The sequence below is a fragment of the Oncorhynchus nerka genome, linkage group LG16, assembly GCF_034236695.1.
Source record: "Oncorhynchus nerka isolate Pitt River linkage group LG16, Oner_Uvic_2.0, whole genome shotgun sequence".
In the NCBI taxonomy this organism is placed as follows: Eukaryota; Metazoa; Chordata; class Actinopteri; order Salmoniformes; family Salmonidae; genus Oncorhynchus; species Oncorhynchus nerka.
Genome location: NC_088411.1, coordinates 25,960,643 through 26,019,077, shown reverse-complemented (window position 1 = coordinate 26,019,077; position 58,435 = coordinate 25,960,643). Strand labels below are relative to the sequence as shown.

General features: G+C 41.9%; 1 protein-coding gene across 1 annotated transcript; it reads left to right on the top strand.

Annotated features, from left to right (window-relative positions):
- The first annotated feature begins 1,001 nt into the window (after positions 1 to 1,001).
- Positions 1,002 to 28,496, top strand: pcnx2 (pecanex 2). The gene is made up of 34 exons (XM_029685262.2): positions 1,002 to 1,342; positions 3,083 to 3,285; positions 4,989 to 5,106; positions 5,268 to 5,307; positions 5,697 to 6,842; positions 6,995 to 7,133; positions 7,272 to 7,414; positions 8,300 to 8,378; positions 8,516 to 8,651; positions 9,309 to 9,451; positions 9,554 to 9,707; positions 9,996 to 10,028; positions 10,698 to 10,869; positions 11,000 to 11,110; positions 11,229 to 11,320; positions 11,470 to 11,579; positions 11,683 to 11,791; positions 11,932 to 12,024; positions 12,499 to 12,649; positions 12,915 to 13,056; positions 14,928 to 15,105; positions 15,406 to 15,514; positions 15,711 to 15,840; positions 16,744 to 16,802; positions 16,976 to 17,191; positions 17,474 to 17,727; positions 18,262 to 18,495; positions 18,712 to 18,815; positions 20,869 to 21,013; positions 23,285 to 23,515; positions 25,585 to 25,859; positions 26,255 to 26,430; positions 27,186 to 27,619; positions 27,909 to 28,496. Exons 1-34 carry the CDS (start codon positions 1,190 to 1,192, stop codon positions 28,077 to 28,079), a joined length of 6,183 nt encoding a protein of 2,060 aa, XP_029541122.1. The 5' UTR covers positions 1,002 to 1,189; the 3' UTR covers positions 28,080 to 28,496.
- The last annotated feature ends 29,939 nt before the right edge of the window (positions 28,497 to 58,435 follow it).

Sequence of the window (58,435 nt, the reverse complement as noted above, 5' to 3'; positions counted from 1 at the left end):
TTGCTTGCTGTTTGGGGTGTTAGGCAGGGTTTCTGTACAGCACTTTGAGATATCAGCTGATGTACGAAGGGCTATATAAATAAATTTGATTTGATTTGATTTGAATAGCTGTTTTTCTTTCAACTATTACTTGTGAATTTTTGAGGGCCTGTAAAATTCCCACTGATCAGCAGGACAGGTTTTGTTTGTGGGTTTTGACAAAGGCTACTGTTATTGTCATGTTCGATGGGGACGTTGCATGATTCGTGGCCTATCTATGCTTTACATTCAATCACTAAGATTATACTTTTTTCTTTCAATAATATTTAAAAAATATATATAATATCAGTCCCAAAGAATAGAGAAACATTTTTTGTTGTTGCTTTAGAGTCAATTATAAATGTGAAACGATGTCAATAACCGTAAGGTCGATTCAATTCAGGATCAGCTCATAAACCGCATGAGGGTTTAGTTTTAGTGATGCAGCACAGTATAGCTAGAGTGGCTGCTGCTCGTGCTCTCTCACGAGCTGCGCATCTGGATCAGTGATGTGTATAAACCCTGGATGACTAACAGGGGGCGCTGTATTGAAGCCATCGCGCAGCCATCTTGGTACTCCTCCTTCGTAAAACATGTTTTTGTTTGTTGAAGCGATAGAAATGCATGTATTAATGTCTACATTCGTTTTAGACACGTGTATTCTATTACAGACACCTTAATGCACACTTTTGAATTATATTATGTGAGCTTAATATAAACAAATATTTTGTTGTTGTTGTTGAGATTATTAATGTTACTGTCCCCATTACAAAAAAGTATACTTAAATACATGTTATTTTGTCCTTGAAACATTTAATTGAAATACTGTAGAATCCCATTAATTCCTATGGAAGACCGCGCCTACCGGGGCGGGCCAATATGGCCGACCGGTGGCTTCAAAGCCACACAATAGACAATACATAGCATCAGCAATCCAGGGTTTATATGCATAATTCATCTAGACGGACGGAGGTAGAGAAGAGGAGAGGATGAGAGAGAGCTGTCCGCACCATGTGAGATCTGACATTTGGATGAAATGATGCGGCGAGTAAATTGCGAATTATAGTTTGATAGAGCCAGTAGGGCTATAGTTTCAACATGGTAACAACGTAGTATATGGGCTACATATGAATTTGACCACCGTGATACGAATCTATTGCAGTTGAGGAGGATGGGCTCGCAACTGGTACAGACTCTGCGTCAGGGGGTTTGGGCATCATTGACAGGAGGTTGGTACCATGACCCGGACCAGAACACATTCAATAACTCCTGTCACCTCTATTTGTGGATGTTCCTTCTTATGTTGCCACTATCACTACATTTGGTGAGTATAAATGCAATCGAAGGCCCAGATCTTGTGTTGGCTTATAAGGTTTAGTGCGCCGCATCACTAAGCGCCCTTTTCATTGAAAAACACGGTTCTCTTGGAGCAACATTCCGTTCTAATCTTTTATTTACAGTGATATGTTTTATCCTCAGCACTGAAACATTTCCGCTTATTTATTAATTGTATTGGCAGAAAATGGAATGGTCGCATTTTTCTCTGCATGCCGTTGGCTAGTATGTAGCACAGTGATGGAACGCATGGCTGCCACAGTGATGAAAAAGCAGAAAAGTCCAGGCATTGTAACACTGACTGTAGGTAGCCTACACAGCGTTCACAAAGACAAACCGCGGCACACCTCACCTTCTCTCCCTTTTGGATGTGATAGTATAGCCTACAGCACGCACTCACCTGCATTTGATCCATTTATTTTAGTGGCTAGTAGTCCTACGTCATTAATGATGCTGTTTGGGGTTGGTTTAATTTGGTCAAGATAGCCTATAAAAAAATAAATTCCGGCACCAAATGTTGTGGTTGTGGTCTCTTTAATGTGTCACTTTATTTCCATCGTAATGGAATTGAATGTATTTTCATTTCAAGAATTCTATGCTATTTCTTGTACAGAATAGGCCTACTATGTTTCAGAATATGACCTATTGTCTGGTTAAATAAAGGGAGTTTCATTTAATATTAATTTAAGAAAAAACCCACAACGCTTGTTTCAGAGTTAATAACTTGATAAAAAAAAGGTCAAACGACATACAGTATGAGCTACTCTGAAGACCAAAAACCTTCTGATTATTTGTGCAGATGTTAAAGTGATGAAGGACTGTCATTCTTATGTAATGGTGTAATATTGTCCCACCACTAACCCATTTCAAGGAGATTAGCTTTGTCCTCTATTCCAAGTTCTTATTTTATTCCCTATACCACAGAATGTGATATTGTGTCACTTCATAAGGGCCTGAATTTCCATACGCTTGATTTCTCAGAAAATAGATATCGATATATGTTTTTATACAAATAATATAGAAATAGCTCTTGTCAATTAATTGTTTTTGGTTGATATATTACTTGACAATAAAATAGGCTGTAATTTTAAATAAGAATTTGTTCTTAATTGACTTGCCTAGTTAAATAAAGGTAAAATAAAATACAAATTGAATACAATGTTATTGTGTGATTACTAATTTTTTGGACTTGGTCCTCAGGGTTTGATGACAAGGAGCTAAACACAAAACATATGACATCCCTTAGGCTGACAGTTCCTCTGAATTATAGATCAGAGCAAGTCACAAGCCCACAGTTTTACTGTTCATAATTCCATGTAGGCCTATAGCATACCTGTATTTCAACATAATGAACACCATGGCTATTGCACATATTTGTTTCTATTGACAGGTTGGTTGATTCCTCTGATGACTCACTCATCACAGTATGTAGCTGAGGGGCCACATGACTACATTATATGGTCGGAGCATTGACTTTTCATTCAGATCATCCTCAGACAATAGTTTTTCTTTCAGTGTCGCTCTTGGCTGTTTGAGCATAATATTGCAGCCCCAAATAGCTGCTTTGGCGTTGTGTTTCAGACTTAATTTGAGACTAGTTATCATATTATTGAGGAAAGGTTGGGATGCACTCTGTGATGAAGAAGATTGCCATTTTTAATGGAATATTATTTTATTGTCAGGATATGTGTTTTGAGATATTGAGGGAGTTTGTGTGTTCTATCCTCAGGCTCTTCCGCCCACCACCATGGCACTTAGTATATACTGCACCTCAGTCACCATCTTCTTCATCACGATAAAGATGGTCAACTATCGCCTTCATGTGATGTTTGATAAAGGTGACGTTGTGCCCCCAAGCAGTCTCTCTGATGTCATCCAAGGTGCAGAGAATAAAAGCAACGCGTCAGATTCATGTCTTGCAGCTAAATTAAGGTGAGCCTGTTTATAAAAACAAAATGTATAATAAATATAATCCAAAGCATACAGTCCATTCGGAAAGTATTCAGACCCCTTGACCTTTTACACATTTTGTTACATTACAGCTTTGTTCCAAATTGGATTAAATTATGTTTTTCCACATCAATCTACACACAATACGCCATAATGACGAAGTGAAAACAGGTTTTTAGAATTTTTTGCAAATATATTAAAAATTAAAAACAGAAATACCATATTTACATAAGTATTCAGACTCCTTGCTATGTGACATGAAATTGAGCTCAGGTGCATCCTGTTTCCATTGATCATCCTTGAGATGTTTCTACAACTTGATTGGATTCTACCTGTGGTAAATTCAATTGATTGGACATTATTTGGAAAGGCACACACCTGTCTACATAAGGTCCCACAGTTGACAATGAGTGTCGGAGCAAAAACCAAGCCATGAGGTCGAAGGAATTGTCTGTAGAGTTCCCGAGACAGGATTGTGTCGAGGCACAGATCTGGGGAAGGGTACCAAACATTTCTGCAGCATTGAAGGTCCACAAAAACACAGTGGCCTCCGTCATTCTTAAATGGAAGAAGTTTGGAACCACCAAGACACTTCCTAGAGCTGGCCGTCCAGCCAAACTGCAATCGGGGAGAAGGTCCTTGGTCAGGGATGTGACCAAGAACCCGATGGTCACTGACTAAGCTCCAGAGTTCCTCTGTGGAGATGAGTGAACCTTCCAGAAGGACAACCCTCTCTGCAGCACTCCCCCAATCAGGCCTTTATGGTAGAGTGGCCTTACGGAAGCCACTCCTCAGTTTGGCAAAAGGCACCTAATGGACTCTCAGACCATGAGAAACAAGATTCTCTGGTCTGATGAAATCAAGATTGAACTCTTTGGCCTGAATACCAAGCGTCACGTCTGGAGGAAACCTGGCACCTTCCCAACGGTGAAGCATGGTGGTGGCAGCATCATCATGCTGTGGGGAAGGTTTTCAGCGGCAGGGACTGAGAGACTAGTCAGGATCAAGGGAAAGATGAACGGAGCAAATAGAGATCCTTGATGAAAACTTGCTCCAGAGTGCTCAGGACCTCAGACTGAGGTGAAAGTTCACCTTCCAACAGGACAACAACCCTAAGCACACAGCCAAGACAACGCAGGAGTAGTTTCGGGACAAGTCTCTGAATGTCCTTGAGTGGCCCAGCAAGAGCTTGGACTTGAACCTTATCGAACATCTCTGGAGAGACTTGAAATTAGCTGTGCAGCGATGCTCCCCATCCAACCTGACAGAGCTTGAGAGGATCTGTAGAGAAGAATGGGAGAAACTCCCCAAATACTGGTGTGCCAAGCTTGTAGTGTCATACCCAAGATGACTCGAGTCTGTAATCGCTGCCGAAGGTTCTTCAACAAAGTACTGAGTAAAGGGTCTGAATACTTAAATGTGATATTTCAGTTGTTTTTTGACATATACATTTACAAAAAAAAAGTTTTTGCTTTGTAGATTGATGGGGGAAAAAACAATTCAATACATTTTAGAATAAGGCTTTAACGTAACAAAATGTGGAAAAATTCAAGGGGTCTGAGTACTTTCCAAATGCACAATAGAATGTCTCTTATGGGTAGTGCTTTTGTCTTGAAAAACATGATGTCATCCTTTGATAAATGAACTACCACAGATGGCCACATACTCTACATCTTTCCAAATAGGAAAAGCAGCACGGTTCCTGACAGTGTTGCCATGACAATGTTGACGAGAAACAGGCCGAGTCCAGTCATCCAGGTTACAGTGAAACAGACAGAAACGGACCCTGGGTTGATTGGTGTGGTTAGTGTACCATTATAACTACCCTCGAGCTCCATTCTACTACTATATTATATTATGGAATAGACATTTTTGAATTAAAGCTAAGATGTGAATGAGCACTGTCCCCCCCCCCCCCCCCCCGTTTCTCTATTCATCATCATCCATATTTCTTGCCCTTACAGGAGTGCCCAAAATCATCAGAAGACTTAAAGAATACTGAAGGTACTGTACTCTCCTATAATTTTAACACTGTTCTGATTCCCCACTATAGTGGGAAATGGGTTTTCTATTTACAAATCTCACTGTGAGAATAACATGCTCTTCCTAGAATGCATTGTGTGGATGTAGTGATAAAATGATAATACTACTCATTATGCTAGCCCAGCACATTATTGCTTCAAATATGCTCAGATAAGCATGTTGTCAGCTTCCAATAAATATTCTCACATAATGTTGGTTTTGCAAAGTGTTGCTGAGAAGTTCTATATTCTTTACTGTTAGTTAAGATCAGTCTTTACAATTTCTGCTATGTTTTTTCTTCTTCTTTCATTTATGAGCCATTCTAAATTCCGGTCAATATGCTCTTTGTAACATTAATGTATCTGTTGCAGCCCAGAGTGACAGTATCCCCAAGGAGAAACAACCCAGAGTGAGCCTACAGCCTGAGCAAGAGCTCTCCCCAGAGGACCTGTCTAGCCCCAACCCTGACCAGGCTGCCCCTCTCCTGCTAGGGGAGCAGAAGCATGTGGCTGATAGGGAGATTGCTGATGAGGGACTGCCCTCTTCCAAGGGGAGTGATGAAGAAAGCACAGACGAGACAAAGCAGGAGAAACAGCTCCAACAGGACCCCAACAACAACTCTCTAGAGGTCATTCAGGAGCGTGATGACCCCCTCCCACCTCCTCCTCAGAATGACCAGCCAGAGGAGACATACTGCTCAGATGAGATCGCTGTTGTCTTTGTGGACAACTCTGGCCCATCAGCCCGCCTGGATGAGAACGACATGGTCAAGATCATCATCACCATGAGCTGTGATGCCCAGACGGCTGCGGAGCTGGAGGAGTCGGTCAAACAGAGCATCCTGGAGTCTGCCCAGGCACAGATGGGCATCGACCCCCATGGAGGGGCTGCTGGCGACTGCCTCATCAAAATCCCTGTTATCACCTTTGACTCACCTGAGGATGATGAACGGAGTGGTGCAGAGAATGAAGGGGAACCCTTATCTGAGGCTGACTCTGCTGAGCTGCAGACCCCAAGCCCAGACGGCCAGATCACCAAAGAGTTGATGAGCGCTGACTCTGCCGCTCTGGACTGCCGGGACTTAGAGTACAATGAGGCAGACCTGGAACACCCCAGCCCCCAGTTGACCACAGCCGACAACAGCTCCTCTGGCATCGATGTCCACTCCCACCCTGACGAGAACGACCCTCCGGACCTCAATGTGGATGCAGATGGCTTCCTGCGAATCCCGTCTATGTTCAGGAAGTACGGCCCAGGGGGCAGGACACACGTGCGAGGCCTGAGCATGGACAGCGGGAAGGATGCAGTCCTCATTGCTGACAGATCACAGAATAAACAGACCACCATGACCTCATCCAAGTCAGACCTGGAGGCCAAGGAGGGCCAGATCCCCAACGAGTCCAACTTTGTGGAGTTTGTGTCGCTGCTGGAGTCCATTAACAGCACCAGGGGAGCCAGTGGCATTGAAAACCCACCAGAGGAGGTGACAAATGAGGAGGACAGAGCCATGGAGGAAGGTGAGTCCAGGCATATGTAGGTTGTCAGATAATAATGATATACATGTAGACAGTTAAGACTTTAGGGGAGAAGTTATTGTCTCTGTTGTGCAAATAGCTGTGTTTTACTCATTCTTTATTGGTAAAATTGAAAACGAGTGTTGCTTTTGCAGAGGATGTCACTGCAAAAATTGAGGATAACACAGAGACAGAGAGCCAGCAGGAGCGGCCAAACCCTCCCAATACTCTGGCCACAACAGACACCCTCCACACCATCCCCGAAACACGGATCCCCATTGTGTCTCCAGACAGGTAAACCTTTTCAAATGTCTCTTGGATATAAAAGGTCATCATCACAATTTACTTTATTTTGTTATTTGATCTGATCTTTATTGTAAATGAATGCATTTTTTTTATATAATCGTTGTATAGTTTGTCCTCTACTCTCAGTCCCCAGACAGACCGGGACAAAGACCCAGACTACGACTCCCTGCCCTCCCAAACATCTCAGTCAGAGAGCTCGATGCTCCAGGTCATATGCAGACCAGAGGCCACCAACAAGGAGGACGCCTATACTTTTCATACAGTCCACAGTAAGTGCAAAATATTATTGTGTGGCATCAATTCACTGAAGTCTACAAACTGGTTACAAACCCTGGATAATGTCGTAGTGAACTGACCCTTCGATAATCTCCGCCCTAGAATTTTGGCCAACCAATCGCAGCACTTCAATGGATATCAACTGTCGATACATCGGACAAGCATCTGTTTAAATCGCTTGAAAACTGAGCGTTTTCTCCAAGAAATAAATGTTTAAATGGCTAAATAATTGAATAGTATCTTGCTACTGTGATTCTTGAAATGCAAAGCTTGTTGTAGTATTTTTTTAAATGTGAAATTATACTTTTGTTTAGTTCAGCTGGTTAGCTAGCTCTAAGTCACATTGAAAAGCCACCAAAAGTTGCTAACACTAGCTAGCCACTTAATATAACCTGTTTTTCTCAAAATGTATATTAGCTAGCTAACTCCCGTCTGCTGTCAACATCAGGATATGATTTGAGAGCACTAGTTAGCTCCAAAAGTGGTTATAGCTTTGACTGCTTGCTGACAGTGAATTCAGAGCCAGTCAGTTGCAAGCTACACTACAAACTTAATTTTACCAGGTTCCTGTGAAGCAATTGTAATGACAGTCCACCACAACATACCCAAGAGTTTCCTGATTAGCAAGGGGTAGTCTGTATTTAATTTAATTGTCTATTAGAAACACAGTTTTAGAATACTGTGAGCGGATTTCGGGCAGTGGTTCAATGGGAAATTGGGCTTCCCGGGAAAATGTTGGCAGAGGTTGCAACAGTAACCAAGGGTTAATTGTCTGTGCTATTATTGCCCAACTATTGTATAACATACTGTATGTATATCACTTACGTCATATCAGGTAGGTGTTTTAATTGTGAGGTTCTGTCTGCTCTCTATTCCAGGAGACAGACCTCGTAAACTGTATGCTGAGAGAGCCCTAAACCTACCCCTCGGAGCTGAACTTATCACAGGCAACATGTGGTACTATAACCTCAATAATTTAATATGTAATATTTGTATGACGTTTTTGTTGTGTTCTATTTACATTTGACAATGTTTAATTTGAGTTGTTTTTAAACGTCATGGGCTTTTACATGTGAACCTTGTTGTGTACCCAGTGATCTCCTGTCAACTTCCTCCAACTCGGAGTGCCAGGACGGGCTGGCGGGTGGACATACAGACTGCCCCTTCCAGCGCCGCATCATCCCTTCACACAGGCTTCGGCCTCGGAGAACTCACCCTGAAATCTTCCAGGTGACTACATTTACATTTACATTTAAGTCATACTACACCCCCCCCCCCCACCTCAACCTCAACCCTTCCCCCATCCCTTTTCCCCCACCACCCATTCCTCCCCTCCTTCCCTCACCCAAATCTTCCAAGTCACTACACCCCGCCCCTCCACTCTTTCATCTCCTCTCCCTTCCACTCCACCCATAAACCCCTATCCATCCCAGACAGTGGACGCAGGCAACCAAGGCCAAGCGGTGCTCCGACTCAGCACTGCAAATCAGAGTGCTGTCCATTAATCAAACTATAGTGACTCTGTGAGCAGAACAGAAACTGCCTGCCTGGCTCAGACATCACAAAGCACATCGTTCCTCTCAGCGCTAAATTCACAATGTATGGTTCATAATACTCACACACCACACACAAACACACACACACAGGAAATACACTGGGTGAAATGTACTGATGATTATTACTTACAATGTAGCTGTATGAAATAACTGATCTAAACATTATTTGTGTCATGACAGCGTGTAGTCAGTTGTTATGAGTTGGAACTAACAGTCATGACGGTTTAAGACATCTATTATGTCAGTGTTATGTAACCCTTATGACTAAGGGTTCAATTAAAGTGATATTGAGATTTATTTTACACTACAACCTGAATTCCACCTCTGACAGGAGGAGGACTCTATTGATGAATCATCAGAGACCTCCACACAGGAAAAGCCTTCTCGTAAGCTGTACTACAAGCTCAAGCTTTTTCCTGGGAAGTGGGTAAACATCTTGTATGACCGGCTCGCCTTGTTGGCGCTATTGGACAGGTAAGAGAAAAAGCTCCCATTCTATCTTTCCTTTTCCATTTCTCAGCGATTGATCAACTAGTTAACAGAGACTCGACTTTGACCTTTGCTCTCTCTCCTCAGGAACCAGGATGTGGTGGAGAACATAGCAGTTGTGTTCCTGGCCTTCCTGGTGGCCTTCCTGGGATTCATCCTGCTCAACCATGGCTGCTTCAAAGACATCTGGGTTTTCCAGTTCTGCGTGGTCATAGCTAGCTGCCAGTACTCATTGTTAAAGGTAAGGAAGGTATCTATTTTGTAACAAAGGATAAGGCTTAATCAACCTTACAACTGTTGCTGATCTGTGTTGACATAATTCAGATCAGTGATAGGATACCAGATCTGTGATAATACTGTGCCATTTTCAATGCTCCACCACATACTCCACTGTAACAATGGAATTAAGCTTTAGCTAAGTACTTTTTATCAGACACATTGCTGATGGAAACACATTTCTCTGTCAGTCATTGACTGTATATCAGTTAATCACGTTAATAACACTTTGAACAAATTGTTTGTATTACAGAGTGTCCAACCTGATGCAGCCTCGCCGACACATGTGAGTCTGTATGGAACATATTCTAAAGGCATACTGTGAAGATACAAGTAACTGCCAAAATAATGGAAACACTTGATTAAATGAGGGATACAAAGTATATTGAAAGCAGTTGCTTCCACACAGGTGTGGTTCCTGAGTGAATTAAGCAATTAACATCCCTTCATGCTTACGGCCATGTAGAAAAATGCTGGGCAGGCCATTATTTTAGCTACTGTGGCTATGCCCCCATAGGATGACAATGCCCCCATCCACAGGACACGAGTGGCCACTGAATGGTTTGATGAGCATGAAAACGATGTAAGCCATATGCCATGGCTGGCTCAGTCACCAGATCTCAACCCAATTGAACACTTATGGGAGATTCTGGAGCGGTGCCTGAGACTGTTTTTTCCACCACCATCAACAAAACATACAATTATGGAATTTCTCGCTGAAGAATGGTGTCGCATCCGTCCAATAGAGTTCGAGACACCTGGAGAATCTATGGCAAGATTCATTGAAGCTGTTCTGTTGGCCAAACGCTCTATTGAGACACTTTATGTTGGCGTTTCCTTTATTTAGGCAATTACCTTTATATTTTCACTGGTTGTTTAGTATTTTAAATTTTTTCAAACTAGATTGTTCAAGGCTTTCTCTGCTTCATTTCACTCCCCTCTTGATGTTTTCCAGGGACACAATCAGATTGTTGCCTACAGCCGGGCTGCTTATTTCTGTATCTTCTGTGGCCTTATTTGGATTCTGGAACAGATGTTAAGAAGGAAGGACCTGCCCGTGTCCACTGTATATGGCATCACCATAGTATTAGCAGATGCTCTCAAATTCCTGAGAGACATTTTAGTGGGTAAGTCATGTACCATAAATCATTACTTTTACCTTTTTTCAGTCATCTCCATTAAACAATTTTAGATGTTTTATTTTGACATTCTAAAAAACGTATAGTTCTAAAGTCCTGTCTGTTCTATATTCAACAGGCATCACTTACTGCTTTCCTATCACATTTCTCGTTGGCCTGTTCCCACAAATCAACACCTTTATGATTTACCTGCTTGAACAAATAGACATTCATTTCTTTGGTGGAACAGGTGAGTAACACTCTCTTTTCTGTTTCGCTTGACCTTCATAATTATGAACTGAATGCATACTGTACCACCATAAACTTAGCCCTTAACCTGATTCCTGTGTTTCCACTTCCTTTGTCAGCTGCAACTGGACTCCACTCAGCAGTGTACAGCATATTCCGTAGTCTGACAGCATTATCTTTGCTGTACGGTTTCTGTTTTGGAGCTCTGAAGGTAGGAATGAATTCATTATTGAGTAAAGATGTGTGTATGATTACATGAAGGATATGTTTTGCACTGCGACGGAACAGTTTGTTGCTGCAGAGGCAGTTTAGTCGAGCATGAAATGGTACAATAATCAATATTTCTATTCTGTTCTAAAGGAGCCCTGGGATGAACAGCATACCCCAGCCTTGTTCTCTGGGTTCTGTGGCTTGCTGGTGGTTCTCTCCTATCATCTGAGTGGGCAGAGCAGTGATCCGACTGTGCTGATGTAAGCCGCCTGCTTTTCTGCTCCTATTGTTATGCCTGCTAACATGCTGACTGTATGAGAGTTGTTAGTGCTAAGATATTCTCCTTTTTTTGTGCACATACAGGTCTCTGATCAAGTCCAAACTGATGCCCACTCTTGTGGACAGTGAGGAAGAGGGTGAAGACTCAGAAGACATCAAGGATCCTCTTCCAGAGAAGCTCATGAATTCAGTGGTAAGTCAGAGACTTGCATTGTTTCCTCCACTTCCACTCAACTGCTGTCCTCTGTTTTTGTTTCAGGACAAAATTTTGACTTTAACACATTATTATATTCCGCAATTGTGATATTGTATGATTTGCTTTTGCATTTGCAGAAGGAGATTCTTCTTTCAGATCTTGTGGTCTGCTCCATTGCCTACATTTTAACTTTTGCTATTACTTCAAGCACTGTCTTCCTGTCCCTAAAGGTGGGTTACCTACATCCAAACACCATCCCTAAACGATGTGTCATAAATGTTGTTTGTGTCATAAAGCAATGTTGTCTCATCAGTAAATAATTACTGTGGTGTCATAAATAAAATGTTATCTGATCGGTTCAGTATTCAATCAACCCCCTTTTCTCTCCATCTATCCCTCTATATCCCTTTCTCTCCATCTCTCCCTCTATCCCTTTCTCTCCCTCTATCCCTTTCTCTCCCTCTATCCCTCTCTATCCCTTTCTCTCCCTCTCTATCCCTTTTTCTCCATCTCTCCCTCTATCCCCTTTTCTCCCCTTTTCTCTCTCCCTCCCGCTATATATATTTCTCTCTTTATTCCTCTCTCTCTATATATATATTTCTCTCTATTTCTCTCTCTCTCCTTTTCTCTCTCCTTTTCTCTCTCTCTCTCTCTCTCTCCTTTTCTCTTCCTTTCTCTCCTTTTCTCTTCCTTTCTCTCCACAGCCCTTTGTGACCATAGTACTGTATGCGCTGGCAGGGACAGTGGGCTTTGTCACCCACTATCTCGTACCCCAGTTACGGAAGCACCACCCTTGGCTCTGGATCTCTCACCCAGTGCTAAAGAGCAATGAGTACTCCCAGTTTGAGCCCAGAGGTCAGTCCTGCCTTTATTGTTAAAAAAAAAAAAAAAAATCGGACACAATGCAGTTTTTCCTACTATAGACCTTTTGCATCTCTGACTCTCTGGTACAAATTTGATGAAAGACTACATTTAATAGCCTATAGTTCTATACACGTGTGGGTTCAGTTAGTTGGGGAAGACCTATCTCCTGTGCTTTCATCTATACGGATTTGTCAAGTACTGCAAAAGTAAGAAACAGCTCTTGTGTGTGGTGATTAAAGTTGATTTCATTTTCCAGATGATGCTCAGTTGATGTGGTTTGAGCGTCTGTACGTGGGCCTGCTGTGTTTTGAGAAATACGTGGTTTACCCAGCCATCATTCTGAGTGCGCTCACCAATGATGGATTCTCACTCAGTCACCGCAAGAAGCTAGGCATCCAGTAAGTACCTTTCTCCTAAAGATTTTAATAACAAACACATACTCCCTCCTTTCCCTGAACCAAGACCCAGACCTGGGTCAAATGCAAAAGTATTTGAAAGTATTTGATGTGCGCTTGGTGTAATTTAGGGTTTGTACTTTTGGAACTATTCCAGTGGTTCCATTGTACCAAGCTAACTAAATCAAGCGCATGCCAAGTATTGGACTTATGTATTGCAGGTTGACGTTTATTGTCATGAGTCATGCTTGCCCTGGAAGCAGAACTGATCGGTTTCCACTAGATAGGCCAACTGCAAAGTCAAAATTGTCGATATCATAAAAATTCATGAAAACAAAAATGTGCTTTTTGGTCTTAATTTAAGGTTAGGGTTAGACATTAGGGTTAGCAGTGTGATTCAGGTTAGGGCTAAGTTTAAAATCAGATTTTATGACTTTGTGGTTGTGCTAGCTAGTGACCAATCTGCAGAGCTGCCTTCAGTACATGAGTCATCTCAATAAATGCCAACCTGTGTATGTATTTGACCCAGGTCTTCTAAGAACCATTTTCAGTCTGTATAACATTCAGTTTGGAATGTAAAGTTAATCTCTTTGCAGGTAGACATTATGAAATACTTTAAACTTGCCTCTGTCTCGCTTACGTAATGACCTTAAAATGTCAACATAAATCTTAATGTACAGGTAACTGCCAAAATAACGGAAACACTTGAGTAAATGAGCATTACAAAGTATATTAAAATTAGGTGCTTCCACACAGGTATTGTTAAAATCTGGTGATTTAGACAGCCACAGCATTTGGTTTCAATCGTTTTCATGCTCATTAAACCATTCAGTGACCACTCGTGCCCTGTGGATGCAGGCATTGTCCTCCTATGGTGGCATAACCACAGTAGCCAAAATAATACCTGTGGAAAGAAGTGGAGGACACTCAACCAACCGACGTCAGTCGAGGTGCAACCAACATTTTTTTTAATCATAGAAAAGGAAAAGGTGCAACACTCGCTCACCATTAAACATTATTTGTTTTTATTTAAGCAAGGTTAAAAGATTCATGTTTCGGCCTTCATCAGAATAATCCTGATGATTATTCAGATGAAGGCTAAAACGTTCATCTTTTAACCTTGCTTAAATAAAACATAAAAATGTAATGGTGAGCGAGTGTTGCGCCTTTTCCTTTTGATTTCTAAAATAATGGCCCGCCTAGCATTTTATACATCATGGGATATTAATTGCTTAATTAACCCAATTGAACACTTATAGGAGATTCTGGAGCGGCGCCTGAGACAGCATTTTCCAGCACCATCAACAAAAAAGCTGGTTATGGTATTTCTCATGGAAGAATGGTGGCGTATCCCTGCAATATAGTTCCAGACACTTGTAGAATCTATGCCGAAGTGCATTGAAGTTGTTCTGGTGGCCCAACACTCTATTCAGACACTTTATGATGTTGTTTCCTTTATTTTGGCAGTTATATGTAGCAGCTGGGGAAACCTTATCCAGAAACACACAGTTCTTCATAGGTTTATAAAGTCTCCACCACTCCCTTCTGTGCATCTTGGATGTGGAACAAAACCCTTAGCACCTTAATCAATCACATAAATATCACTTTCAACCCAGTCTGAATTATGTACATGTACTAACTAGTAGACAGTCAGTCACTTTGATGTCATCATCTGAACCTGGTCATCATGACAACAGTCACTTTGCATGTCAATTCCCTTGCTAGGGAAGAAAGTGTGATGTATACACAATATTCGCTAGTATTGGTGCATTTGTCTCCCCTGCTCCCCTCCCACTCAATGTCACCCTTCTGCTTTGCTCCGCTGTGTCACGCCTGTACACCTGAGTCGCTCAGGTCTCTGTGTCTCGCTCCAGCTGTGATGTCTTGTTGATGACAGTTGCTGGGATGAAGCTCCTCCGCGCCTCCTTTTGCAATCCCAGCTTCCAGTTCGTCACTCTCATCTTCACTATCGTCTTCTTCGAGTTCGACTGCAGCAGGGCCTCAGAGACCTTTCTGCTGGACTTCTTTATCATGTCCATTGTCTTCCACAAGGTCAGTCTGCGACGTGACCGGAGACTGGTACACACACTCCCAATGACAGACGTCTCACTACAATAAGATAGGAAAGGAATACAACTCACTATGACTGCGGTCCCCAAACTCCCTACAGTTGATTAACAAACATAGTTTTCTTCGGGGTCTATATGAAGCAGCAAACACCTGCCAGCTGCTCTGTATGTAGAGTGGCCTTCCTACTTTTGATTATATTGGATTTATTTTTAGGATCTGGTCTAAAAATAACTGTCTTTGCTGTCTGTCAGTGACTCACAGCAGGTCTTTGTTCCTCGACAGCTCAGTGATCTGCTTCACAAGCTCCACTTCATCATGGTCTATATCGCACCGTGGCAGATTGCATGGGGCAGCGCCTTCCACGCATTCGCTCAGCCCTTCGCCGTGCCTCGTATCCTTTGGTTTTCACATGTGTAGGAACTACACAAGCTTCCGCATATGTTTTGACGTTGCTCTGACTGAAACTGTAATGTAACTGCGAATTTGACAGAAGATATGTGAGTATGGTAAACCTGTTGTCTCCAATTGAATTGATACCTGGTGGATTTTCCGTTATTGTGGTGGTTCTCCTTCATGATGCAGCTCAGATTCAGCCATGTTGCTGCTGCAAACGTTTGTGACGACTCTGTTCTACACCCCTCTCAGCCCCTTCCTGGGCAGTGCCATCTTCGTCACCTCCTACCCACGGCCCGTCAAGTTCTGGGAGAGGAACTACAAGTAATGGCTTTTCACCGACCGCAGCATGAGATAAAGCACCATGAAATATGCATGCACCCCTTTAAGCACCACGGTGTGTCGGCCGCACCCCAGGGCATTCAGCCTTAGAGATGGGACATGGGAAAGTCCATTATGAATAAAGAAGGGGACAAGGGACGTCCGACTCAATTTGAGTCTATGATCAAACCATTGAGTTAGGTCACTGTCAATAATTTTTCATCTGGTGAAAGTTCATTGTTAGTCACTCACCTCTGTTTCATCTGTTTGTATTAATGTGCTCAGAAAATATGCAAGTGGTGAATTATATGGCCTCCTAGAGCCCCTGTTGACGTCCATATAGGGACATTTCTTTCTCAGAGATGATGTCATCCTGGATCCTTGGGATCCTTTTACCCTAAACCTTAACCACTACACTTACCCTAACGTTAACCTTAACCCTTACCTTAACCATTTAAAATGTAAACTTCAAGGGGGTAGGGACGTCCCAATGATTCTGGATAGCAAGGACCCTGAGCTAAGTGCTCTAGTCTAGGGGTATACAAGCAGAGTATAGAGACTACTAAAGAGGATGGATAAAATAAGTCTTACTCAGGACGTTTACCACTGAAAAGAATGGTCACAGTTCCGGTCTGCTTAAGGGATGTCTCTCCCATTGCGATAGCAACTGGGTCTGGTCTGCTTAGTTCATTGACTGTATATGAACCAGAAAAAAGGATCGAGTGAGATGTCTCACTTCCTTTTCCGTCTCTAACATTACTCCAGTCACTGAGTTATTGATGAGGATATATGTAATTAATTTAACACACAGAAAAGGTCCTAAAAATAAACCAGAATTAGACCATGTTTAGCTTATTTCAATGAATGTACTGTCTCCCTAATCTATGGTTTTGTACCATTTTGCAGCACCAAACGCATTGACAACTCTAATAGCAGACTGGTATCTCAGGTTGATAAAGAGACAGGTAACCTATTGAGTATATTGAATAAATATCAACATGTTTTTTTCCCCTAATTAACGTTAAAATAATAATCTGAATTAGAACTTCTCAACTCTACAAGGATCTTCTCATGGTTAATACGTTGGTTTGTTGGTCATGTCAATCAGTGTATTTTACATAAGCCTTTATTCCCCCAGGATGCGACGACAACAACCTGAACTCCATCTTCTATGAGTATCTGACGCGCTCTCTGCAGCACTCTCTGTGTGGTGACCTGATGCTGGGCCGCTGGGGGAACTACAGCTCTGGAGACTGCTTCATCCTGGCCTCTGACTACCTCAACGCCTTTGTTCACCTCATCGAGATCGGCAATGGCCTGGTCACCTTCCAGCTCCGAGGCCTGGAGTTCAGAGGTCAGATACTGACTAATATACAGCAACACAGTGAGGAGCACTATACCACACCCAGAACTATATACACATAGATACTCTGTTTCTCTGATCACACTCTACTGATATGGGAAATATCTTGACTTGTGTTGAATGTTACATGTTTGATATGGAGGTTCATTTAATTCTGAAGTTATTCAAATTTGATCTGAAATTGTTTTCTAATAATCCTAAACCTTACATCTCGACCACAGATTTAAAATCACCATGAACATGATGGTCTGTGCTCCTTCTCCTCCTCCCCAGGTACATACTGCCAGCAGAGGGAGGTAGAGGCCATCACTGAGGGGGTGGAGGAGGATGATGCCTGTTGCTGCTGTGAGCCGGGCCACCTGCCCCACGTTCTGTCCTGCAACGCGGCCTTTAACCTGCGATGGCTGGCCTGGGAGGTCACCACCACCAAGTACCTGCTGGAGGGCTACAGCATCAGCGAGAACAATGCTGCCACCATGCTGCAGGTGTACGACCTGCGCAAACTGCTCATCACCTACTATCTGAAGGTTGTAGACCTTTTTACTTCTTATGGAAATGTAACAGACAATAACGGTTTTTGAATTTGAATTTAACCTATGATCTAAGCAGTATTTTAAACAGGGTGGTTTGAGCCCTGAATGTTGATTGGCTGAAAGCCGTAGTATGTCACAACGTATACCACGGGTATGACACAAATGACTTGTTTACAGTTCTAATTAGGTTGGTAACCAGTTTATAATAGCAATAAGGCACCTCAGGGGTTTGTGGTATATCGCCAATATACCACGGCTAATGGCCTGTGTTGCGTCGTGGATATGAACAGCCCTTAGCTGTGGGTTATTGACTATATGCCACTCCCCCTCAGGCCTTATTGCTCAATTATATTCATTTTTTTTTTTTTTACTTTCAGCATCTTTGTAATTCATTACCGGTTTTATTTCATAAGCAGTTAAATACATTTCATCACATAGTAAGTCTGAGCTTGGTCTTATGCAGGCAAAAGGGAGTAGACCATAAAATCATCAATCTTCTGTTATTATTCCCTCTTGTTTCACCTCTAGAGCATAATCTACTACCTGATCCACTCCCTGAAGCTACAGACGTGGATCAAGGATTCCTCTATCACGGAGGCTCTGGTGTCCTACACCAAGTGGCACCACATAGAGAGAGACCCGGCCGTGTTCAGCGTTAAGATAGACGAGGACTACGTCCACTGCCTCCAGGGCGTCACCAGGGCCAGCTTCTGCAACGTCTATCTGGAGTGGATCCAGTACTGTGCCAACAAAATGGAGGAGGTAAGTAGAGATGTGAGATTGTAATGAACAGTACAATCATGCATGTAGTCAGGAAAAACACCAGGCCCTAGTCTAGATCATTTTTCCTGATCAGGTCATGAGGTCAAGAAAAACTTCAGGGCCTTATCATGACATGTTGTACAGTTTGGTTTCCTTGCTGCTGGTCATTTCAGTGGATGTGAACAATGAGAACCTTTGACCTTTGTGCTTTGCCAGCCTGTGGACTGTGACGAAGACTCCTCTCTGGTCACTCTGTGCTATGCCTTGTCTGTGCTGGGCAGGAGATCCTTGGGGACTGCATCTCACAACATGTCCAACAGGTAAACCTTCCATAACTGTCAAATATTCATTCCTTTCATGTTAAATATGGGATGTATTACCCTCCAGGCATGGACGGTAAAAACACATCAATCTACACTAAGCTGTAGTTCCATTGAGATTCCAAAAGGGGGCAGCTATGGCTCTCGTGTGGTCAGGTGCCACAAAGAGGGACCTCGGTAAATTACAATTGGCTCAGAACAGGGCAGCACGGCTGGCGCTTAAATGTACTCGGAGAGCTAACATTAAAGTGGAGAAGAGATTGACTTCATCGCTACTTGTTTTTGTAAGAAGTATTGACATGCTGAATGCACCGAGATGTCTGTTTAAACTACTAGCACCCAGCTCGGACACCCATGCATACCCCACAAGACATGCCACCAGAGGTCTCTTCACAGTCCCCAAGTCCAGAACAGACTATGGGAGGTGCACAGTACTACATAGAGCCATGACTACATGGAACTAGTATATTCCACATCAGGTAACTGATGCAAGTAATAGAATCAGATTTAAAAAACAGATAAAAATACACGTTATGGAACAGCGGGGACTGTGAAGAGACACACAGGCACACACACACACACACACACACACACACACACACACACACAGGTACAGACACACGCATACGCACACACATGCACCCTACACATGTACATTGTAATGTTGTTGTCTGGGGTTTTTATACATTTTGTGTTGTAGATATGTAGTGGTGTATTAATGTTATATGATGTACTGTTTTATCTTTTGTTTTATGTGTGATGTAAGTGCCTTAATGTTTGGACCCCAGGAAGATAGAAACCGATACAGTTGAAGTCAGAAGTTTACATACACCTTTGCCAAATACATATAAACTCAGTTTTTCACAATTCTTGACATTTCATCCTTGTAAAAATTCCCTGTCTTAGGTCAGTTAGGATCACCACTTTATTTTAAGAATGTGAAATGTCAGAATAATAGAAGAGAGAATGATTTATTTCAGCTTTTATTTTTTTCATCAAATTCCCAGTGGGTCAGAAGTTAACATACACTCAATTAGTATTTGGTAGCATTGCCTTTAAATTGTTTAACTTGGGTCAAAAGTTTTGGGTAGCCTTCCACAATAAGTTGGGTGAATTTTGGCCCATTCCTCCTGACAGAGCTGATGTAACCGAGTCAGGTTTGTAGGCCTTCTTGCTCGCCCACACTTTTTCAGTTCTGCCCACAAATTTTCTATAGGACTGAGGTCAGAGCTTTGTAATGGCCACTCCAATACCTTGATATAGATACTTTTGTACCTGTTTTCTCCAGCGTCTTCACAAGGTTCTTAGCTGTTGTTCTGGGATTGATTTGCACTTTTCGCACCAAAGTACGTTAATCTCTAGGAGACAGAACACATCTCCTTCCTGAGTGGTCCCATGGTGCTTGTGTACTATTGTTTGTATAGATGAACGTGGTACCTTCAGGCATTTGGAAATTGCTCCCAAGGATGAACCAGACTTGTAGAGGCCTACAATTATTTTTCTGAGGTCTTGGCTGATTTCTTTTGATTTTCCCATGATGTCAAGCAAAGAGGCACTGAGTTTGAAGGTAGGCCTTGAAATACATCCACAGGTACACCTCCAATTGACTCAAATTATGTCAATTAGCCTATCAGAAGCTTCTAAAGCCATGACATCATTTTCTGGAATTTTCCAAGCTGTTTAAAGGCAAAGTCAACTTAGCGTACGTAAACTTCTGACTCACTGGAATTGTGATACAGTGAATTATAAGTGAAATAATCTGTCTGTAAACAATTGTTGGAAAAATGACTTGTGTCATGCACAAAGTAGATGTCCTAACCGACTTGCCAAAGCTATAGTTTGTTAACATGAAAATTGTAGAGTTGTTGAAAAACGAGTTTTAATGACTCCAACCTAAGTGTATGTAAACTTCCAACCTCAACTGTACAAATACACTGTAGTATCACAGTGGTACGCAAGTCTCTTTAAACTCTAACCCTCTGTTTGTTGTAATGTGTTTGCTGTAATGTGATTAAAAAAGACAATGCTCCCTTTCTCTGTCTCTCTAACTCAGTTTGGAGTCCTTCTTGTATGGGTTCAACACTCTGTTCAAAGGAGACTTCCGTATCGCCACTAAAGATGAGTGGGTGTTCACGGATATGGATCTGCTGCAGAAAGTGGTGGCCCCAGGTGTGAGGATGAGTCTCAAGCTCCATCAGGTATTCACAATAGCCTATCTTGAAGACAATAACATTTGCTCTCTTGTTCCCTTATTGAAGTAGAATATGTAGGTGACTGTACATTTAACCTTAAACTCTTCCTGTGCATTCTCAGTGGACTGTACATGTATCTATTAACCATGGTATCTTGCTGTACAGTGCCTTCAGAAAGTATTCACACCCCTTTACTTTTTCAAAATGTTGAGTTAAACTGAATTTAAAATGGATTAAATGGCCTACACATAATACCCCATAATGTCAACATGGAATTATGTTTTTACAAACGTCTACAAATTAATTAAAAATGAAAAGCGTAAATGTCTCGAGTCAATAAGTATTCAACTCCTTTGTTATGGCAAGCCTAAATATGTTCAGGAGTAAAAATGTGCTTAGCAAGTCACATAAGTTGCATGGATTGTGTGCACTAATAGTGTTAAACATGATTTTTTTAATGACAATACAATGACATACAATGGTCTGTAAGGTCCCTCAGTTGAGCAGTGAATTTCAAACACAGATTCAAACACAAAGACCAAAGAGATTTTCCAATGCCTCGCAAAGAAGGGTACCTATTTGTAGATTATTAAAAAATATATATTTATATATCCCTTTGAGTATGGTGAAGTTATTAATTACACTTTGGATGGTGAATCAATACACCCAGTCACTACAAAGATACAGGCGTCCTCCCTAACTCAGTTGCCAGAGAGGAAGGAAACCGCTCAGGGATTTCATGATGAGTGAATTGAAAATTGTTACAGAGTTTAATGGCTGCGATAGGAGAACACTGAGGATTGATCAACAACATTGTAGTTACTCCACAATACTAACCCAAATGTAAAGAAGGAAGCCTGTACAGAATAAAAATATTCCAAAACATGCATCCTGTTTGTCCTAAATACAAACTGTTATGTTTTTGGCAAATCTAGTACAACATACAGTATTACTGAGTACCTTTTTTTCAAGCATAGTGTGGCTGCATCATGTTATGGGTATTCTGGTAATCGTTAAGGACTGGGGAGTTTTTCAGGATAAAAAAGACGGAATGGCGCTAAGCACCAAATCTACACTGGAGTTTCTTACCAAGAAGACAGTAAATGTTACTGAGTGGCCGAGTTAGTTTTGACTTAAATCTACTTGAAAATCTAAGACCTGAACATGGTTGTCTAGCAATGATCAACAACCAATATGACAAAGATTGAAGAATTTTGAAAATAATAATGGGCAAATGTTACACAATCCATGTGTGGAAAGCTCTTAGAGACTTACTCGCAGCTGTAATCACTGCCAAAGGTGATTCTAACGTCTATTAAAATATATATATATTTAACCAGGCAAGTCAGTAAAGAACAAATTCTTATTTACAATGACTGCCTACCCCGGACGACGCTGGGCCAATTGTGCGCTGCCCTATGGGACTCCCAATCACGGCCAGATGTGATGCAGCCTGGATTCGAAACCAGGTACTGCATGCCACGGCGGCAGGGTAGCCTAGTGGAAGCGTTGGAAGGTTGCAAGTTCAAACCCCCGAGCTGACAAGGTACAAATTTGTCGTTCTGCCCCTGAACAGGCAGTTAACCCACTGTTCCTAGGCCGTCATTGAAAATAAGAATTTGTTCTTAACTGACTTGCCTAGTTAAATAAAGGTAAATAAATGGATGCCTCTTGCATTGAGATGCAGTGTCTTAGACCACTGCGCCACTCTATTGACTCAGGGGGTTGAATACTTATATATCTAATTCATTTTTCATATATATATTTTTTTATACAAATGTTTGAATTTTCTTCCACTTTAACATTATAGAATATTTTGTGTAGATTCTTGACAAAAACATTAAATTAAATCCGTTTCTATCCCACTTTGTAACACAACAAAATGTGGAAAAAGTCTAGGGTTGTGAATACTTTCTGAAGGCACTTTACAGTAGAGCTGCAAAGATTGATTTAGTTAGGCCAGGATGCAATCAAAGGCGCATTGTCGATAAGTGCACTGACTGCACTTTGCTTTTAAAGGTTATTTACCCTTGAGTTGACATCTGCAGCGTTTATTGTGAATGTGATTCCCGCAAATGTCAAGAGAAATTGCCTTTAAAAGGAGCAATTCACGGGTAAAAGCGGCGGATGTCGGCTCCAGTGCAAATTGCGCTATAAAAGTTTTCGACAATGCTCTGTTAATTGAATCCTGTCCTTTAAGTGGTTCAATAAATCCCTGAAATAAAGCTTTTACTTATGGCGGTTCTACTTACTGCTCTGTTCCTTGGTTGTTCTCAGGACCACTTCACATGTCTGGAGGAGACCGAGGAGCCAGCCATCTTGTACGAGGCCATTAGTAACTACAAGACCAGTCTGGTGATCTGCCATGAAAGCGACCCAGCCTGGAGGAAGGCGGTTCTGTCCAGCCGGGACACTCTTCTCACACTGAGACACATGGTGGACGACGGCACGGACGAGTACAAGATCATCATGCTCTACAAACGCCACCTCAGCTTCAAGGTCATTAAGGTGGGTGTGGGATGAATGGTGTAGGGTGTAGATGCCCCTAGACACTGATCTTGGGTCAGTTTTGCATTTTCCCCACCAATGGTTAAAAAACTTCACCCCAGTTTGGAATGAACAGTTGTGCTGAACACATGATGAATTCCAAGCCCCTATTATGTAGCCACTTCTGTAGATCAGTGAGGAGTGTATAAAGTAAGCAATATGGCAGTTTTTCTACCAACCAATAGGCAAGATGAAGCTATTACGATATTGCTTACATCTATCCAGTCCTTTCAGATCTATAGAAATGCCTATGGTATTATAGTTCAAACTGGAATTATTCAGCATTGCTGTCTATTCAAGCTGTGTGAAGCTGTCTGGAACATGAGATGAAGTTACACTGATGTGCCTTCAAAAAGTATTCACACCCCTTGACTTTTTCCACATTTTATGGTGTTACAAAGTGGGATTCAAATGTATTTAATTGTAATTTCTTGTCAACAATCTACCCAAAATACTCTAATGTCAAAGTGGAAGAAAAATGATAAAATATGTATTAAAAAATATATTTAAAAAAAAAAAAAAAATGAAGAAAAAAATACTGTATCTTGATTAGATAAGTATTCAACCCCCTGAGTCAATACATGTTAGAATCACCTTTGACAGCAAATACACCTGTGAGCCTTTCTGGGTATGGCTCTAATAGCTTTCCACACCTGGTTGATTGGTTGATAATCATTGCTAGACAACCATTTTCAGGTCTTGACATAGACTTTCAAGCAGATTAAGTCAAAACTGTAACTCAGCTTCTCAGGAACATTCACTCTTCTTGGTAAGCAACTCCAGTGTAGATTTGGCCTTGTGTTTTTGGTTATTGTCCTGCTGAAAGGTGAATTAATCTCTCAGTGTCTGGTGGAAAGCTTTTTAATCCTGAAACTCCTCAGTCCTTAATGATTTCAAGCATACACATAACATGATGCAGCTACCACTATGCTTGAAAATATGGAAAGTGGTACTCAGCAATGTGTTGTATTGGATTTGGCAAAAACATAACCCTTTGTATTCAAGACAAAAGGAAATTGCTTTAGTACCTTGTTGCAAACAGGATGCATGTTTTGGAATTTGTGTATTTTGTACAGGCTTCCTTCTTTTCACTCTATCAATTAGGTTAGTATTGTGGATTAACTACAATGTTGTTGATCCATCTTCAGTGTTCTCCTATCACAGCCATTCAACTCTGTTTTAAAGTCACCATTGGCCTCATGGTGAAACCTTTGTTGTGACTGGGTGTATTGATACACCATCCAAAGTGTAATTAATAACTTCACCATGCTCAAAGGGATATTAAATGTCTACTTTTTCTATTATTACCCATCTACTAGTAAGTGCCCTTAAAAACCTCCCTGGTCTTTGTGGTTGAATCTGTATTTGAAATGTACTGCTCGACTGAGGGACCTTACAGATAATTGTATAAGTGGGGTACAGAGATCATGTTAAACTATTATTGAACACAGAGTAAGTCCATGCAACTTATTATGTAACTTGTTAGGCAAATGCTTTCTCCTGAACATATTCAGGCTTACCATAACAAAGGGGTTGAATACTTATTAACCTAAGACATTTCAGCTTTTTGGGGGGTATTGTGTGTAGGCCAGTGACAAAAACCTAAATTTAATCCATTTTAAATTCAGTCTGAAACACAAAATATAGAAAAGGTGCTGTGAATATTTTCATAAGGCACTGTATATTAATAGAGTTTAGAGTGAGCAGTGTGGGGTAGGCGAGTTGTTGGTTTGGTTAATGAAGTAAAGAAACTTCATCCAAATGGATCTGCCATATCCAATTGATTAAAATTGTGATTTAATCAGAGTAAAGAAATGTGGAATTGGACAAGGTGTGTGATGTGTTTTCAGGTGTCAATAGTACTACCCTGATCCCTCTCTCTGCCATCGCCAGTAGATTGTAGTCATGATTTAATCATAGTATCATAGTTGATTAAAATGGTGATTTAAATCAAAGAAGTATGGATTTGGACTGTCATGTGTATTCAGATGTCAGTAATACTACCCTCTTCATCCTCTCCTCTCTTCTAGATCAATAAGGAGTGTGTAAGGGGCCTGTGGGCCGGCCAGCAGCAGGAGCTGGTGTTCTTGCGCAACCGCAACCCAGAGCGAGGCAGCATCCAGAACTCCAAGCAGGCCCTGCGAAACATGATCAACTCGTCGTGCGACCAGCCACTGGGCTACCCCATGTACGTGTCCCCCCTCACCACCTCCTACATGGGCACCCACAAGCAGCTGAGGAGCATCTGGGGCGGCCCTCTCAGCCTGGACAGCATCAGGACCTGGCTCTTCTCCAAGTGGCTGCGGTGAGTGCTGGCTGCCAAGGGGAAACAGAAGGGTACCCTTTATCAGCCAGTCTGCTAGAGCTCTGCTCCCCTATGGATGGAATCCAATCAGGGACGTTTCTGCTGTGACAGCACCACTCTTTCCAAACCCTATAGGGCTGTTTGGCTGCATCCAGAGAGATTGAAATAACTAACTGACCATTAGCATCTTCTGTTGGGCTAATGGAACTTTTATGTTTAGAGTGTTTATTGGGTGGAGGCACAGCTGCACTATGTAAGCTTTTTATAGGTCCATGCTTTCGATTGACATTATCAATCCAGATTCATTGCCCTTGAGTTAAACAACATTTTAATAGAACTGTCGGACGGCATATAAAGGTAACATAGGGCTACTGTGTGTGTGTGTTGTGTTGCAGGGTGCGGAAGGATAACCTGACCAGTTGTAACAGTGGTGTGAACATGGAGGATGTGGACTGTGCAGGGGGCTCCTCTTCTCTGAGCCACAACCCAAACTCCATCACCTCCCAGAGCCTGAGTCTTTACCAGGCCAGGCCCAACAGGACCTCTCACGCCAATAGGCAGCACGCTGCAGGTTTGGTTCACCAGCTTTTCTCTACTGGAGATGCACACGTATGCTCAACAAATGCAATATATGATACGTTTAAAGGGATGGTTCACCCAAGTTACTAATTTACATATTGGTTTCCTTACCATGAAAGCATTACACATCTAAGTAGAGTACATTGATGTGTCTTGCACAGCTATGTTCAGGGTTCTGCCATGTTAGGTTCTGACAGCCATGTTCATGGTTCTGCCATTTTAGGTTCTGACATCTATGTTCATGGTTCTACCATGTTAGGTTCTGCCATCTATATTCAGGGTTCTGCCATGTTAGGTTCTGACAGCCATGTTCAGGGTTCTGCCATGTTAGGTTCTGCCATGTTAGGTTCTGACATCTATGTTCATGGTTCTACCATGTTAGGTTCTGCCATGTTAGGTTCTGACATCTATGTTCATGGTTCTACCATGTTAGGTTCTGCCATCTATGTTCAGGGTTCTGCCATGTTAGGTTCTGACAGCCATGTTCAGGGTTCTACCATGTTAGGTTCTGACATCTATGTTCATGGTTCTGAAATGTTAGGTTCTGCCATCTATGTTCAGGGTTCTGCCATGTTAGGTTCTGACAGCCATGTTCAGGGTTCTGCCATGTTAGGTTCTGCCATGTTAGGTTCTGACATCTATGTTCATGGTTCTGAAATGTTAGGTTGTGACAGCTATGTTCATGGTTCTGCCATGTTAGGTTCTGACACTGACTGTGTCTTCTTGTCTTTATGTGCATCCATCCAGCCAGGAGAGAGTACCGGAGCCGCTCAGTGCAGCCCCAGAGCCAGCGGCCTCCAGTCACCAGCCAGTCAGGGCCCATCCTGGACAGCCAGCAGGTGTCAGCTTCTGCCAACGGCCTGGTGCAGCGCCTCTCCAATAGCCAGCTGTCCTTCAACACCTCCATCGCCTCCATCTTCTCCCAGGTGCCGCGGCTCTCCACGGCCGGGGGCCAACTGAGCTCCCAGCTCCAGGCTGCAGCCCACCACCGTTCAAGCCAGGTGTCCTCCTCCAGCTCCACCCTCAGCCTGCTGTTCGGCAAGAGGAGCTTCTCCAGTGGTCTGGTCATTTCCGGCTTGTCGGCGGCCGAGGGGGGCAACACCACGGACACGCAGTCGTCCAGCAGCGTCAACATCGCCATGGGTGGACCCTCCTGCCGGTCCACTAGCCGAGCCACACAGGTAGAAGCTACAGCCCAATAACATATTTAGTAGCATTTATTAAGCTTAATTCAAGAGACTATATTAACGTTTAACTATGTTGTGGTTACCTATGTTAGCATTTAATGTCAACAGTTGATTGAGGACACTTATCAGACGTGTCAGAACCTTTAAATAAGTCAAATTCAAATTAAACTAAATTAGCTTTTTAGTTGGTACAATGCATCAGATTTCAGATTGTATTAAATAAATGCAATTAAATAATTCTGAATGAATTAAGAATTTTCTATCTTTTCTATGTTGCTCCCAGTGGACATCAGAGCCCTACGAGAGTATAGATGCAACCTACTCCAACACTCCCAATGGCGCGAAAGACAACAAGCCTTCAAGTGACAAAGGCTGCACACAGGTCGCAGATAAGAGCCAGGAGGACACAACAACTTCTGAAACCCAAGAACTTCCAGAGCAAAAGACTATCTGAGACCACCAACACCTACCTCACTCCGCAGCATGTTCAGCCCCAGTGTTCTGAATGTAAACAACAATGCCTGTTGCTCGAGTGACAAAATAAACTTTTTTGTAAGAAAGACAACTCCTGCACCGTTCATGATCCTACACCGGGAGGGTTGTCCAAAGGGTTGTGAATTATGTGATGTGTCAATAGTGTACTAAAAACTCATAAACACTTAACAAATTAAACACATTCAAAGGTTCAGTCGTGTTCAGGGTGTCGCTGGATCACTGGATTCATTTCATACTGTGGAGTAAATGTGAACAATAATCACAGATCACTTTAAGGATATATCTGGTGCATGAGATATGGGCACTTTCCATGGACTGATGTTCATTTTTCACAATGTGCTCAGTTTACCAATAAAAAAACCTAACAAAAAGGTGCTTGAAACAAAGTTTTGAGCGTTCATAAATTGGAAAATATTTTATCGCTGTTTGTATATCTCTATTGGTTGGTGAGGTGCTAGCTGGGAAAGTAGAACACTTAAGCCTTTTCTCAATTGTGCAAAAGTAAGTCCTCTCCTCGACTCCTCCATCTTCCTCTCCTCCATGACCCGGAAACTGATAATTGGTCGCCATATGTAGGAGTGTCATTTTGTTAATAGGTGAACAGAGGAGTTTGCTCCGCTCCTCGATTGCCTCTGCAGAGGATTCACGGGTGTATCCTACCGCAGATGTTTCGTCGTAGGAGAAAAGCATGCATATGTTTAAAAACAATACACAACTGATCCTTTTAGTATAGATTGTCTAGCACACCTCCATACGTTTCTTTTTTTTACCACACTAAGGGTCTTGCCCATTAACCCTCTGAATGGCACATACACAATCCATGTCTTAATTGTTTCAAGGCTTAAAAATCCTTCTTTAACCTGTCTTTTCCCCTTCATCTACACTGATTGAAGTGGATTTACCAGTGACATCAATAAGGGATCATAGGTTTCACCTGGATTCACCTGGTCAGTCTATGTAATGGAAAGAGCAGGTGTTCATAATGTTTTATGCACTCCGTGTATATAAAACAGAAAAATCCAGTTTCTGACTGCACTGGGCCCCACTGCACTCTTTAAAGGACCTTTATATCATATAGTGTCTGTTACAGGTGAGTAGGTTTCAAAATATATAAGAATACTGGGAGAGATGGAGAGCCGCACACTGTCGGAAATGAGGAAAAATCCAAAACAGGTTTAAATGCAAAAATAGAGATGATTTATTGGGACATAATGATGCCCGAAAAATTCATAATGTAAGGTGAAAAAACTAAAAAGTTTTGGCATCAAGCCATTAGGGTTGCTTTCAGTATGCCAGAACGGCACGCAATGTTGAATTCAACAGACACAGAAACGGTACTGTACTGAACGACCAGTTAAAAATGTTTGTGATTATGGTGGCCCAGAGGGCAGTTACCATATTATGGTGTGCTGCATGAGTTTTGCAAATTCAGATGGTCACACCCATATTGATCAGGCCAAATCCACCAAATGATCTTACTAGATCATGTCCCAAAGGGAGATGTCGAACCGAGTCGACTGGAAGTCAACCAAAATAAAGGCATAGTGTGTATGGGAGAATGGATGTTTAAAAACGGATGGATTGCTGCATCATGCGTATAGCTAACACACATGACTTACACACATACAACAGATCCAATTTGTTAAAAGGTGTACAATGTGCTCTGATATTAGAGAGCCAGTTTGTTAACCAGTGGTGAAATAACAGTTGTCATCAGTTGCACAATATCACACCAATATTATGGTGTACATGACAGGAGGCTGGTGAGGGGAGGACAGCTCATAATAATGACTGGAATGAAGTGAATGGAATCGTATCAAACACAAGGAAACCATGATGTGGTTTTCCACTGGAATGGAATGGTATTGATGTGTCAATACTGGTCCTTTGTAGTTCAGTTGGTAAGTGCATGGTACTTGTAACACCAGGCTAGTGGATTCAATTACAGGGAATGCTAGTGGATTCAATTACTTAAAATGTATGAATGCATGACTTTAAGTCACTTTGAATAAAAGGCAATACATTGCATATATTATTCATATGAGCCCGGCGTCCTCCCCAATAAAGATGCCACCAGTCGCTTGTGGTGCACATGCTTAATGTTGAATGCATTCAGATAGAAGGCTGGATTTAATGTTGCCCGTCTGATGCCAATGCTACGTTGGAGTCATTAAACGTCTCTAGATTAGCTGAGGTGATTTTATCGTGTGAAACGCTCTATCTAGAAACAATTTGTCCTTGATTGCGAAACGTTTATCATCCAAAAATAACTTTACAAAATAAAATAAAAAATAGACTTACTTACTGTTAACTGTTTTACCAGGGATTTGTGTGACACAGCTTCGAGACACATTTCTTTGTGTTCCTGAGTTTCCATTTAGCTAAGGAAGTATCACAGTTCAGTTTTATGTGCAACGCATAACACCTATGTGTGGTTAAATGCCGCACAGTAAGTTTACCTTCTGTATTTGTAAAATTATTTTGGGGTGATATGAAATTCGTTTCTGGGGTTTCTAAAACCGTATAACACGCGATCTTTATTAACTTTTGAAAGAGCGTTGGGATTGTTGTACACATTGGCTGCACTGTGGTTGAGAGCTAGATCTAATGTAGAACGACAAAAAGAGCCTGCAAATTATAGAAAAGCAGTTGGGAAATGAAAGTTTCAATTTCAGATACTTATTATTAAGTCAATGAATGTAAATAAATTGAGGTGGTTAACTTCTAACCCCAGTGCCATATCTGCAGTGGCAAACATTTTGATTGTGCCAAAATCTTGCACATCCAATATTCTACTAATTATGGCAGTGCGAGACATGTTTTATATATTGTACATTTCATGCATATACATTTGAACAAAGAACATCACATTTGGGGTTAGATTAAATCCAATCGCCCTTTCCAGGCTATGCACCTATTAAAGGTTCACGGAGACCGGAAAGGCTGCATGATGTTTTTTATTTAACTAGGCAAGTCAGATAAATAACAAATTATTATTTACAATGACGACCAAACCCGGACGACGCTGGGCCAATTGTGCCCCACACTTTGGGACTCCCAATCACTGCCGGGTGTGATGCAGCTTGGATATCGGCTGAATCGGAAATTACCATTAAATGTCAATCGGGCTATAATGGGATCTTCCTCGATCACTATTTATTGGGTACAGAGACAAATTGCAAAAAGGTGTCTCAGGCAATATTTGGAGTATCTAAATATAGGGTAACCTAAACCTACAGTGGTGTAAAATACTTAAGTCGTTCTTTACTTTACTATTTATATGTTTGACAACTTTTACTTCACTACATTCCTAAAGAAAATTTAAAAAAAAAACAAGAAAACGGTGCCTTCGTGTTTGTTTAACATAAGTAATTTTAAATTATTTTTACTTTTGATACTTTAGTATATTTGATCAATTACATTTACTTTTGATACTTGAGTACAATATATTTAAAACCAAATACGTTTAGACTTTTACTGAAGTAGTATTTTACTGGGTGACTTTCACTTTTATTTGAGTCATTTCCTATTAAGAAATCTTTACTTTTACTAAAGTTTGACAATTGGCTACTTTTTCCACCACTGCCGATCAATGTATAGAGAGAGAACAGTGCTGTAAGAGGGTGCAGTCCAGAAATTAGATGAGAGCTCTACCATCTATGCCAAAGCCTGTGCCTCTGATGGCGACAGTAGAACTGTCATCACCGCATTCTACAGTATTCCCATGCTACAGTATTCACTGCATGCCATAGTCGTACATAGAGGCTGTCAGTCAGTCAGGACCAAAACATTTTCAGTGGTAACCCTCATTATGGGCCATACAATCACTACCCTCTGGGCATCAGTAGATGCCGTCATTCTGGCTCCTATATGGCTGTAAGGCAGTTTTCAGGCTGTTGTGAAAGGCTTCATGGATACTTGTTAGTCAGTGAGACCAGTCTCAGATACAGACCATCGTCACGGCTCCACGTCAGTCAGCACCTACGCAATCGCCTCTTTCAGAACCCTATATACTATTCTGCCATTCTATTTCTCTCCTGTTTGATTGGGGGCTTTAATGTTTGCCAGAGAATACCTGGAGTAGCTCTTGTTACCAGCATGGGGGCAGTAGTTGGTTGGGTTTGTAGATGTAGGGGGCATGTAAAGGGATCCCATTAAAAACTTAGTCAAATGTTTTCAGAGCCTGCAGCTGGTTAGATCAGCGAAGCGGGGTCTCCCTCCGACTGATTGACATCTCGGAATGGCAACATCTCATAATAAGCTGTTACCTGGGTTGAGCGCAGACAGAAACACTTTGTTCTGGACTGGGGCCCGTCCAACCCAAACAGGACCTCGCACCTGAATCTAATCCCACCTCTCCACACTGCTGTGGGGAAGGGAGTGAGAGTTTTGGGAGGCTAGGGGAAGGAGTGGGTCACAGCTTTTTTTTACCCTGGTTCTGGCTGTGTTGATGCTTTTGGAATTGTGGGAAAATGTAAAAAACTAAGCTCACATTCTTCCCAAACTGTCCAGTCTGTCAATGGCATAATTGGTTTTCTGGTCTTGTTTCTTCACGGCTGCCATCGTGAGCAGCCTTCGCTGGGTTCAGCTGTCAGTCTCACAACGCCTCACTCTCTCTCTTTCTCTTTCTCTTTCTGTGTGTGTGTACTTGTATTTATTAAGGATCCCCATTAGCTGGTGTGTGTGTGTGTGTGTGTGTGTGTGTGTGTGTGTGTGTGTGTGTGTGTGTGTGTGTGTGTGTGTGTGTGTGTGTGTGTGTGTGTGTGTGTGTGTGTGAGAGAGAGAGAGACACTCAACCTAGCTCCCACAGCCAAACCCCAGGTCATGCAATATACTGTAACTCTATGTTCAGTAGAAGATGTAGAAGGAGTTACAGAGAAGATATTGACTTCAATACTACAGAGTCAAAGGATAGAATGTACATCCCCCTCCATATGTAGTACAGTAAGTGGAACTCTCCCTTTAGAAAAAAATGGTTCTTAGATGGCCTCCAACCCTGCTCTGTCTTTAGCTTCTACCTTATGTGTCCTGAGGTGGATTCTTCAGGTAAGGAACACTGAGGCCCACAGAGTCCCCCTTCCTGCCTGCCTGAAGCCAGTGTGCTGAGATATCAGTTGTAGGAGTGTAACATACAGGCTCCAACTCTGTCACACTGCCTCAGGAGGAGAAGTCCCAGCTTTCCTTACTCCTGATTCTACCCTTGCAGGACCAGTGGAAAGAGCATGCTCTCTGCCCGTCTAGAACACTTGTTATTGCTGACAGAGGGGGTGATTTGCTAACATTTTATCAGTATACAAGGGGCTGTTTATGGGGGTGGCAGGTAGTCTAGTGGTTAGAGCGTTGGGCCAGTAACCAAAATTTTGCTGGATCGAATCCCTGAGCTGACAAAGAAAAATATGTTGTTCTGCCCCTGAACAAGGCAGTTAACCTTGAAATAAGTCTTTGAGATACTCAGACGGGGCTCCCAAGTGGTCAGCAGTCCAAGACACTGCATCTCTGTGCTAGAGGCGTCACTACAGACCCCGATTCGATTCCAGGCTGTAGCACAACCGGACGTGATTGGGAGTCCCATAGGACAGCTCACAATTGGCCCAGCACCGCCTGGGTTAGGGTTTGGCTGGGGTAGGCCGTCATTGTAAATAAGAATTTGTTCTTAACTGACTTGCCTAGTTAAATAAAAAAAATATAAAAAGACGGTCCGTGTAAGTTCCGATTTTCAGGTGTGGGTGGATATAAATGTGGAATTCCTGTCATTGGCCAAATACACAGCCAACACTTTCTGTCCCTTCAGAAAAGCAGTTCAACCTTATAACTCGGTTCTATTAATCTATTCATGAATCAATTAATAGCTTCCATACCACGCCTCAGTGCCAAGGTAAGGTGAGGTCTTTCAATTTCTGCTTTATATTTCAGGTTAGCTTTGTAATCTAGCCACAACAATGATAGTTCGTATTGCCTTATTAATAAACTGCTGTTTCTGTAAATGGTTAGCTAACTGATATATCCTAGCTACAAGAGGTGGGTAGTAACGTGCTACAAGTAACACATTACATGTACTTAAGTAAAATTTTGGAGGAATTTGTACCTTTCTAGTTACTCTCTGTTGGCAGTACTTATACTCTTACAAAGTTTTTACTTACTCAGTACATAATGGCGCTGGAGGGGATGGCTACGGTTTTACGGGTTCCTAACCAATTCTGCTATTTTTTGTGTATTTTTGCAGTGTTTGTAACTTATTTTTATACATAATGTTTACGCTACCGTCTCTTATGACCGAAAAGAGCTTCTGAATATCAGAACAGAGATTACTCACCTCGAACTGAACAAAGATTTTTCTGTAATGAGTCTGACGCGAAGGATATACTGCAGCTCCCGGACCAGGCCCAATACCCCGTCATTTGTATGAAGAGGAAACGGAGATACAGGGGCTGAAGATCCGGGTGCCTTGTGAGAATTTGTTGGCGAGTAGGTAACCCACCTCTACCATCCGTAAGTCGCTCTGGATAAGAGCGTCTGCTAAATGACTTAAATGTAATGTAATGTAATGTCTTACTGGCCAACGTGCAATCACTGGAGAATAAACTGGATGAGCTCCGTTCCAGACTATCCTACCAACGGGACATTAAAAACTGTAATATCTTAGGTTCCACCGAGTCGTGGCTGAACGACGACATGGATAATATACAATTGGCTGAGTTTTCTCTGCATCGGCAAGACAGAATAGCTACCTCCAGAAAGACGAGAGGTGGTGGTCTGTGTCTATTTGTCAGTAACAGCTGGTGCACGATATCTAATATTAAGGGAGTCTCTAGGTTTTGTTTGCCTGAGAGTTTATCTATATTTTTTGTAGCTGTCTAATTACCACCACAAACCGATGCTGGCACTAAGACTCCCTTAATACGGAAGAGGTCAGATGACACGGACGCTAAGCTACAAGACTGTTTTGCTAGCACAAACTGGAATATGTTCCGGGATTCATCCGATGGCATTTGATGACATCATCCCTACAGTGACTGTACGTACATATCCCAACCAGAAGCCATCGATTACAGGCATCATCCGCACCGAGCTAAAGGCTAGAGCTGCCGCTTTCAAGGAGCGGGACACTAATCTGGATGCTTATAAGAAATCCCGCTATGCCCTCAGATGAACCATCAAACAGGCAAAGCGTCAATACAGGACTAAGATTGAATCCTACTACACCGGCTCTGATGCTCGTCAGATGTGATAGGGCTTGCAAACTATTACGGACTACAAAGGGAAACCCAGCCGTGAGCTGCCCAGTGATGCAAGCCTACCAGACTGTCTAAATGCCTTTTATGCTCACTTCGAGGCAAGCAACACTGAAGCATGCATGAGAGCACCAGCTGTTCCAAACAACTATGTGATAACGCTCTCCGTAGCCGATGTGAGTAAGACCTTTAAACAGGTCAATATTCATAAGGCCGCGGGGCCAGACGGATTACCAGAATGTGTACTCAGAGCATGCATGGACCAACCAACAGTGTCTTCATTGACATGTTCAACCTCTCCCTGACCGAGTCTGTAATACCTACATGTTTCAAGCAAACCACCATAGTCCCTGTGCCCAGGAACGCCAAGGTGACCTACCTAAATCACTCCCGCCCTGTAGCACTCACGTCTGTAGCCATGAAGTGCTTTGAAAGGCTGGTCATGGCTCACATCAACACCATCATCTCGGAAACCCTAGACCCACTCCAATTCGCATACCGCCCCAACAGATCCACAGATGACGCAATCTCAATTGCACTCCACATTTCCCTTTCCCACCTGGAAGTCTAGGTCCAAAAGGCTCCTTCACAGCTTCTACCCCCAAGCCATAAAACAGCTGAACAATTAATCAAATGGCTATCCGGATTATTTGCATTGACCCCCCCCCTTTTTATACACTGCTGCTACTCACTCTTATTATCTATGCATAGTCACTTTATCCCTACCTATATGTATATATTACCTCAATTACCTCGAAAAACCTGTACTGTTGACTCGATACCCCCTGTATATAGTCTTGTTATTGTTATTTTATTGTGTTACTTTTTTAAACTTTAGTTTATTTGTTAAATATTTTCTTTAAAAAAAATAACAGTTAACTGCCTTGTTGGTTAAGGGCATGTAAGTAAGCATTTCACTGTAAGCTCTACACCTGTTCGGCGCATGTGACAAATAACATTTTATTTTATTAAAAGTAATTTCTGAAAGAACTAACTTACTTTTAATCCATTACATTTTACCGAATCACTTCAGTTACATAGATGTATATTATTGTATCGTCGCTGCTGTTGGATTAAAACCTCTTTTTAATTTTTTTTTTTACATGAATCGATACTAATTGTTCACCTTTATGTCTGTATGAACGTTTCACAACCTCTTGACCAATAAAGTGTATTCAAAATTGCTTGTCATCAAAACTCGGAGAAAAGTTGTCTGTCAATCCCCGTATCTCCACCACGGCTCTTGAAGTGAAGCACGCATCTTCACTGTTGAGAGTGTTGTTTGTGTGTTCTTAGCCACACGCGATCAGAGGTCATTTATTTATTTTTTACTTTTACCACTTTTTCTCCCCAATTTCGTGGTATTCAATTAGTAGTTACAGTCTTGTCTCATCGCTGCAATTCCCGTACAGACTTGGGAGAGGTGAAGGTTGAGAGCCGTGCGTCCTCCGAAACACAACCCAGCCAAGCCGCACTGCGGAGGAAACACCGTACACCTAGCGACCGTGTCAGAGTGTATGCGTCCGGCCCGCCACAAGAGTCGCTAGAGCACGATGGGACAAGAACATCTCTGCCGGCCAAACCCTCCCCTAACCCGGACAACGCTGGGCCAATTGCGCGCAGCCCCATGGGTCTCCTGGTTGCAGCTGGCTGCGACAGAGCCTGGACTCGAACCAGAGAGCTAAGTTACACTTTATTACCTTCCGCCTTTGTAATATTAAATATTTATGGATTAAGATAAGTATTTCTCAGATATAATTCTGCTGTTGATATTGTGTTTTGAGGGAGAGTGCAAATGAAATGGCTAGCTTTGGCTAACCCAGGATCTGACAAAGTTTAATCTCATGTTTTTAGCTCTCCATATGATTTCTGTTTGTTGGCTAACTAGCCACCTTGTCATTGGCATAATGAGTGAACAAATGAATCAGATGTGTGTGACAATAGTCACCCATGTAGCTAGCTAACGTCAGCTAGATCAACAGGTCAGCCCAGAGCAGCATCCTCCCACTACGTTGCTCTCTCTTTCTCTGTGTGTGTGTATCTAAATGTCATTCTGTTTTAATGACAAGGCCAAAAAGCACATATGTCATACAGTGAGTGCATCATCTAATTAAGCTTACCCTTTGACTTAAAGACATTCACCTTATGACCTCCAGTGGAACAGTAGTGCATCTAAATCAGGTGAGGAGGGATTACTTTATCCTATCCTAGGATTCCCTTAAGGTCATTCCACATTTTGTTGTTACAGCCTGATAAAAAAAAATATTACATTGACATTTTTCTCTGTATTTTTGGACTTGGAAAACATCATCAAACTCAATTGCCTTTTCTTATAATTGTTTTATTTGGCTTTTCCACATTTCAAATTGAGTAGGGAGATGACAAGCCTAGTCTACGTGAAGTGAATATGTTGGGACCTCTTCACTAGCTGACCACCACTACCAAGACCTGTGTCAAGATCAGTTACATACCCCACCGGCCCTCCCCCTAAACTCTATGTAAGAGAGAGCGGGTCTGGGATCAGTGTGGCAGAATAAGATGATTACACAGAAGGATCCCCTGGGGGGGGGGGGATCCTTTATAGTGCGAAAAGTTAAACAATTAGTAAATCATGCCGCAAGAGTTACCCGATCAGGGCAAATAGGCACTAGAACAAATAAAGTCAAATCTGAGTGGTGCCAGATTCTGTTCCGGCTCAAATCAAGCTCTGGAAACGCAGCAGTTGGCGTTCTCGAAATGGTCTGGAGAAGAGAGAGGGGGATCAAGGCAACGGCCGCCACAAGACGCGAGATGGTTAGGGCAGTGTGAGCTAACAGAAATATGCAAAAACCCTCGGCTAGGATCTCGCTAGCTTGTGCTTGGCTCTGCCCACCTCCTTGCTTGTTCTGCACACTGTGCATCATTGGCTCCCATTGTAAATGGTGTCGATGTGCACATGCTCTTTAAGTTGCGACTCTAGGGGCAGTATTTTCATTTTTGGAGAAAAAAACGTTCCCGTTTTAAAACAGGATATTTTGTCAGGACAAGATGCTAGAATATGCATATAATTGACAGCTTTGGATAGAAAACACTCTAACGTTTCCAAAACTGTAAAGATATTGTCTGTGAGTATAACAGAACTGATGTTGCAGGTGAAAGCCTGAGAAAAATCCAATCCGGAAGTGCCCCATATCTTGAAAGCGCTGAGTCCCTATTGAGCTGTGAATGTGCTATCAACCAGCTTACGCTTTCTATGTATTCCCCAAGGTGTCTACAGCATGGTGACGTAGTTTTACGCATTTATGTTGAAGAATAGCCGTAGGCGGCTACATTGCGTAAGTGGTCACCTGATGGCTCCCAGGGTGACTCTCGCGTAAAATACAGAGGTAGCCATTACTCCAATCGGTCCTACTGAAAAACTAATTGTCCCGACAGATATATTATTGAATGGAGATATTTCGCCTACAAAAATTATATTTTTGGAAAAAAGGAACATTGGCTAGCTAACTGGGAGTCTCGTGAGTGAAAACATCCGAAGCTCATCAAAGGTAAACAATTTAATTTGATTGCTTTTCTGATTTCCGTGACCAAGTTACCTGCTGCTAGCTGGACAAAATGCTATGCTAGGCTATCGATAAACTTACACAAATGCTTGTCTAGCTTTGGCTGTAAAGCATATTTTGAAAATCTGAGATGACAGGGTGATTGACAAAAGGGTAAGCTGTGTCTCAATATATTTCATTTGTGATTTTCATGAATAGGAATATTTTCTAGGGATATTTATGTCTGTTACGTTATGCTAATTAGTGTCAGGCGATGATTACGCTCCCGCATGCGGGATGGGGAGTCAGTAGAGGTTTTAAACAAAGGCACATGCACTTTAGACAACAGTTCGCTGATAAAGTGGAGAGGTTGCATAATGAGATATGAATGAGCAAGATAATTTCAAAAAAATATTGCCAGCCAAGCACCAATCATCATGTCACCAGCATACAAATAATACCCTAATTGATATGTATTGGAAATCTGCATCAAGCTCATCAACGTGCAAAGTTCATTCCAACTTATTTAATTTGCCTAATAAACCTTCCATGCCTTTTCCACATCGTGGTGGGAGGACAACAAAACATATCATTCTGTGACTCCACATTTACCTCGACTCCACATGATGTTTAGGGAGTTATTTCTAATAAGGGATACATGGAGTTCTCTGAAATAAAAATGGATGGCTCTCTCTTCAGCAGTGGCATGTATTCATTGATGCCAAGGGAAGCCAGGTTCCCCAAATATTTTACAAATAAAAATGATAACATTAACTTTCATCTCTCTGTGTCTTCATAATTTTCCTTAAATTCGCAAGTGGCTGAATCTCACTGGAGAAATCATCTGAGCAAGGGAAACTGTGCCCCTCTGTCTCAGTATGTGTAGCCCATGTATCTGATGCTTTCTGGAACAAAAGAGTATGACATGTTACCGCCATAACATTTGATTGATTGATGCCAGAAAACTTGGTGTCATGGTCGTGAGGAGAGACGGACCAAGGCGCAGAATGATTAGAGTTCCACATCTTTATTTTTGTGAAACTTAAACAAACCAAGCAACAAACAACGACCGTGACGTACCGTAGTGCTACATGCACTCACTCAAAACAATATCCCACAAAGCAGGTGGGAGAAATGGCTTCCTAAATATGATCCCCAATCAGAGGCAACGATTACCAGCTGCCTCTAATTGGGATCCATACAACCCAGCCACATAGAAAATCAATGACTAGAACAGCCCCCTAGTCACGCTCTGACCTAAACACCAAAGAGAACCGAGGGCTCTCTATGGTCGGGGCGTGACATTTGGCCTCCCTTGATTGAAAAAAATGATAAAATAATTAGCCAATCAGCGTTGAGCTGAGGTCATCTGTGGATTGTCCTGGCGCAGCAAAACTCTCCCAAAGGGAGGCTAGTTTGGATTTGGCATCACATCAATCAAATCACATCTTGAGCAAAACGTCATCAGTCAGAAGAACGTGTCCAAGAACTGCTGGTGTTGATGTCCTGTAGTAGCTAGCTTGCTAAATCGGCCCTTTCCTAAGCCATGGATGGAGATGGGGATTTGGACTTGTGGTTTTGCTGGTTCATTGTTGCCCATGCAAAGAAGTTACACTAGCAAGCATTTTAGCTAGGTAGCCGATGAAAACAGAAACTACAAGCGTTCAACTAGTCTACAAGTAGGGTGAGTCCCACAACTTTTTTTTTTTTACTTACACACACAAACACGATATTTAGCAACATTGATTGGACTAAAATGTTTTTGGTATCTTTAAGTTTCTTTTCAGTGTATAAAACTAAGCATACAGTGTTGTGAAAAATATTTGCCCCCTTTCTAATTTTCTCTACTTTTGCATATTTTTGATACTGAATGTTATCAGATCTTCAACCAGAACCTAATATTAGATAAAAGGAACCCGAGTGAACAAATAAACACAACAATTACATACTTATTTAATTTATAACAACATTATGCAACACCCAATGCCCCTGTTTGAAAAAGTAATTGCACCCTTACACTCAATAACTGGTTGTGCCAACTTTAGCTGCAATGACTCCAACCAAATTCCTCCTGTAGTTGTTGATCAGTCTCTCACGTTGCTGTGGAGGAATTTTGGCCCACTCTTCCATGCAGAACAGCTTTAACTCAGAGACATTTATGGGATTTCAAGCATGAACTGCTCGTTTCAAATCCTGCCACAACATCTCAATTGGGATTAGGTCTGGACTTTGACTAGGCCATTCCAAAACTTTACATTTGTTGATTTTTTAGCTATATTCATGTATACTTGATTGTGTGTTTTGGATCATTGTCTTGCTGCATGACTCAGCTGCGCTTCAGCTTCCACTCCAGCTCACAGACGGATGGCCTGACATTCTCCTGTAAAATTCTCTGATACGGAGCAGAATTCATGGTTCCTTCTATTAAGGCAAATAGTCCAGGTCCTGAGGCAGCAAAGCATTCCCAAAACATCACACTACCACCACCATGCTTGACCATTGGTATAAGGTTCTTACTGTGGAATGCAGTGTTTTGGTTTTCGTCAGGCATAATGGGACATATCACTATCTCTTTCAATAATGACAGGAATGGAGGAGGTCAATATTACAGTGAGATTGCTAAGGTGAAAACCGCCATGTTTTGTTTTGCTCAACCTAGAGCGAGGCACAGACACAGTCTCAATGGGGATAGCTGATCTGACTACACTGACTGTGCTAGTGGGAGACTACACTAAGCTGGCAGGCTGGCAAACAGCCTGCACCCCATCTCATTGTGGAGCTAGAGGAGTTAGAGCTCTGTCTATGTTCATAGATAAGATGAGAGCACCCCTCCAGCTAGGATGGATTCCGTCACTCCTCAGCAGGCCAGGTTTGGTCCTGTTTGTGGGTGAGTCCCAGAAAGGGGGCTAATTATCTACAAATTCTATATTTTGGGAGGGGCAGAAAACAGTTTTGAACCAGCGGTTGTGTTGTGAGAGTCTGCTGTACAGCTCATCACTCCTAGTTAATCTATGCAGCCTACTCAATCACTTTAAACAGACTTCCTGGGCCATATATAGCGTTCCTCACTGAGTTACCTGAATTCCCATTGGACCTTATAGTCACGGCAGATATTCTAATTTTTGGGGGCTTTTGATATTCACATGGAAAAGCCCACAGACCCACTCCAAAAGGATTTCGGAGCCATCATCAACTCAGTGGGTTTTGTCCAACATGTCTCCGGACCTACTCATTGCCACATTCATACCCTGGATCTAATTTTGTCCCGTGAAATAAATATTGTGCATCTAAATGTTTTTCCTCATTATCGGACCACCATTTTTTATTACGTTTGCAATCGCAAAAAATAATCTGCTCAGACCCCAACCAAGGAACATCAAAGCCGTGTTATAAATGATTGGACAACCTAAAGATTCCTAGATGCCTTTCCAGACTCCTTTCACTTACACAAGGATGTCGGAGTACAAAAATCAGTTAACCACCTAACTGAGGATCTTAATTTAACATTGCGTAATAGCCTAGATGCAGTCGCACCGCTAAAAAACAAAAACATTTGTTACAAGAAATGTACTCCCTGGTATACAGAAAATATCGGAAAACCCAGAAGCAAGCTTCCAGAAAATTAGAACAGAACTGGGGCTCCACCAAACTGAAAGTCTTCAGACTAGCTTGGAAAGACAGTACCTGTGCAATATTGAAAAGCCCTCAGTGCTGCTTGATCATCCTATTTCTCCTACCTAATTGAGGAGAACAAGAACAATCCTAAATGTATTTTTGATATTGTCACAAAGCTAACTAAAAAGCAGCATTCAACAAGAGAGGAAATCTTTCACTTCTTCAGCAGTGATATTCATGAACTTCTTAGATGAAAAGATCATGGTCATTAGAAAGCAAATTACGGACTCCACTTTGTATCTGCGTATTTCTCCAAAGCCCAGTTGTCCTGAGTCTGCAAAGAACTGCCAGGACCTAGGATCAATGGAGACACTCAAGTTTTTTAATCCTGTATCTCTTGACACATTCATGAAAATAGTCATGGCCTCTAAACCGTGAAGTTGCATACTGCACACTATTCCAACTAAACTACTGAAAGTGCTACTTCCAGCTCTTGGCCCTCCTATGTTGAACATAATAAATGGCTCCCTATCCACCGGATGTGAACCAAACTCACTAAAAGTTGCAGTAATACATTTACATTTAAGTCATTTAGCAGACGCTCTTATCCAGAGCGACTTACAGGCAAAGATTCTCTTAAAAAAGCCAAACCTTCACCCGGGAAAATGTAAAAAACTAAATTGGCCTATATCCAGGCCAGGTCGCAGTTGTAAATGAGAACTTGTTCTCAACTGGCCTACCTGGTTAAAAAAAGGTGAAATAAAAAAATAAATATCAAACCTCCCATTCCTTTCATTTTCTTTTGAAAAGCTGTTGTCCAGCAACTCACTGCCTTCCTGAAGACAAATAATGTATACGGAATGCTTCGATCTGGTTTTAGACCCCATCATAGCACTGAGACTGCACTCGTGAAGGTGGTTAATTACCTTTTAATGGCGTCAGACCAAGGCTCTGCATCGGTCCTCGTTCTCAAAGACCTTAATGCTGCTTTTCACACCATCGATAACCAAATTCTTTTGGAGAGATTAGAATCCCCAATTGGTCTACAAGGACAAGTTCTTGCCTGGTTTAGATCTTATGTCAGAAAGATATCAGTATGTCTGTGTGGATGGTTTGTCCAAATCAATTGTAAGTTTTGACAAGGTTCCTCAAGGTTCCGTTTTAGGACCACTATTGTTTTCACTATATATTCTACCTCTTGGTGATGTCATTGGGAAACACAATGTCAACTTTCACTGCTATGCAGACAACACACAGCTGTACATTTCACTGAAACATGGTGAAGCCCCAAAATTGCCTACCCTGGAAGCCTGTGTTTCAGACATAAGGAAGTGGATGGCGGTAAATGCTTTACTTTACTTTACTTTACTCGGACAAAACAGAGATGCTAGTTCAAGGTCCCAAGAAACAAACAGATCTGCTCTTGATGGTTGTATAGTCATCTCAAATAAAACTGAAGGACCTCTGCGTTACTATGGAACCTGATCTCTCTTTTGACGAACATATCAAGAATATTTCAAGGACAGCTTTATTCCATCTTCGTAACATTACAAAAATCAGAAACCATTTTTCAAATAATTATGCAGATAACCTAATCCATGCTGTTGATATTCCTCTAGTGGTGTGGGGGCTGTGCTTTGGCAAAGTGGGTGGGGTTATATCCTGCCTGGTTGGACCTATCCGGGGGTATTGTTGGATGGGGCCACAGTGTCCCCGACCCACCCTCGTCTCAGCCTCCAGCATCTATGATGCAATAGTCTATGTGCCGGGGGGCTAGGGCCAATCTGTTATATCAGATGTAATTCTCCTGTCTTATCTGGTGTCCTGTGTGAATTTAAGTAGGCTCCCTCTAATTCTCTTTCTGTCCCTCCCCTCCCAGAGGACCTGAGCCCTAGGATCATGCCTCAGGACTACCTGGCCTGATGACTCCTGGCTGTCCCCAGTCCATCTGGTCGTGCTGCAGCTCCAGTTTCAACTGTTCTGCCTGCGGCTTTGGAACCCTGACCTGTTCACCGGACGTGCTACCTTGTCCCGGACCTGCTGTTTTTTGACTCTCTCTACCGCACCTGCTGTCTCGACCTCTGAATGCTCGGCTATGAAAAGCCAACTGACATTTTCTCCTGAGGTACTAACCTCTACAACCACTGTGACTATTATTGCTATGAACGCTTGAACATCTTGAAGAGCAATCTGGCCTTAAATGGCCATGTACTCTTATCTCCACCCGGCACAGCCAAAAGAGGACTGGCCACCCCTCAGAATCTGGTTCCTCTCTAGGTTGCTTCCTAGGTTCATGCCTTTCTAGGGAGTTTTTCCTAGCCACTGTGCTTCTACATCTGCATTGCTTGCTGTTTGGGGTTTTCGGCTGGGTTTCTGTATAACACTTTGTGACATCTGATGATGTAAAAAGGGCTTTATAAATACATTTGATTGATTGACCCATGTTTGTGCTGACTTGTGGTAACTCTGTGGTTCTAAATCAGTAGTTGTTTAGTAAACTGTCAAACATGAACTTGCTTGACCATGCTGCAGGTCCTATAACTGTTTGTTATATGCAATATTTGCTTTGTGGGCTATAATATATACAGTGCATTCGGAAAGTATTCAGACCCCTTGACTTTTTCCACATTTTGTTACGTTACAGCCATCAATCTACACACAATACCCCACAACGACAAAACAAAAACAGGTTTTAGGACATTTTCGCTAAATTATAAAAAACATACCTTATTTGCATAAGTATTCAGACTCTTTGTTATGAGACACGAAATTGAGCGCATCCTTGATATGTTTCTAAAACTTGATTGGAGTCCACCTGTGGTAAATTCAATTGATTGGACATGATTTGGAAAGGCACATCCCAGTCTATATAAGGTCCCACAGTTGACAGTGCATGTCAGAGCAAAAACCAAGCCATGGGGTTGAAGGAATTGTCAATAGAGCTCAGAGACAGGATTGTGTCGAGACACAGATCTGGGGAAGGGTACCAAAACATTTCTGCAGCATTGAGGGTCCCCAAGAAACACAGTGGCCTCCTTCATTCTTAAATGGAAGAAATTTGGAACCACTAAGACTTCCTAGAACCAAACTGAGCAATCGGGGGAGAAGGGCCTTGATCAAGTGAACAAGAACCCAATGGTCACTCTAGAGTTCCTCTGTGGAGATGGGAAAACCTTCCAGAAGGACAACTATGTCTGTAGCACTCTACCAATCAGGCCTTTACAGTAGAGTGGCCAGATGGAAACCACTCCTCAGTAAAAGGTACATGACAGCCCGCTTGGAGTTTGCAAAAAGGCCCCTAAAGACTCTCAGAGCATGAACAAGAATCTCTGGTCTGAAGAAACCAAGATTCAACTCTTTGGCCTGAATGCCAAGCATCACGTCTGGAGGAAATCTGGTACCATCCCTACGGTGAAGCATGGTGGTGGCAGCATCATGCTGTGGGGATGTTATTTAGCGGCAGGGACTGGGAGACAAGTCAGGATCAAGGCGAAGATGAACAGAGCAAAGTACAGAGAGAACCATGATGAAAACCTGCTCCAGAGCGCTCAGGACCTCAGACTGGGGCGAAGGTTCATCTTCTAACAGGACAACGACCCTATGTATACAGCTAAGACAACGCAGGAGTGGATTCGGGACAAGTCTTTGAATGTTCATGAGTGGCCCAGCCAGAGCCCGGACTTGAACCCGGACTTGAATAGCTGTGCAGCAACGTTCCCCAACCAACCTGACAGAAATTGAGAGGCTCTGCAGAAAATAATGGGAGAAACTCTCCAAATACAGGTGTACCAAGCTTGTAGCATCATACCCAAGAAGACTTGAGGCTGCAATCGCTGCCAAAGGTGCTTCAACAAAGTACCGCGTAAAGGGTCTGAATACTTATGTAAATGTGATATTTCAGTGTTTTATTTTTTGTAAATTAGCAAACATTTCTAAAAACCTGTTTTTGCTTCGTCATTATGGGGTATTGTGTGTAGATTGATGAGGGAAAAAAACTTCAATTTTAAAATAAGGTGGTAACCTAACAAAATGTGGAAAAAGTCAAGGGGACTGAATACCTTCCGAAGGCACAGTATATAGGGTACCAGTCAAAAGTTTGGACACACCTACTCATTTAAGGGTTTTTCTTTATTTTTCCTATTTTCTACGTTGTAGAATAAGAGTGAAGACATCACAACTATGAAATAATACATATGGAATCATGTAGTAACCCCAAAAATTGTAAAACAAATCTAAATATATTTTATATTTAATTCTTTAATGTAGCCACCCTTTGCCTTGATGACAGCTTTGCACACTCTTGGCATTCTCATCCATAAAAACAGTTACATTCCTCCACAAATAAGTTCCCAATCAATACTTTAAACTGCCCAAACGGCACCAGAACATCAAGATGAAATTAATTTGATATGATGCATCAAGACTAAAATCAGATTTACCTAGCTCGGTGGAGACCCAGGAACCTCAAAAGTTAACCAATCCTGTGATTGGGTTAGGCAACTCAGGTGTCTACTGTATACTGTATACTTCAACGGCAGATTTAGATAAGATGGAAGTTTCTGAAGTATGGCCTTGTAAACAGAAAGGGAGAAATGTAGAACTCTACGGCTCTTCAGCGAAGTCCTGCCAACCTTTTGATACAGGATGCGGTGATGAGTATCAACTGTCACCTGTAACAAAATGAAGGGCACTATGGTAGATGGTACAGTATCTACCCAAAGGTTTAAGATTAGTAGTTGCTGCACTTTGATAAATAATATCACCATAATTGATACAAACGGGCCGCCCTATGGGACTCCCAATCACGGCCGGTTGTGGTACAGCCTGGATCCAATCCAGGGTGTCTGTAGTGATGCCTCTAGCATTGAGATGTCTACCATTTACTAAAGGACTGAAGCTAAGCAATTGCGCAAGGTCCCCATGAGTGACAGAATACTGAGACAATCACGGCGCAATGCTCCCATTGTCTGGCTTGCCCCACCACCACAGAAAGCACTGAGTTAGGCTGAAACACCTGCATTTTGGAGCTGCCTTACTCAAGAAAACAAAAAGAGACCATGGTTGTATGCGGCTTTATTAACTCAATTATATTTGCAAACTGATGTGTGACACGTATTAATGCCAAAGTAACATGCAAGCCCCCCCCCAAAAAATAGTTTTATATATATTTTTTGCAAAAAATGTGGGTCTCAGAACAGGTGGGGCTCTGCCTGAATTCATTGGGGCATTGTTTCTAAAGGGTTCCACAGGAATGCTTCCCACAGTTATGTCAAGTTGGCTGGATGTCCTTTGGGTGGTGGACCATTCTTGATACACACAGGAAACTGTTGTGTGGAAAACCCAGCAGTGTTGCGGTTCTTGACACAAACTGGTGAGCCTTCAACCTAATACCATACCCCATTCAAAGGCACTTAAATATTTTGTCATGCCCATTCACTCTCTGAATTGCACACACACAACCATGTCTCCAATTGTCTCAAGGCTTAAAAATCGTTCTTTAACCTGTCTCCTCCCTTCATCTACACTGATTAAAGTTGATTTAACAAGTGACATCAATAAGAGATCATAGCTTTCACCTGGATTCACATTTTCAGTCTATGTCATGGAAAGAGCAGATGTCCTTAAGGTTTTGTAGGCTCAGCGTATGTTTTTAAAAATGTCATGTATAAAATATAAAAGTATCGATATGCGTGAACACGTTCGATTGGAGAACCATCTAACGAGTGTTGTTAATCTGAAACATTCTGATTGGTTAACATTCACCAATCCTGATTGGTTAACATTCAAAATACATTTCTCAGATGAAAAGGAGCAAAGTTGTACATTTACTAAAGAATCAAGAATCTTAGCTAAACAAGGAGTCCTTGAAATGGGGCGATAATTATTAAAATCCCTGCTATCCCCATCCTTATGGAGTGGCAGCACAAGAGCTGATTTCCATACTTTTTGAATATTTTCTGATAACAATGTTAAATAACAAATGTGGGTTAATGAGTCAACAATGATGGGCGCTGCACACTTAAGCAGACCAGGATCCAATTGGTCGGCCCTTGTGGATTTCTTGTTGTCTATTGCTAGCAAAGCATCCAGGACTTATTTTTGTGTAAATAGCCTAAAAGAAAAGCTTTGACTATCATTTATCTGATCATTCAGCAACATTTCCCTAACAGCTTCAAGCCCAATTTCATTGTGGATATGCAGAAGTTCTTTCAAAGAGATAGCCCGCTGAAATAAAATGGTGATTAAATGGATCAATGGAGGCATTTATCCCCGTAATGAGGCCAGTGTCCAAAGTGTGGTGTAAGGAAAATAACCTCACATTCAACGTCAACAAAACAAAGGAGATGATCGTGGACTTCAGGAAACAGCAGAGGGATCACCCCCCTATCCACATCGACGGGACAGTAGTGGAGAAGGTAGTAAATGTTAAGTTCCTCCTGAGTACACATCACGGACAAACTGAATTGGTCCACCCACACAGACAGCGTTGTGAAGAAGGCGCAGCAGCGCCTCTTCAACCTCAAGAGGCTGAAGAAATTTGGCTTGTCATCAAAAGCACTCACAAACTTCTACAGATGCACAATCGAGAGCATCCTGTCGGGCTGTATCACCGCCTGGTACGGTAACTCCTCCGCCCACAACCGTAAGGCTCTCCAGAGGGTAGTGAGGTCTGCACAACGCATCACCGGGGGCAAACTACCTGCCCTCCAGGACACCTACACCACTTGATGTCACAGGTGGCCATAAAGATCATCAAGGACAACAACCACCCGAGTCACTGCCTGTTCACAACGTTATCATCCAGAAGGCGAAGTCAGTACAGGTGCATCAAAGCAGGGACCAAGAGACTGAAAAACAGCTTATATCTCGAGGCCATCAGACTGTTAAACAGCCACCACTAACATTGAGTGGCTGCTACCAACATACTGACTCAACTCCAGCTCACTTCAATAATGTAAATTGATGGAAAAAAATGTATCACTAGCCACTTTAAACAATGCCATTTAATATAATGTTTACATACCCTACATTACTCATCTCAAATGTATATACTGTACTCGATACCATCTACTGCATCTTGCCTATGCCGTTCTGTACCATCACTCATTCATATATCTTTATGTACACATTCTTTATCCCTTTACACTTGTGTGTTTAAGGTAGTAGTTGTGGAATTGTTAGGTTAGATTACTCGTTGGTTATTACTGCATTGTCAGAACTAGAAGCACAAGCATTTCGCTATACTCGCATTAACATCTGCTAACCATGTGTATGTGACAAATAAAAAATATGATTTGATTTGAAATGAATTTGTTGTGGCGGAGAGGAGGAAGTATAACCCTTCAGGGATTTGACATTTTTCCAGAATTTAGCCGGGTTCCCATTACAATCCGCAAGAGCGGTTACATAGACAAATCAGAAAGGCTAAATCCGATTACTAACACAATGATTCCTCAGATGCTTAAAAGCCTGCAATCCTGGCCTTGACCCAAGCATCATCTCTTTTATGAATGACTACTGATCATTCCGGACCTTTAATCATCTACCTCTGCAGGTTATCTAATTATCATGATTCACAGGTACTGGCATGCAACTCCACAGCTGTTCTTGTTCTCATTCCTATTGGTTCATTGCTCATATATGTTGTGTCTTTGGCTATGCCGGATTAAGTGATATGACATGCTATTCTATAAAATAATTTCTCCATAACTAATATTACCTGATTGAGCTAATCATGTAAATGTCATTAACTAGAGAGTCGGGCACCGCAAAATAATATTTATAGAGCTGTTGTCTCCCGAATAAACTCTTAAAGACCTAGTAATATTTTACATCAATAGCAGTCAATATTAATCGTCACCTTAATTCAGTCTCATCTGAAAGTTGTAAATTCTTGGTTATCTTCGCGAACCCTGGCTAACAAGTTGAATCAGCAATACAAAATTGGGTTTAATTATTTATTTACTAAATACCTAACTAATCACACAATTACACATAATTAATCATAATTTGATTACAAATTACGTCATAAAGGAAAACGTCCCTAGTGGGTGGAACAGATTTGACAGCTGGTTACACAAAAGAAAAGGGCTGGGTTTGAGTGAAAGAGCGGGAAGACTGAGGAACAAAGGGCGAAGCTGTGCTATCGTAAATACAGTATCTTATGCATTCTAAATTACCGTCCATTTGGAAAAGGAAAATGCAATAAATATTTACTCTGAGCTGCTCTTCAGTAGGTTGGTGGTAGATGGATGGCCGTGTGGCCAAACCGAGTCCTTTGTCCTTTGTAGAATGTCTCTGGTGGTCAATTGGTTACGTTGTAGTAACGTCGTTGTGTGATAGACAGGATACTCTGTCTGTTCCTTCCTAAACCTCGTTTGCAGCTGCTGTTGCTAACTAAACAGCTAGGGGGTATCACTTCTGTAGTGAATAGGAGTTCATACCATTCGCAACCAAAGCTCACTCTGATGTTGGCTTCGTTCTGTAGTTATTATCTGAACCATTCTGACATCGGACCGTCGTCCTCACATCCTCGGAACAGGAGGTTACATTGACGTCAAGGCTTTATATAGGAAGGGAGAGGAGGGCGTGTTTGAATTTTTTAATATGTCCTTTCACAGGGTCGGGCCACTGATTGAGCATAGCCCTATCTTATGACAACCCAAATCTCACATTTTAGAAGCTAAAATCACATTTCATCCCATCACGAATAATTTAATATTCAAACATTTAAATTTAACAACAATTCCATGTGAATCCGATAACTCTGATGTGTAGACTTTCCACTGTAGAGTTTATGTAATCTTATCATTGATGAGAATGTCTCAGATGACACCCGAACTGACGTCATATTCATTAAGTACTACCGCATATGTTCAATTGATCGGATTACCAGAATATAGTTCATTTCCCCCCACCTTCTGATGTTCCCAGAATCTCTATGTTAGCCAAGGGGTTGCAAATGTAACATTAGTAAGGTAGAGAGAGGAATAAGGGGGGAAGAGGTATTTATGACTGTCATAAACCTACCCCCAGGCCAACTTCATGACATATACAACAGGCTTATACACAAAGGTATCCCTGGTGTAAAAGTAACCAAATGTGTATACTGCGTAATGACGAATAAACAATGAAATGCAGGGTTTTTCCACTTTCAATTGGTAGCAGGGCAGCTATTGAGGCAGAACTCAACTCGAGCACAACTCAAGTTGTTTTGTTTATCAGGACAATATGTACTAAATTCAGAATTTATGTTTAATCAAGGAATGTTTGCTTGATAATCCCCTAGGAGTTCAAATGTAAAAAAGTATGCTTAACAAGGGAGATCTATGTGATTTAAGAACCATATCATAGTCTTACTTTCTGTAATTACAGAAAATGATCAAGCATTTACACAAATGTGGGTTCTGCTGTTTTGCTTAACTATATATTTTGTATAAGGAAAACTGCTACTAAATCAGCTTGTTGTAAATAAGCCAAGTGATCTACCCAATTGCATAGAATATGAAAGTGCCTTTGATATTTGCCAAACAAAGTGACTGAGATCCTTAATTCGTCAGCTTGCATTATCTAAACTCTGATCTGCTTGTTATGGTGTCCAACAATGTTATTTCTCTCTCTCTTTAACCTCGCTAATTTGCTCCACTATTCTCTTAACGTCTGTCAGCTGGCTCTTCACATTGGCAGCCCACATCTCATGATGCTTCTGAACGTCTGTTTATTCATGAGTCATCTTTAGCCATGTTTCTCCATCTAAACTACAGCCAAATTTGGCCCTGTATGAGTGAGAGATTTAACCTGCATGTTTAAGATTCAGAGCTCTGTGAAATGGTGTGACAGTTGTGGCAACGTGCAATTAAGTTGTCTCAGCGATGTTAAAAAGGCGACTCAAAGTATTAGTGCAGACAAAATATTAGAGTTGAATGAGAAGTTCACAGAAATGCGATATGGTAAAGTATGATTTAGGATTATGTTTGAGTCACGGTGGAGCATGTGTCATTCCTTGTTTATTTTCAATATTGTGCACTAATTTTGACCAGAGCCCTGGGCCCGTATCCAAAAATCTCTTAGAGTAGGAGTGCTGATCAAGGATCAGTTTTGCCTTGTAGATCATAATGAATAAGATTACATGTACAGGTTGGGACTTGATCAGCACGCCTACTCTGACACGCTTTGTGGATACAGGTCCTGGTCAAAAGTAGGGAATAGGGTGCCATTTGGGATGTAACCCAGGGGGGTTAAGCAATGTTTTCAGACAATAGCTTCTCATCTCGAAAATGGATGTATTTTCTCTCAATGCTTTAACATCCTTTAACCCTTCTTTTTTTTAACGGAGTAAGATGGTCCACAAAAGTATTGAAGACATCTGTAAAAAGGTTCAGGGATAGCTGAAATACAATCAAGGTCCCTAAAATAAAGATCATGGGGGGGGGAAGCCTGTTCACTTAAGTTTTTAAAGTTTCTCTTTGTGATGACACAAGGCTTAGATTTTTGTGTTCTCAAATCTGTAACACAAACAACTAGGCAATGGGTCAAATCAAATTTGATTTGTCACATGCGTCGAATACAACAGGTGAAATGCGGCCTTGAAATGTGAAGAGAGGGTCCAGGCTCCTAGATGGTTTGGGTGGAGTCCATCATCTTTTGTTTTGCAAAAAGTGTCCCAGCAACGGCACTGGACTAGAGATAATTGGCTGCTTTTCAGAGCCTTTCAGGGTGTTGATCAGCTCAATATAAACCTTTTTTCATTAGCTCTGATTTATCCTTTTGATATCATTTGATCCCACATGCACTACGGCAGCTGCAGCTGATGTAGGGTTGACAGAAGACATCCTGTGATATCCTTCACCATAGCCCCCAGGAAGTGCAGTTTTTTTTTCTCCAGGAACCGAGATGTTCCTTACCATGGAGCTACCAATAATGATGGTTGGACGAAAGTAAGTGTCTGTGGACGGGAGATGGGGGACCAATCTAGATTTAGGAAATCCCATTCCACCGACACTTGCCTACTATGTAACTGATCACATCAGAAAGGAAGTAGATGGAGGGAAATCTTGTGGTATGGACATGTTAGATCTCCAAAAGTTGTTTGATACAGTGTATCATGAGATTCTGTTAATCAAACTAAGAGCCATGGACTTTAACAACTTAGCAGTAAAGTACCTCCTGTATATAGCCTCACTATTGTTATTTTACTGCTGCTCTTTAATTATTTGTTACTTTTATTTTTTATTTAACACTTATTTTTTTCTTAACTGCATTGTTTGTTAATTAAGGTATAGGGGACGCTTGCGTCCCACTTGGCCAAAAGCCAGGGAAAATGCAGCGCGGCAAATTCAAATAAAATGATATAAAAATCAAACTTTCGTTAAATCACACATGTAAGATACTAAATTAAAGCTACACTCGTTGTGAATCCAGCCAACATGTTAGATTTTAAAAAGGCTTTTCGGCGAAAGCATAAGAAGCTATTATCTGATGATAGCACAACAGTAAACAAAGAGAGTAGCATATTTCAACCCTGCAGGAGCTACACAAAATGCAGAAATAAAATATAAAACATGCCTTACCTTTGACGAGCTTCTTTTGTTGGCACTCCAATATGTCCCATAAACATCACAATTGGTCCTTTTGTTCGATTAATTCCGTCCATATATATCCAAAATGTCCATTTATTTGGAGCGTTTGATCCAGAAAAAAACAGCCTCCAATTTGCGCAACGTCACTACAAAATATCTCAAAAGTTGCCTGTAAACTTTGCCAAAACGGTTAGTCCTCTGGGTTTTGCCTGCTACATAAGTTCTGTTATACTCACAGGCATGATTCAAACAGTTTTAGAGTGTTTTCTATCCACATCTACTAATAATATGCATATCTTATATTCTTGGCATGAGTAGCAGGAAGTTGAAATTGGGCACGCTATTTATCCAAAAGTGAAAATGCTGCCGCCTATACCTTAAGAAGTTTAAGGGCTGGTAAGTAAGCATTTTGCTGTTGTATTTGGTGCATGTGACAAATACAATTTGATTTTATTTTAAAATGGGTTCTCTTATCTGCAAGGAAGAAAACAGATGGCAAATGTGGATGGGACCCAGTCTAAACCCAAAATCCTGAACTGTGGGGTACCCCAAGGGAGTGTGCTGGGTCCACTTTTCTATCTATTGTATATAAATAATCTGAAATCTACCTTTACATGTGACCTTTGGCATGTGACCTTTGGCAGGGGCTCTTGTTCGGGGCCACTTTGACTATGCATGCTCTTCTTGGTACAATAGTGCCCCCAAGATAATACAAAATACATTTCAGATGTCTCAGAACAAATTAGTCAGGATTATTCTTAAACTTCTAGCACTTACACATCTTGACCATTCCCACTTTGAAAGTCTTAGATGGCTCAAAGTGGAGGAGAGAGTCTCTCAGATTAAATTGTGTCTTGTACATAAGATTGTCCACAGTATGGTCCCCAGGTACCTATGTAACTACTTTAACTTGGTACAGGATAACCACAACTATTCTACAGTACTATAAGTAGTGAAACTGACGCTGTTCCTTTTAGATTTAAAAGTGGTATGGGGAAAGAAACTTTTTTATACTCAGCTGCCATTCTTTGGAAATGTCTTCTGAAGAGTTTGAAACTTATAACCTCCATAGGTAGTTTCATGTTCTCACTGAATAGAACTGGAGCCTCAGACACTCTAGAGGCCTGCTGTGAGAGGGAGCCCGGGGGTACAGGCCTGTCGTAGAAACCCCTGAGTGGACCCTCAGGAGACAGGGTAGAGGATGAAGGAGCAGGCGTAGGAATCTCTTGAAGCAGATGGGAAAGACTGTTGATCAGCAGGATGGGATCCCCCAAAGGCATTTCAGCCCCATTCACCAAAGACCTCTGCCTTGACTGGGAAGCAGGATCGATAACCGTGGCATCTGCCGGCTCCTCATAAATACAGTTGAAGTCAGAAGTTTACATACACCTTAGCCAAATACATTTAAACTCAGTTTTTCACAATTCCTGACATTTAATCCTAGTTAAAATGACCTGTCTTAGTTAGGATCACCACTTTATATTAAGAATGTGAAATGTCAGAATAATGGTAGAGAGAATGATTTATTTCAGCTTTAATTTCTTTCATCACATTCCCAGTGAGTCAGAAGTTTACATACACTCAATTAGTATTTGGTAGCATTGTCTTTAAATTGCTTAACTTGGGTTAAATGTTTCGGGTAGCCTTCCACAAGCTTCCCACAATAAATTGGGTGAATTTTGTCCCATTCCTTCTGACAGAGCTGGTGTAACTGAGTCAGGTTTGTAGGCCTCAAATCAAATCAAATCAAATCAAATTTTATTTGTCACATACACATGGTTAGCAGATGTTAATGCGAGTGTAGCGAAATGCTTGTGCTTCTAGTTCCGACAATGCAGTGATAACCAACAAGTAATCTAACTAACAATTCTAAAACTACTGTCTTATACACAGTGTTAGGGGATAAAGAATATGTACATAAGGATACATGAGTGAGTGATGGTACAGAGCAGCATACAGTAGATGGTATCGAGTACAGTATATACATATGAGATGAGTATGTAGACAAAGTAAACAAAGTGGCATAGTTAAAGTGGCTAGTGATACATGTATTACATAAGGATGCAGTCGATGATGTAGAGTACAGTATATACGTATGCATATGAGATGAATAATGTAGGGTAAGTAACATTATATAAGGTAGCATTGTTTAAAGTGGCTAGTGATATATTTACATCATTTCCCATCAATTCCCATTATTAAAGTGGCTGGAGTTGGGTCAGTGTCAATGACAGTGTGTTGGCAGCAGCCACTCAATGGTGGCTGTTTAACAGTCTGATAGCCTTGAGATAGAAGCTGTTTTTCAGTCTCTCAGTCCCAGCTTTGATGCACCTGTACTGACCTCGCCTTCTGGATGATAGCGGGGTGAACAGGCAGTGGTTCGGGTGGTTGATGTCCTTGATGATCTTTATGGCCTTCCTGTAACATCGGGTGGTGTAGGTGTCCTGGAGGGCAGGTAGTTTGCCCCCGGTGATGCGTTGTGCAGACCTCACTACCCTCTGGAGAGCCTTACGGTTGAGGGCGGAGCAGTTGCCGTACCAGGCGGTGATACAGCCCGCCAGGATGCTCTCGATTGTGCATCTGTAGAAGTTCGTGAGTGCTTTTGGTGACAAGCCGAATTTCTTCAGCCTCCTGAGGTTGAAGAGGCGCTGCTGCGCCTTCTTCACGACGCTGTCCTTGCTCGCACAGGCTTTTCAGTTCTGCCCACAAATTTTCTATAGGACTGAGGTCAGGGCTTTGTGATGGCCCCTCCAATACCTTGACTTTGTTGTCCTAAAGCCATTTTGACACAACTTTGGAAGTATGCTCGGGGTCATTGTCCATTTGGAAGACCCATTTGCGACCAAGCTTTAACTTCCTGACTGATGTCGAGATGTTTCTTCAATATATCCACATAATTTTCCGACCTCATGATGCCATCTATTTTGTGAAGTGCACCAGTCCCTCCTGCAGCAAAACACCCCCACAGCATGATTCTGCCACCCCCGCTTCACGGTTGGGATGGTGTTCTTCAGCTTGCAAGCCTCCCCCTTTGTTAAAAAAGGTCATTATGGCCAAACAGTTCTATTTTTGTTTCATCAGACCAGAGGATATTTCTCTTTGTCCCCATGTGCAGTTGCAAACCGTAGTCTGGCTTTTTTATGGCGGTTTTGGAGCAGTGGCTTCTTCCTTGCTGAGCGGCCTTTCAGGTTATGACGATATAGGACTCGTTTCACTGTGGATATAGATACTTTGTACCGGTTTCCTCCAGCATCTTCACAAGGTCCTTTGCTGTTGTTCTGGGATTGATTTGCACTTTTCGCACCAAAGTACGTTAATCTCTAGGAGACAGAACGTGTCTCCTTACTGAGTGGTATGATGGCTGCATGGTCCCATGGTGTTTATACTTGCGTACTATTTTTTGCACAGATGAATGTGGTACCTTCAGGCATTTGGAAATTGCTCCCAAGGATGATCCAGACTTGTGGAGGTCTACAATTATATTTTCTGAGGTCTTGGCTGATTTCTTTAGATTTTCCCATGATGTCAAGCAAAGAGGCACTGAGTTTGAAGGTAGGCCTTGAAATGCATCCACAGGTACACCTCCGATTGACTCAAATGATGTCAATTAGCCTATCAGAAGCCTCTAAAGCCATGACATAATTTTCTGGAATTTTCCAAGCTGTTTAAAGGCACAGTCAACTTAGTGTATGTAAACTTCTGACCCACTGGAATTGTGACAATTATAAGTGAAATAATCTGTCTGTAAACATTTGTTGGAAACATTACTTGTGTCATGCACGAAGTAGATGTCCTAACCAATTTGCCAAAACTATAGTTTGTTAACAAGACATTTGTGGAGTGGTTGAAACACAAGTTTTAATGACTCCAACCTATGTGTATGTAAACTTCCGACTTCAACTGTATTTAGTCTAATTTACCGATGTTGAATATTATGTTTTTATCTTGAGGTGGTCTACATAGCTGTGTTCAGTCCGCCATCTTGTGTTCAGTCCGCCATAAGCTGACAGTTTCCAAATTGTACAATTTGGCCAGTAAATATTATCCTGGAACTGTACAAAATAGGTGCAGCTCCTACCTACCCTTACCACCTGGGACCCTGGTACTAAACACCTCCCTCTGCAACTGGATCCTGGACTTCCTGACAGGCCGCCCCTAGGTGGTAAAGGTAGGTAACACATCCGCCACGCTGATCCTCAACACGGGGGCCCCTCAGGGGTGCCTGCTCAGTCCCCTCCTGTACTCCCTGTTCACTCATGACTGCACAGCCAGGCACGTCTCCAACACCATCATTAAGTTTGCAGATGACACAACAGTGGTAGGCCTGATCAACGACGATACAGCCTATAGGGAGGAGGTCAGAAACCT

Bases quoted from the DNA above. Each gene is read 5' to 3' on its own strand.
- pcnx2 (XM_029685262.2), top strand. From the start codon at position 1,190: ATGGGCTCGCAACTGGTACAGACTCTGCGTCAGGGGGTTTGGGCATCA. The intron at 7,415-8,299 runs GTAAGTGCAAAA...TCTCTATTCCAG, and splicing joins TACTTTTCATACAGTCCACA to GAGACAGACCTCGTAAACTG. The intron at 21,014-23,284 runs GTATTCACAATA...GGTTGTTCTCAG, and splicing joins TGAGTCTCAAGCTCCATCAG to GACCACTTCACATGTCTGGA.